Here is a 72,089-nt window from a genome sequence, read left to right on the forward strand (position 1 = left end):
ATTGTACCAACTGGACATTCCACCAAGTAGTTTGTTTATCTATTAGTTCCTCTACCAAAGCATTAGGAAACAAACTTTGCATTCGGGATTGAATCATGCACAAACTTTCCCTTGGAAGCCATCTGTCCTACCAGATTTTAATCTATCTACGATTGCCTGCCCTCCAAATTAAAGCATCCTTAAGTAGCATTATAGCCTGCCATACACTTCTCCACACAAATGATGGTCTAAAGCCCAAATTAGCCTTATAGCCTCCCCAAACTTGTTAGTTCGTCTATGGTGTTATGATTTTTTAGTATTATATATGGATTTATGGTGTTATAGCTTAAGTCTTGTGTGGTCCATTCATACCTAATTAATGACAAAGTGGTGCTGCACTCTCAGCACCCACCAAGGATGTAACTCATGGGGTTCGATAAAGTTATTTGGTCTTTATTTTTTTATTTTTTTTTATATTCTTACAAGTTTTTTATTTTGAAAAAGTCATAATATCATTCCAAAACACTTCGTTAATCTATAAGTAATAGAAAAATTGTTGAAACCCATGTCAGGACAAGTAGCATTATTATTAATGACATTATAATTGCACCCTGATTGTATTCAATCTATTGCCCTATAACAATTATCGTACTTTATAGCAACGAACGCCTTCTCTCAATATTCCATTTTAGAAGGAAAGAATCTGTCACTCTGCCTTCTCTTTAGAACCAATCCAAAAAAAAAAATATGTCAAAGGTGGGTGGAGCTCCTTCCTCCCTCCCCCCATCTGGCGAGACCAGATTTTGTGTAGCTTTTATTTTATAGTCTTTTGTTTTGTTTGTTTTTCCTTTCAATGCATGGAGAAATGCCAATCTACTGTTTTTTAGAGCCCAAAGACTACCACACGCCCCACAATAGGATTCCTAAGCTGCCGATTCTTCAGATGGTTGAAGAAGTTCGTCCAACGGAGCGGCACGTGAACCACATATGCGAGTAAAAGTGCATGGGTGACATCCACGCTCCACCACATTAGAAGCTTCTGATGCCACCACGCGCGACGTTTCTAGGGCTAGGGACATCGATTTCTTCAAACTGTCTGGACGCACACTCCTAGCGTGGTGTGTGTCCCTCACGCCACCACAGTCTCCTTATTTAACGTTTTTGTTTTCCTTTAAGATTGAAAAGGCAGATTTACAATTTTTCTAAGCTATAATTCATTATTTTCCCATTTATCCTTATATTTTTGTTATATCCTTTTGATTTAGGCAAAAAAAAAAAAAAGAAATGTCTCTTGGACAGTTTGTCTATAGAGTGTATGCCCTCTACTCTTCTAGGGTGTGAATTTGAGATATCTGTTTTAGACAAAGTGCTATCACTCAGACAATTTGTCTGTAGAGAGTTATAGCAATTGTTAAGACCATGTCAGTCACAAAAAAATTTGTATACTGGGGAGCTTGAAATGTAGTAATTGACTTGTAATCAAAGAATTTCCCTATATATCTCAGATCATAGATATAATGTCCCGTTCATTAAAGAATGAAGAATGTTTTCCTAAAAAATAATAAATAAATAAATAAATCTATTGCCTTATAAGTTAGAACTTATAATTTAAAGGCTTGGATTTTGCAAGATTAATTATTAAATATTTTAGCAAGGGATACAAATACATGATATTTCTATTCTATAAAATATGCTATACCATTTAAAATTAATGTTTATTTAAATAATTTAAATTACCTAACATATTATGACAAGATGAAAACATCATATCAACCAGATAGATATATTTAGGTATACTTAATTATTTTCTATTTTATAAAGTCTTTCTGGCTGGTTGCTTTTAACTGTTCAATGAGTGCATGCGGGTAATCATGATCGCCATGATCTTCATTTTTCATAAAGATTTAGAAACTTAGAACATGATCAGGCCTGACATATTTGTTTACCTGTTTAGTTAATTTGTGCTTTGAAGTTTGGTGACTCTTCATGTACATTAGGATGAACAATTGAATTGGATAGTTCGGCTCGAAAAGTTCAAGTTTCTTTAATGGAATGTTCAAACTCATACTACAAGAAAAATAGATTTGCGACTAAAATTTTGTAACCAAAATGATTATTTCTAATAAAAACATATATATTTTCATATAAAACAGTCATTTTGGTTGTAAAATTATAATCGTAAAAACTCATTTTTCTTGTAGTATATATAAATGGAAAATCTGATTTTTATGGACTTGGCTGCTGCCTAGTAAGAACTAATTAAAATTCTCTGTGTTCTAGTTTCTGATTTAAATATTGTTTTTGTGATAAGAATTTGCCTATTTTAATATTAAAAATAGTAAATATTCGATTCTTTTCACAACCATTTTTTAGATGAAGAATAATTTTATAAAATAACTTATAAAATATAATTATTTATAAAAATATCCTCATTTTAAAAATTGTTTATGAAAAGAGTTATAAAACTAGTTGTGTTTATAACATTACTCAAGGTTTTACTGCTAAAATCAGTCATCCAAGTGGCAGCAGCAGAACTAGACATACATGTAACGTTTTAAATTTCTTAGCAAATATGGTTAGGGGAAAAAATTAATAAAATTTGTTCTACTAGAACGGAATATTTAGGTATTGGTGTGTCTTGGTATACCATTATGAGATTAACTATATGTATAAATTGATAACTAATAAAATAAGTACATGTATATGTATATGTGTATCATGCAGTATGTGTGCATATATATCTATATATAAGAAATTGAACATTTATAAAATGGATATAAGTTGAAAACATTAAACAAAAAAGGTAGAGATATTTGTATTAAAAGATATATAAAATTGAGTTAAGATAAGAAACAAAAAAAGAAAAAAAAAATAAGAGTTGAGAAATTATTAAAAATAATGTGACTTAAAAAAATGAGCATGATGAGACATATTTAAAATTACAAACGAATTGAATTATATAATGGCTTTTAAGATTTTAAAATTACATGAATCCCATCTATATTTAAAATTTACAAAAATACCATACAAACTCAAAAAATTACGAAGTTACCATTAAAACAGTCTGAAATGGAAGATGGTCCAAAATGCAAATTCTTGTGAGAATAGGCTGTAATAGACCAAAATTTAGAACTAAATGAAATGAGATATGTAATGTACTAGATACTACATCCGAATGAAAAACTCCAGCCATTCCGACAAAAATCATGAGAACATAACTTAAAACTCATGTGTTCAAACCACTAAAGCAGTGCCATTATCATTAATTATCATCATTTTCCTTTAAAATTATTTATTTTAAATTTGTTTGGGGCGGCACAATAGTGTCAATAAAACGATGTATTGGAGAGCCTTACATATATATATATATATATATATATAAATACAAGGTGCATGATCGATATATACAAGGTACAAATCAAAACATAAGAGGATGATTTGTATTGAAGGAGTGCTGCTGTCGAGAGTTGCCATATGTGGACTTCTTGTGGCCATGTGAAGTCATGATTTAGCCTTTGCAGTCATGGGCTTCCATTTATGTGTAGCACTATTGTTGAGAAGTGCCCTTATGTGAGGATAACTGTTTGACGTATGGGCATCCTTGCCATGGTCGTGTAGCATGATAAATTTCCAAACCCAAAACACAAAAAAACAACTAGAAAATAAGAATACTAGAATAGAGGCGAGCAAAGAACAGGCCGGGAGCCTAGCGTTCTCAGAGTTTAGAAAGGTAATTTGCCATTGCAGGGTGTGGCTTATACATGGCTAGTAATGGTTGCGCTTTGGGCACTGTGAGTCCTGCCCCTTCTGTCATGTCCACCATCTCCTCCCCAATTCTTTTCCACTCAAAGCACTGAATCAGTGATCCTAAGGCCAGCCCCACCATCCGCATTGCCAGACCCTCTCCAGGACAACCTCTTCTCCCTGCTCCAAACGGCAACAACACCATTCCATCGAATTTCCTTTCCCCTTCCAGACCTTGGAACCTCTCTGGCTTAAACTTTCTAGGCTCAGCCCATATCTTGGGATCATTTTGTATGCCCCATGCATTTACCATTAGCATTGTGCAGCACGGGACATGAAAGCCACCGACAGTACATTCCTCGGATGACTCGTGGGGAAGAAGTGGGGCAGGTGGGTACATCCGGAGTGTCTCGTTTATGATGCTGCGAAGATAGGGAAGCTCTGTAAGATCTGATTCCTCTAGTAGCCTGTTTTGTCCAATGTGATTGTGAATTTCAGCCTGGGCTTTTACAAGGGACTCTGGATTGTTCAACAGAAGAGACAATACCCATTCCATTGTTCCAGCTGAACTGTCCGTCCCTGCAGTTAACATGACCTGAAAAAGAAAAATGCTAATTTGTTTCAAAATGTGCAAGGGATGCCTTCATCTACCAACACCTTAAAAGAAAATTTCTCTTCTTTTTGTGTTTTTTGGCCCGAAAACATTCCTAGTATCTGCCACATAACTTGCCTACCCAACTGTTAGGTAGGACACGACACCATTGGGCATCGAGTGAAGGGCACATAGTTCTGTAAAACCAATACTCCTAGATGCTAATCAATGAGTAATCATGTTATGATTCTTATACTTCCCCTATATTAAAAAGGAAAATAAAAAGAAAAAAGTATAAATTATAAAAACCACCCACAAACTCTCACTCCAATGTTAATTTCATTTTCACCATGACCATCACAATGACTCATCCATAAATTGGTTTTTATTTTGTTTTATTTGCTAGTTAGCTTCCAAGACAATTGAACATAAAATACTTTAACCACAAAAAATCTCATAAAAATAAAGTCACGAATTAACATAGTTTGATGTGACATGTCAAATTGTAAAGTTACTTTTATTATAAGTAGATCTAACATATCACATGAAACTCAATTTGTGAGTGAGTAATGACAGGTTCGCGTTATTAACAATACTCACCAAATCAACTCAGTCAACCATGATCCAGATGCAACAGATACTACATGCACACATATGAAAACTACCAACCAACAGTTACTACATGCACAAATATGGAAACCACCAACCAAGCAATGGCTACACGCACACATTTGGAAACAACACAACCAAGAATCAAATCAAGCACTACACTTTCTTAATTATAGCATTAATTGTCTCCTTTGTAAATGTTACAACTCTGTAAAATTCCTATAAATAGACAAAGAGACTCTATGCAAGCTCTCACATTTAGTGAGACATTTTTACAAATAGTTTGTATACAAACTTCTTTATGGTATCTAGAGCCAGTGTAAGAGCAAGAGAGTCTTCCTCCCATTGGCACCAATTCTCTTTTGTGATAACCTCAGTGCCCTACATATGACTGTCAATCCTGTTTTTCATGCCTGCAGTAAGCATATAAAAATCGATTACCACTACGTGCAAGAATGTGTTGGTCGAGGACTACTGCATACCCGACACATTCTGGCTTCCTCCCAACATGCCGACATCGTCGCCAAACCTCTTGGACGTCTTGCACTTCAATCTCTAGGCACCAAACTTGGCCTTCTCTCTCAGCTCAGTTTGCGGGGGACTATTAACAATACTCAACAAATCAACTCAATCAACTGCCAGATGCAACGACTACTACATGCACACATATGGAAACTACCAACCAACCAACGGCTACCATATGCACACATGGAAACCACCAACCAAGCAACGGCTACATGCACACATTTGGAAACAACACAATCAATAATCAAATCAAGCACTACACTTTCTTATTTTATTTTGATACCGTTGCTTGTCTTCTTTGTAAATGTTACAACTCTGTAAAATTTCTATAAATAGATAAAGAGACTCTATGCAAGCTCTCACATTTAGTGAGACATTTTTACAAACAGTTTGTATACAAACTTCTCTACAAGTCCCAAATGCAAAATCTTGCGCAAGCTTATTATAAAAGTGTGGATCCCACCAAGAAAATATGAGTTTTTTACACTTTTGCATGGTGGGTCCACTTCGTATATTTGGGACTAGTATATATTATTGCTTTTAAGTTTACTTTTATGAAAGTGAATTTAGCACTTCTAAATGGAAAAGAATTGGCCCGTCTCATTTAACAAATAATGCATTACCCTCCATAAAAATAAATAAAAAAATAAAACTTAAAATAATAAAAGAATTTAAAATTAAAAATAAATAAATAAATGGTTACAATGAGAGCAACTAAGATCTACGGAAACATCTTCAATGACATCCTTACAAATCGATTCGGTTGTTCCATAATCCACTTTATCACAACTGCAGAACCAAGTTATTATTATTTTTTTTTTTTTGGCTTTTCTTCGCATCTCAAATGAATAATTTTGAAAGGGAGTGAGAAAGCTTACAAGCATCATGCCTCTCACGATTTCATCCTTATAAAACTCAGGTTCAGCTTCTTGCAGTGACAATAGGACGTCAATCATGTTCTTGTCCCTCTCTTCAAAAGCAGAATCGGCCCTCATTCTCCTTTGTTCTTCAATCAACTCCTGCATGAACTTGTCCCTTTTCCCCTGCAGTATCACCAACCTTTTCTCCAGTCCTCTCGATCCAACCCATTTAAAAGCCGGCAGAAAATCTCCTAGATTTGTAGGCACACTGAGCTGAAGGGTCTCCTTCACAATTTTCTTGAACTCTCTCGTTTCTTCCAGCTCTGCCGCGTTCTCTCCATAGTACCGCTTTCCTGCGATCATTCTCATCATGACATTGAGGGTCAGCTGAAAAAAAACTGACTTCATGTCCACGGTCCGAAACTCAACCCCTTCCAAGTCTTGGAAAAGCCGAGAAATCAACGATCGAACCTCGTCAACGCGTATGCCATAGAACGTTTGGAGGCGATTGGATGACAGAAGTTCAAGAGAGGCTATGCGCCTCAAGTTGCGCCAGTGGTAGCCATAGGAGGCCCAAACAAGGGTAGTATAGTTGTAGCCAAGGTGTTTTCCGGCAAGGAGTCTTGGGCGGTTTGCAAACGCGATATCATTTTTGGTGAAGCATTCCTCGGCGGCGGTGGGGGAAGAAACAAGGAGGACAGGGCGGGAGCCCATCTTGATATAGAGAACTGGACCATATTGGTCTGCAAGTTTTGCAAAGGATCGGTGTAGGGGTTTCTTCAAGAGATGGAGGTGGCCAATAATGAGGAGGGAAAAAGCAGGGCCTGGTGGGAGTCTTTTGCTCGGCAAAATCAGATGTTTTGTGAGGATAAACAATAAGAGAAAGAGCAGAAAATAACAGTAGAATGGGATTTCCATGGATGGTGATATCATGAATACATTTACAGAGAATTTGGATGGCTAATATTCATTCGGTTCTCATCTGTAAGAACAAATTCAAGAAGAAATGAAGGCATTCTTCTAAGATTTCATGAACTTTTCACCTCAGGTTGAGTAAAGTCGCCATTTTTCAAGATGACGTGCAGACAACAAACCCAGATCATCGAAATTGGTGAGATGCACAGTGACATGGTTTTGATAATCAGGATCATTATTGGATTTGGATTCCTAGCATTTCTCTTGAAATAATGGAAAAAAATCTCGGGGAACGGTGATAGCGATAGACGTAAGATAAGGGGGAGGTAATTATTAAATAGTCCATCCTACACCACACTTATTACGTAACTTTATCTTTTTTTTTTTTTTTTTAATATATATATAACTAACGGAATTGTCACCACACTTATTACGTAACTTTATCTTTTTTTTTTTTTTTTTTAATATATATATAACTAACGGAATTGTTAAATACAGTCGGCAGGCACATATAAACGGTTGTACAAAAAGAATAAAATAAAATTATAAAATATTTTTTATATAAATCTCATATTAATTTATTTATTTTTAAATAATTATACGTTATTTGTATAATCACGGTTATAAATATCATTTTTCTATAACTAAAACGCTAAAATATTTATTTTATACCAGCCCTTTCGAAATTTCTCCACCCCCAATTTGAAATTTCTCCGTCTCCATTACCATTCAACAAGAGTCAGCACCCTTCATGTGTGCTCAGTCGTGCCCGTGTCTCCTTACGTGTTCTCTCTGAACCGCCGACAAAAGCATCATCATCACTGACAAATTATTCTATATTCTCGAAAATGCGTCTATAGCCCTACTTTCCCTATAAGAGCACTCAGATTCTATCTCCTATTCTTTAAAATATATTATTAAAATTTATTTTTTTATTTTTTAAATTAATTTTTATAATATATTATACATCAATTTATCTATTTTTTTATATCATTTAAATATTATACTTTTTAATATTATTTATTCATTTCAAATATTTTCTCTATCTATTAATAATATTTTCATATCTCTTGATATTTATTATATTTTTATATATACAATATCATATAATTATGTACTATTTTAAATTAATCCAAATTTACAAATTAAATTAAAATATAAATTAATTTAAAAATTAAAAAATATATATATAATAAAAATATATTTTAAAATATCACCACTAACCAAATAATTAATATCCAAATTATTAAAAATATCAACATTCCAAAGACAATGGCAACATGTAGCCTCCAGGTTTGTATGATATGTGAGAAATGAATAAAAAATTATTTACAACCGTGTACAAGCTCCTTCAAATGTAGTGGCTTCCTTGTAGCAAACTCTAAAATCCCTTTAAAATAGAAGATTCAATGGAAGGTAATTTTGAAAATATTTCTTTATATTTTAAAGAAAAATTCATTATAAAGCATCCATTGGGAGTGCTCAAGGTATTGTCCAAATTTGCTTTTGTTAGCTTTTACTTCAAAATATATATTTTTTTTAACTTTTGTAATCGACCCAACGGCTAGTTTCTCATAAAGCATAGTTTAATCCCTATATATACCAAGAAAAATGCTAATTGCAACCGGGTGGAGAAATCGGTGTGTAATCGCGTCCCACGTGGCTTAATGAAACGGTGAGTTTTGCACAGCTCCAGCTCCAGCTCCCTTCCCTCCACTTCGTCGTTTCCCTTCTCTTCTCCCATGATTCTTTCATTTCCCCTTCTTCGTATGGTTTTCTTCTCCACGTCGCCTTAACCTTCTCCTTCTCTCCTGATTACTTACTCTTCTCCATAATCTTCTCAAGATCTTGTTCCATGCTCCATTAATAGCTTCATGTTCTCAAGAATTGGACATTGATAGCATCTCGTTTATGAAAAATCATACTTGTAAAGTGAGATATCGGTATGATGATTAGGAGGAGGACACTTTGGGGAAGCAGAAAAAATGGGTGATGATGATTCAGATTCTATAAACTCCTCTACCATCTAAGCCAGTCTTTCCTCTTCTAAGCTACTCGTGATCTCTCTCTCTCTCTCTAGATGGAGTTGAGGTTTTCTTTTCCTATATTAGAAAAAGCTTAAATAAGTATGAGCTGGGGGTTTTCTTTTCCTAGACTAAGAAAAAAGTTTAGATAAATATAAATAGGGGCAAAAAATAGTGGCAAGGAATATTGACAGAGAGTTAGGGAGGGACGTTTCTTTTCAGCTATGGAAGCCGCAGACAAAGAAGAAGCTCAAGACTCTTTCCTCTTTTCTCTTCAATTCTGATTTCTTTTTTCTTTCTAATTTTGTCTTGTTTCATTTCTATTTTTTTTTACTCGGTTAACGTGGCCTTCCTGATTCTCCCATGGTCTCGCCTCTCGGTTGCATGTAGCATAACTGATATACCAATACCTTTTTTAAGGGTATTTTTTCTTCGCTCTTTTCCTTCCTTCTGAATTGGGTTTGCATCAATTTTGAGCTTCTTTTTCATTTCTCTGAATCCCTTCCCATTCGCTCCTTCAGGTGATTCTCCTCTCTTTTCTTAGTTTTCTATTTTCTGTCCTTTTTCTACTAATTATGGGTTGAATACTATGTTAGTAACCATTAGTAACCGAATTTGTTGTAGGGATGGTTTGGTTATTTAAAAATTCAAAAGCTTATGCTAGGTTTATAGGTAAAATTGATATTTTTCAAATTTGTGAAGTTGTTCTTTGTAGATGCCTTTGTTCTTATGTGAGACTAGCCAAGAACCTGTTTGTTTGTTTGTCTTTTCTTTTTCTTTTTTTCAGTTTACTCAGTGCATAATTTTTCTTTCATTATTATTATTTTGCAATTTGTCTAAAAGCTCTTGACTTTATTTTCTTAAAACATCTTATTTTTAATGGTCGAATCAGATGGTCTGTGCACATATTATTGCATAGTCATCAATTGCTGTTGAGTATGGGGTTTAGTATACTTGGATTTGATCCATTTATGTAATGCAGAATTGGGTCTGTTTAGGTTTTCCACAAACGAATGCCTCTTGAAGCAATTGACCTTGATTCACGGCTTCTTCAATATTCACCAAGCCTTCGATGCACCTCGGTGAGTTGGACATCTTTCAATGAAAATTAATTTTAGTATCAAGATAAAGCCCAATGACATAAGAAATAATTTTATTTCATTTGCTTTCAAAAAAAAAATTTTATTAAGCCATGTTAGTTTGCTGTCTTCTGTTGTGTGAGCTGCAACTTCTACAGCTTGCTCGTACTGAGTTCCATTCTATCTATTCCTTACAATATTCTTTGGTAGTAACCTATTGTCATCCTATGTATATATGACCTATCATTTTCCCTCTTGTTGGTTTTTGATATTGAAGTTAGAAGAATGTGCACACCCTTTCTTTGATGAGCTATGTGAGCCCAATGCCCATCTTCCAAATGGTTGCCCATTGCCCCCTCTTTTCAACTTTAAGCATGAAGTATGTAGCCTCTTCCATTTGAAGAAAAAAAGATCTTCAATCACTCTAGTAGGGTTCATATGCTTGACATGTCCCTTGTCTATTGTGCATTTTGGTGACTGTGTCTCATAAGTTGAGGGGTACACTACCAGGGTTAGTATGCTTAGATTCTTTCATTATCATTATTTTGTAATTTGGTCTCCGATTTTTATGTTTGAGTTCGAAATAGGCTTCTTGCATTGTCTTGTGTTCGCTATATGTAAAACAGAAAATCACAGGCATATTTAAAAAATAAAAGAAAAAAACAAGTATACTCATATAGCTCATGTTCTGGTGGAAAAAATGAGCTTTAATACTAATTTTTTGACTATAACGATTATTCTCACCCCTTCATTCTCACATATGCCAAAAGAAAAATATTTGATGATGAATTACAATTGTGCAACCTTCCAGAATCTCAATTTAATATTGTCACACATCTGATGCCATCAGGTAATGAGGGGGTGTGAAGTTTTGCTTATTGGTTTAATTGAGTCTACCTTCATTTTGAAAGTTATTATGCATGTGGTATTGAATATTATTTGTGTTGTTTCAGGTGTGTGACCATATTGATGCGATGTAATTCCATGGAGATAGGTGCTTATATCAGACAATGCATAAAAATCATTATTATTAGCATGTTGGTCAACTATTAGTGTGCGATGTTATTGGCTGGACTTGCCCATGTTTCTTGGCAACATTGTGTGACTAGGCAGGCGATGGCTAATTTTTTGGCAGAATCGTGTGACTAGACTTGTAAAGAACTTTTTGTGGATATAAATGTTGTGGATTGTGTCCAGGTGCATGTGTGTAGATGGTGTTGTGTCCAGTTGTATATGAATTTGTGTATTTTAGGTTGTGGAGACCTTTAACAGTGGAGATGTATAGATTTTGGTCCTAACTCAGGAACATGGAGTACTTGTAAAACTTACAATGTGTATTTGTATATGAAATCAATCGTAGTTCAATGTCAATTTGGCTGATTATTGTCTGTGCGTGCATGAGTTTAGAAAAATATCTACATAGCTTGTGCGATTTTGTTTAGGTATCATCCTGTTTATAATAGATTTGGAAAAAAAATCTATATATAGGGTATAGATTTTTGTTTCACTTAACTGTGTGTATAATTGATTGATCCAAAATGTTACGATGAATGTCTTAGATAAGCTCAAAAAGGACTTTAAAAATGGAGTAAAAAATAGCAGATTTAGAAAAGTGACAAAAAATAGCAGATTTAGAAAAGTGACAAAAAATAGCAGATTTTTCATAGCTTCCATAATACCTCCCCCTATATAACAAAATGCTTGATCAAGAACCTAATCAAGTTTTGCTTTGCCTAATTCAAGGAGGAGTACCATTACACACTCGATTCGTACAAGAAAAAAAAAAAAAATTATCTATAAATTCACATGTGCCCCCTAGTTTATCTGAACTAGGCAAAAACTATTACAATTAATATAATCCAATACAAATACAATAATATTCTCACATTTCTATTCTCGACCCTTCGCAAATTTTGCTCGACCTCAACCCTTTGAGCATCTCTCTCTCTCTCTCTCTCTGCATTTATTTTCCCTTCTGAGCATTTTGTTCGACCTCAACCTTATGAGCATTTATCTCTCTCATAGAGTGCTGTTGAATGAAATGCCTCCAATTTTTTTCTTTTTGAAGAATATTTGTCAATAGATAAAAATTATAAAGCTAGCCGACGTTCCAATAGATGAAGAAACAAATCAAAGAGAAGAATCAATGCAGGTATAAAGATTCAAATGAAAGCTCTTGAGAATGTTGATATTCCATAAACATCCTTTTCTTTATTGGTTATCTTTAGAAGTAACATCCTTTTTTTTTCAATCAATCGGAGAGAGATATTTCACAGTCTTCGGTTGCCGATGTCCCTCACTCAGAAACACTTTTTTTAACAGAAAATCAAAATAGCATAATCCAAAATTATAAGTGCAAAATAGTATAACTAATAACATATCACAAGGTAAAGAAAAAACAAACAAAAAAAGGCATGTTGGACCCGGTGGAATACCCATGGGTAAGTAAATCCTCAAATTTTGGCAGTACATCTATGGATTCTTCCCATGTTCATAATAGATGGTTTTGAATATGCCCCACTGGGCACAAACTTTCATGATTGAACCATACTAAACCATATAGCTCAACACAATGTCTAAAGACTTGGCAACAACAATAACTTGAGAGAAACAGCCTTATCATGGCCCCAAGATATGTTAAGCAGAAGATTGTAAATGAAAGAATCAAGTGCCCATTAAAAATATCATCAATATTTGATTTAAGACGAAAAGACAATCATACAAAGCTTATCAAACATCCTTTTCTAGTAGTTGATAAGATTACTTGCATACACAAATGATTCATAATTATCGAAGATAAAAAGAGTTGAAGGGTTTTACTACCTCCCACATTCCTTCAGATGCACCTTCAATAATTCCAAGAAGGTTAAGCAACTGAAATTTAGTGTCATTATGGACTATAGTGAACAATCCCAGGAATGCAACTTAGCATTGCGAAAGCATAAGAAGCAGCTTCTAAAAGAGTGCCCATTAACATGGTTAAAATTGTCGACTTCCCCACTCTGCAAACATATTAGGAACAGAACGTTCTTCAGACATACATATTTTTGTTTTTATAAGTTCTTAAAGAAATGTCTGTTGAGTGTTGTCAGATCCACTAGAAGCATATGGTGACCAAAACATAGTAAAAAGTTGGCTATCTTCTACATGCATGCATTTGGTGACTTATAGAAAGTTCTGCATACATGTACACGAGAGAAAGGAAAAGGGAGGCAACTTAGCTTTTGGCCAAAACTAACAAGGCAACAAGTTGGTCCTACATTACTTTTACAAAGCCAGGCTTTATTAAAAGATTACATGCATGCAGTTCATGAGATGGCAAACCTTGAAAATCCTATTACTTATTAGTGCAACATGTCCACGTCCAAACTTGGTAACTTCAAAACCCTCTCCACCACCACCAGACCTGTTTCATAGTTCACATTAACAACAACAACCACACCTTGAGCTTATTAACAAGTCTACACTGATGACATGAAATTTTAAAATTCAAAAGAAAGAAAAGAAAATTGCTTCCTTAGCTTGGCTATCTTCACTTTGAGCTAACCAAGATGACACTCTACATATAGAATTGAACAAAATACATTTTACCAATTAAAAAATTATTACTAAGAATCTCAATAAGGGTATGCATATTTAAAGGAAAAATTATATCAAAGACTGAAATTTGGACAATAGTAATAAAACAAAACGAAACTGGGAAAGACAAACTACATAACATTAAAGCCAGCTCGGATAAAAATCTTAAAATCATTAGTCACTAAGCAATCAATTAATAGCACCCGTTGCTTTGTTTTTTTGGGTCCAAGTCATCTCAGCTTCAATTTCTTGATGATACCCATTTTTCCAAATCACTTCAGCTGTAACCACAAAAATCAATATATATGAAAAAAATGTATCAACTTCTAGGGGTACAAAAATTGTAGTAACACTTTCAATAACCAATCAAGTGGAAGTTCACATTAAGTAGTTCTGAGAAATCGACTGAAGTAACGAAAAAAAAAAATGTAGTGTTAGAAACAATAAAAGAAGCCAATTCAATTCGATCCTCTTGTTCTTTTCTTGCGATTTCTTAACAAAAAGAACTGTAAATTCGAAGGATGACTCACCATGACTTAGTTGCCAGCGATCTCGGGAGTGGATCGGAGAAGAGATATTTGTCGTGACATGGGGGACATATTTACCCTGTCACTGTATTGGGGAACCAAAAACCAGGTTTCGGTAGGAAACTTACCGTGGCATAATCTGGATGCAGGGACAAAGGTCTTCTCTTTGACGTCGGCTGGTTCATCCAAGTTGAGAACCGTGATGTGGTGCCTAGATTGGGTTTGCCACATCACGTGTGCGATGTAGGAAATTTAAGTCGGTTGCTGAGTAGAGTTTCTCTTTATTAAAACTGTGTAAATTGTAAAATGAAGTATACAACAACAAATATAAAGGAAAAACAATTAAGGTGCATATTAATTATGGTGCAAGTGATTACATGTGATTATAATTAAATTAATTTCAAATATAATATTTGTAACAGCCCCTCAAGTTGGAATATGAAGATTGATGACACCTAGCTCGCCAAAATCAACTGACTAATGTATAGAGGAAATATGAAGATTGATGACACCTAGCTCGCCAAAATCAACTGACTAATGTATAGAGGAAATATGAAGAGTCATTACAACTTTATCTTTAACCATATCTCGAATCAAGTGACAATTTATTTTAATGTGCTCAGTTCTTTCATGAAAAATTGGATTGGCAGCAATAAGAAGTGCTACTTGACTATCACAATATAACACACGATCAAAAGAAAAAAAAATGCCGAAATCAAGAAGTAAAGAGACAAGCCATTTGATTTCACAAAAAATACAGGCCATCCAGCAATACTCAACTTCAACAAAGGATCTTGAGATAATAACTTGTTTCTTTAATTTTCAGGAAGTCAAAGAATCACCAATAAAGAGACAAAGGCCATTATCAGATCTTCAGGAATTAGGACAAGTGGCCTAGTTAGAATCACATAAGCCTTTGAGATGTAATGATGATGAGCTGGGAAAAATAATCGTTAGCCTGCAATAGCTTTAACATATCTAACAACATTGACAGCTGCATCATAAAAAGATTGACGAGGCTAATCCAAGAATTGACTCAAAATATTTACAGAAAAAGATAGATCAGGTAGTAAGTGTCAAATATAAAAGATGACCAATTAACCTTATGTAAGAAGAAGAATTATCCAACAAAGGACCTGAAGATTATGTCTTACAAAGCCTTAAATTATGATCCATAGGGCAAGTCGTAGGTTTAGCAGCTAATAAACCAATACCAGAAACAATTTCAAGAGCATATTTTCTCTAGGAAAGAGAAATACCCTTAGCATTCAGTACAACTTCAAGCCCCAAAAAGTATCTCAAAGTACCAAGATCTTTTAGTTTAAAATGTAAATGTAAGAAAGCTTTAAGATCAACAACATTTTTAGAATCATTGGAATTAATAACAATGTCATCCACATAAACCAGCAATGCCAGAAAAGAACCACCAAAACATTTGATAAATAATAAGTAATCAGACTTTAATTGAATAAAACCATAAGTCAAAGTTAAAGAGAACTTAGAGAACCATTGTTTAGAGGCTTGTTTAAGCCCATATAGAAACTTGAGAAGCTTACAAATCCAAGGGCAAAGTTTCATATAAACTTTCTCATCCAACTACCTATAGAGAAAGGCATTATTTACATTCAGCTGATATAATTCCCAATTATGCATAGCAGCTAAGGCAAGAAAGCAACAAACAATGGTCAGTTTTGCAACAAAAGAGAAAATATCAAAATAGTCGATTTCCTCTTTTTGAGTATACCCCTTTGCAACCAATCGAGTTTTATACTTTTCCAAAGTGCCATAAGATTTCAACTTGCACTTATAAACCATTTACAGCCAATAGGCTGCTTGCCAAGACAGGAGGTAAAATGGTTAAGGTCCAAGTTTTATTTGCTTCAAGAATACTGATTTCAGCTGCCATTGCATCCTTTCAATGAGAATATTTGATGGCTTGATGAAATATGTAGGCTCATATAGATAATCAACAGAAGAACATGAATGTTGATATGAGGGAAAAATTTTGGAATAAGAAATATATGAAAAATGGGATAGGAAATACCTGAATTGGAAGAACTATCAACCAGAGAAAAAGCAATAACTTTGTTTTTAGATATCAATGATAATGTTGCAAGTAACGAGGCGGCCTTCTAGTTCTTGTGGATTTTCAAGTAGGATTTGATTGTAATGGGGGAAGAGACATTGAACATTGAGATGTGTCAAGAGTGGTGGATAATGGATTCTTGGGATTTGAAATATCTGAAAGAGGAGTAGGCAAAATAGGATTTGAAGATGTAGCAAGTTCAAAAATTGGATGAAGAATAGAAAAATCTGTTTGAAAGGGGTAACTAGTTTTATAGAAAATAACATCACAAGATATGATGATATTGTGAATATAAAGATGTTGCCCAGATGACTAACATAAGAGGGGGGTGAATTGAGTTGTATTTAAAAAAAATAACAATTTAAATCAAATATATAATATAAAATATAAATAAAATATGAAATAACAATAAATATAAAGAGTAAGGGTAAGAGAGAAGCAAACTCAGTATGTTAACGAGGTTCGGCCCCACTGCCTACGTCCTCGCCTCAAGCTACCCCTTGAGGATTCCCAAATTTACTATTCAACCTCCTTCAGGTGGAGATAGAAACTTATTACACATTTGAACAACACCGCTACAAAGAATCCATGTAGAACACCATCTACACTTGCAATCACCTTTCACGTGGTGATTCAACTATTCCCCGTGTAGAATACTTTCTACACGCACAAGGGTTATACACACCCTTTTTCTGATACAAAAGCTGATAGTGGGTAGGTTATCAGAAAACACTCCTCAATGAGTGAAATAAGAACAATACAGCGCAAACTATATCTCTCAAAATGAACAAGGATTAATGCTCAATGCTTAGAGAAGAGAGAATGAAAGCTTTGAATGAATGTTGTATGCTCTTGGTGTTGTAAATGTGAAGCTCTCAAATGATCTATTTATAGGCATATGAGACTTCATATTCAAATTTAAAAAGATTCATATGTCAAAGACAACATCATTCACTTTTTCAAAAAATTCAAATAAAAGGTTCTTCTTTTTCAATTGTCAAAGACAACATCATTCACTTTTTAAAAAAAAATCAAACCTAATCTTTTACTTTTGGCATATGACAAAATGAGCACACTTTCCTTTTCAAAAAATTCAAACCTAATCTTTTACTTTTTGCATATGACAAAATGAGCACACTTTACTTTTCAAATTTTTTCAAACAAAATCATCTACCTTTTGTATAAGTCTAAAAAAGCATCAATCACTTTTGAAAATATTCAAATAAAACATGCACATGTGAAAGATGACAATCAATCATCTTTAATATTTTCAAAGTTCAACCCTTTAATCAAGGCATGCACATGCAAAAAATGACAATCAATCATCTTTCAAAATTTTCAAATTTAATTTTCAAAAATATTCATGCACATGTGGAAAATGTATTTTAATGCTTTATGATAAAATATTAATTTTGAGCATTAATCCTAATTTTGAATTTTAAGAGATTTACAACATTACTCTATGACTTTAATGTGAACTTGTTTCCTTCTTGCTCATGCTTGATTTTTTGATGTGCTTGATTCCATTGTGTGAACAACTTGAACTTGAAACTCTTTTATTCTTTGAATTCATTTGTTATCATCAAAATCCATGTGTAGATTTATAATCACATGAAACTTGAAATCTTGGATTCAACAATCTCCCCCTTTTTTATGATGACAAATACTTGATAGAACTTGAAACCTGTATTAATACTTAAGCTCCCCCTGAAAATATGCGTTAGTTTTTCAAGTAAAAATATAAATATAATTCCAGGCATATATAACAAGTTTAGCAATTTAAATAACGTTAATGTTCTAGTCTAAAACTTCTCCCCCTTTTGGTATCATTAAAAAGGATCGGCAACAAGTAAATAGACCTGAAGAAAACAGTGCGTTAGTAGACACTATAGATAGTTAAATAAATAAATAAATAAATAAATTTTATCCGTCTGTGACCCGACAAGTGCGGCTGGAGATTTGAAAAAAATTGCCTGATGTTGTTGACAAACGAGATTGAAGGCTCCGAGTTTTTAAAAATGTCATTTTCACCGATCAGGAAAAAAATATATTGCTCTTTGACTTGGATGATAGCTTGTCTTATTCTTTATGCTATCTCTATAAAATCAGTCCTGAAGCTCATCCAATCCGCATCAAGTTTTCTTCTCATCTTTATAACTCATCTGGATTCTTTCAACATTCTCGTTTTAAGCCTTCTATTCTTTTCTCAATGGCTCATTCTTCTAACATTTCTCTAGATCCATCCATGAGGCATTCTGCATCTCAACCTCCTGTTCTTTCTGCAGCTACCATTGGTGCCATGTTGCAGCAAGAAAATAATAATCTGACTAATAAGTCAGATTCTAATGCTATTTATGATTTGGTGAGTCTTGAGACTCGCTACTCTTCCTCTATTGTGGTTTTTTCTCAGCGGCTACAAGTCAAAAATCACGAAGTTAAAAAGCTCAAAGAATAAATTGTTGTACTTCAACGAATTGTTCAAGAGTCTCACACAAGGGAAGGAATCATTCGGCAGAAGAATAAACAGTTGAAATCTTTATTAGATTGTTCATTCCGCTTGCCGGTTCCCATGGATAAGAATGACATAATATTGTATGAAGAGAATGAGCGTCTCAAACATGAGGTTAAGAATCTCAAGTTTATGTAAAAGTATTTAAAAAATCTATCTCTATTTTTATTAACTCTGGTCTATCTTATAAGAGATATTCATAGCATGCATCATACCTATTTCTCTACTGATCATACATAATCTATCTTCTGGTAAAGGTTTTGTGAAAATATCTGCTAACTGATCGTGTGTGTTTGTGAACTCTAATATTATATCGCCTTTTTGCACATGATCTCAAAGAAAATTATACCTTATTTCAATATGCTTAGTTCTAGAATGTTGTATTGGGTTCTTTGAAAGATTTATAGCACTTGTATTATCACATTTGATTGAAATGTGATTATACATAAGTTTAAAATCTTCAAGTTGTTACTTCATGTAGAGAACTTGAGCACAACAACTACCAGTAGCAACATATTCTGCCTCAGCAGTAGATAGTGCAACAGAATTTTATTTTTTACTAAACTAGGAAACTAGTGCATGACCTAAGAAATGACATGCTCCACTAGTACTTTTTCGATCTATTTTACAGCCAGCATAATCTGCATCTGCGTAACTGATTAGATCGAAAGATGTGTGCTTAGGGTACTATAACCCTAGGTTAATTGTACCATTAAGATATCTAAAAATGCGCTTAACTGCAATTAAACGTGATTCTTTTAGAGATGATTGAAAACGTGCACATAAGCACACACTAAACATAATATCTGGTCTACTGGCTGTTAAATATAATAAACTACCAATCATACCTCGATATATTTTTTAGTCAACTGGCTTACCGGATTCATCTTTATCAAGTTTAGTTGATGGGCTCATTGGTGTTCCAATTTCCTTAGCATTTTCCATCCCAAACTTCTTCAGTAATTTCTTAATATATTTTGATTGATTGATGAATGTCCCACTTTTTGCTTGCTTAATTTGTAATCCGAGAAAGAATGTAAGTTCTCCCATCATGCTCATCTCAAATTCTTCCTGCATAGTCTTAGCAAAAACTTGACACATATTTTCATTAGTAGCACCGAATATTATATCATCAACATAAATCTGAATCAAAAGAATATCATCATTTTCATATTTAATGAAAAGAGTTGTGTCGATTTTTCCTCTTGAAAAACCTTTTTAATCAAAAAACCACTGAGTCTCTCGTACCAAACTCTAGGAGCTTGTTTAAGTTCATATAATGTTTTTGCGAGTTTGAAAACATGATTTGGGGAAATATGATTTTCAAAACCTGGAGGTTGCTCAACATATACCTCTTCATTTATAAAACCATTTAAGAAAGCACTTTTAACATCCATTTGAAAAAGTTTGAAATCTTTATAACAAGCATATGCAAGTAGCATTCGAATAGCTTCTAATCTTACGACAGGTGCATATGCCTCATCATAATCGATTCCTTCTTCTTGATTAAAACCTTGGGCTACAAGTCGAGCCTTATTTCCAGTAATGACTCCGGACTCATCTTTCTTGTTTCTAAAAACCCATTTTGTTCCAATAATAGCATGATTTTTGGGTCTAGGAACAAGTGTCCAAACATCATTTCTTTCAAATTGATTCAACTCTTCTTGCATAGCTAGAATCCAAGATTCATCAAGAAGTGCGTCATCAATATTTTTGGGTTCAATTTGAGATAGAAAAGTAGTATGATTGCAAATATTTCTAAGAGATGATTGAGTACTTATACCTTGTGAAGGTTCTCCCAAAATTTGTTCTACTGGATGATCTTTCACAAATTTCCACTGTTTGGTTGCATCTTGTATTAAATTTTGATGATCTTTCCTGATGGCTCCATGTTGAACTTCCTCTATTGTTTTCTCTTTATTGAGATTGAGACTTTCTGTGTTATTTATACTTTCTGTTTCTTCATCAACAGATTTCTTGGAGAGTGGAGAATTAGATTCATCAAATACTACATGCATAGATTCTTGTACAGTCAAAGTCTTTTTATTGAATACTCTATAAGCTTTACTATTAGTAGAATATCCGAGAAAGATACCTTCATCAGATTTTGCATCAAACTTGCCTAAATTATCCCTGTCATTCAAAATAAAACATTTGCATCCAAATACATGAAAGTAACCAATGTTGGGCTTTTTCTCATTCCAAAGCTCATAGGGGGTTTTATCTAATTTAGACCTTAGCATAACTCTATTTATAACATAACATGTAGTACTTACCGCTTCGGCCCAAAAATAACTAGGCAAGTTGTTTTCATTGAGCATTGTTCTTGCCATCTCTTGAAGAGATCTATTTTTCCTCTCTACTACCCCATTTTGTTGAGAAGTTCGAAGAGCAGAAAAATTATGTACAAAACCGTTTTCATCACAAAATGTTTCAATATTTTTATTAACAAACTCTTTTCCCCTATCATTTCGGATACTTGAAATAGTATAGCCCTTTTCATTTTGAATTCTCTTGCATAACTTGGTAAAAGCATTATGTGCCTCATCTTTATGAGCAAGAAAGATGACCCAAGTATATCTAGAGAAATCATCAACAATAACAAATGCATAATATTTTCCTCCTAGACTTGCAACTCTATTTGGTCCAAAAAGATCCATGTGTATCAGTTGCAATGGTCTAGTAGTGGAAATATGTTTCTTAGTTTTAAAAGAAGTTTTTGTTTGTTTACCAAATTGACATGCATCACAAATTTTGTCTTTAAGAAAATTTGTTTTTGGTAAACCTCTCACAAGATCATTTTTTGAAAGTTTGGAAATAAGTTCCATATTGGCATGACCTAATCTTCTATGCCATAGCCAACTAATTTCATTTTGAGCTGAAAAGCAAATAGTATCTTGTGAGGTAATTTCTTCAAAATCGATTGTATAAACATTATTGTTTCTAAAAGCAATAAAACAAATATTACAATCATGATCATTTAAAATAATGCATTTATCCATTTTGAAAGTAACTGTAAATCCTTTATCACATAATTGACTTATGCTCAAAAGATTATGTTTTAAACCTTCAACAAGTAGAACATCTTCAATTATGAGAGAAGATTCATTACCAATTTTACCTATTCCCACGATCTTCCCTTTCGAGTTGTCTCCAAATGTCACGTGTCCTTCTTCTTTAAATCTAAGATCAAAGAACTTAGTCTTGTCTCCCGTCATGTGTCTTGAACATCCACTATCTAAAAACCACTTATTTTTGCTTATGGATGACTTCATGCATACCTATAAAAACAATTAAAATGATTTTTCTTGATACCCAAGTTCTTTGGGTCCTTTATTTATTAGTATTAGAAGAAACAAGATTTTTAGGTACCCATATGGCCCTAATAGTCATTGTATGATTTCTTCTAATAGGACAAATATGATAATTATGACCATTTCTATTACAAAAATTACAAATAGCATGTGACATATATGAAAAACTTGAATGATTATAATAATATCATTTTTTGACAAAATTATTTTTGTGAAAAGAATTTTGAATATTAGTCTTTGATGTAGAATGATTATCAAAGAAATTTTTATAAGGTTTGTATTTTTGTTTTGGCATATATCCCAATCCTGCCTTGTCAAAAACACATCTTTGACTACCAAGAAGTTTTTCAAAATTTCTTTTTCCATTCGTAAAGTTTTCAACAATATTTTCTAAATCGGTTTTCTTCTTATTCAATTCCAGATTTTCATCTTTTAAAATGATACTTTTTTTTCTTAAAATTTCAATTTCGTTTGTTAAAGAAGAATTTTTCTTTTTTAAAGCAGTATACTTGATACCCAATTTTTCAAATTCCTCATAAATCTCTTCTAAAACATTTTGCAATTTTTCATATGAAGGATTTTCAATATTATCAAGATTTGTTACCTCAATGTCATCTTTAGCCATAAGACAAAGATTTGCTGATTCTTTATTGCTTGCTTCACTATTTGAGTTACTTGAATCATCATCCCATGTAGCTTTCATTGCTTTCTTGCCCTTGTTTCGATCTTTTTTTAGCAGAGAACAATCTGGCTTGATATGACCAGGCTTATTGCATTTATAACAAACTAAAGTGTCATTTTTACCTGAATCTTTCTTGGAAAATTTTTTGAAGGATTTCCTCGGAGGAGTTTTATTTTTCTTCAAGAATCTCTGAATTCTTCTTGTTATCATTGCAACTTCTTCATCTTTATCGTTATTTTCCTCATCTTCATCATTTTCACTTTCATGAGGAACAACTTTAAGTGCTAAGCTCTTCTTTGGCTTTCTTTCTTCTTCTCCCCTTTTCAATGTGTACTCATGGGTGATAAGTGACCCGATGAGTTCATTGACTTCGAACTTCTTGAGGTCTTTAGCTTCAAGAATCGCTGTAACTTTTGATTCCCAATGTTTTGGTAAATAGTTGAGAATTTTTCTTACTATCTCTACCTTGGAATAAACTTTGCCAAGAGCTGTCAAGCTGTTTATGATGTTAGTAAAACGAGTGTGTATATTAGAAATAGATTCATCATCATTCATCTTAAACATTTCATATTCGTGAGTAAGAATATAAATTTTTGATTCCTTGACTTGCGAAATTCCTTCATAAGTTACTTCCAAGTTATCCCAAATTTCCTTTGCCGTAGCGCAATTCATTATTCTATTAAACTCATTTTCATTAAGAGCATTATATAATAAATTCATAGCAGTTAAATTTAAAATATAAAGTCTATCGTCTTTACGATCAAACTCTTCTTCTTCCTTTTTGACCTTTACTCCATCAACTACTTTTGTTGGAATATAAGGTCCATTTACAATACATTTCCAGATTTCTCTACCTTGAGCTTGAAGAAATATTCTCATTCTAACTTTCCAGAATGAGTAATTATCTCCACAAAAGAGTGGAGGCCGACTGCTAGATTGACCTTCACCAAATGAAGCTGCAATATTAGCCATAAGATCTTAACTCAAAAGATAGTTAATCTTATAATAGAGCTTTTAGCTCTGATACCAATTGTTACTGATCATAGGCCGCACCTATGTCACCTAACAATTGTACCTACCAGACTAGCCGGCCACCATCTCTACCGGTGCACCATCACTCATGGTCGGAGAGTCTTGTTTCGGTGACACAGTCACAAGCGAGAGTTCCCATGAGTGATCTGCCTGTATGAATAGTACAGGTCAACTAGCTCTGATACCAATTGTTGCCCAGATAACTAATACAAGAGGGGGGGTGAATTGAGTTGTATTTAAAAAAAATAACAATTTAAATCAAATATATAATATAAAATATAAACAAAATATGAAATAACAATAAATATAAAGAGTAAGGGTAAGAAAGAAACAAACTCAGTATGTTAACGAGGTTCGACCCCACTGCCTACGTCCTCGCCTCAAGCTACCCCTTGACGATTCCCAAATTCACTATTCAACCTCCTTCAGGTGGAGATAGAAACCTATTACACCTTTGAACAACACCGCTACAAAGGATACGTGTAGAACACCCTCTACACTTGCAATCACCTTTCACGTGGTGATTCAACTATTCTCCATGTAGAATACTTTCTACACGCACAAGGGTTATACACACCCTTTTTCTGATACAAAAGCTGATAGTGGGTAGGTTATCAGAAAACACTCCTCAATGAGTAAAATAAGAACAATACAACGCAAACTATATCTCTCAAAATGAACAAAGATTAATGCTCAATGCTTAGAGAAGAGAGAATGAAAGCTTTGAATGAATGTTGTATACTCTTGGTGTTGTAAATGTGAAACTCTCAAATGATCTATTTATAGGCATATGAAACTTCATATTCAAATTTAAAAATATTCATATGTCAAAGACAATATCATTCACTTTTTCAAAAAATTCAAATAAAAGGTTCTTCTTTTTCAATTGTCAAAGATAACATCATTCACTTTTTAAAAAAAAATCAAACCTAATCTTTTACTTTTTGCATATGACAAAATGAGCACACTTTACTTTTCAAATTTTTTCAAATAAAATCATCTACCTTTTGTATAAGTCTAAAAAAGCATCAATCACTTTTGAAAATATTCAAATAAAACATGCACATGTGAAAGATGACAATCAATCATCTTTAATATTTTCAAAGTTCAACCCTTTAATCAAGGCATGCACATGCAAAAGATGACAATCAATCATCTTTCAAAATTTTCAAATTTAATTTTCAAAAATATTCATACACATGTGGAAAATGTATTTTAATGCTTTATGATAAAATATTAATTTTGAGCATTAATCCTAATTTCGAATTTTAAGAGATTTACAACATTACTCTATGACTTTAATGTGAATTTGTTTCCTTCTTGCTCATGCTTGGTTCTTTGATGTGCTTGATTCCATTGTGTGAACAACTTGAGCTTGAAACTCTTTTATTCTTTGAATTCATTTGTTATCATCAAAATCCATGTATAGATTTATAATCACATGAAACTTAAAACCTTGGATTCAACAAAAGATTATAAATTTTATAGCCTTTGGTGCCTGCAGGATATCCTAGAAATACACATGCTTGAGCTCAAGCAGAAAACTTGTGATGAGAAGGATTGCTGAGAAAAGATGCGTAACAGAGACATCCAAAGATCTTGAGATGATTATACTTTGGTTTAACAGGAAATAAAATTTCATAAGGAGATTTGTTTGAAAGAATTGGAGTGGGAATTTTGTCTATGAGATAAACAAAAGTGAGTATGTAGTCACTTTGGAAATGTAATGGAATATTAGATTGAAAATGAAGAGCCCAAGCCACATTTAATATATGTTGATGTTGTCTCTCAATAAGAGTATTTTGTTCATAAATATAAATACAACTATGTTGATGTATAACCCCTTTACCTGCAAAAAAAGGTTTCATATCAAGTTATTAGTACGAATTGATTTAATTTTTGTATTAAACTCAGTTTCAACAAAGACAAAAAAAAGATTGTAGATATGATCTAATTTCAGACTTGGAATCAAGTAAGTAAACCCAAGTACATCGACTATAATCATCTACAATTGTTAAAAAAATATTTGAATCTATTTATATGAAGGAATTGATAATGGACCCCAGACATCACAATAAATAACTTCAAAAATTGAATTAGAAACTGAAGTACTTAATGGAAAATATAATATTTTCTGTTTGATAAAGGACAAATAGCACAAGGACTATTATTGGAATTAGTAAAGCAAGAAATATCATATGCTAAGTCATGAAATCTAGAATCAGATATATGTCCAAGGCAACATTGCCAAAGATGAGAATTGTTTTTTTACAAAATTATAGTAAGGTAATGGCATTACAAGAAGTAGAAGTGCCTAACACTTGCAGGAGATGATATAATCCTTGTGAAAGTTTAGCTATGACAACTGTCCTCCAATTGAAGAGGTCCTGAATATAACAAAAATCATGTGAGAAAAATAAGAAGTAAGATAATTGAGAAGTCAACTTACTGATTGCAATGAGATTAAAAGTAAAAGATGGAAAATAAAGAACATAAGTTAGAACCAAAGAATCAAAAAGTCTAATCATACCAATATGAGTAACTCGAGTACAAGAGCCATTAGGTAATTTCACAAAGATATTGGTAGAAAATGTAACAGAGGAAAATAAATAAAGAGAACCAATCATGTGATTAGTTGCACCAGAATCAAGAATCCAAGATTGTTAATAAAATTTGTGTGTATCGACATTAGGTAAAATTAAAGCTTGAGATGAAGCAGTAATTGAGATACCTGAGAATGAAGTAGTAGATGCAGATGAAGATAATGATGAAGAAACTGTACCTACTTGATTCACAGAAGAAGGATTAGAATGAGATTAAAGAAATGTAAAGAGCTTTTAACATTGCTCTTGAGAAAAAGGAAATTGTAAAAGCGAAACTGGTTCTGTTATTGATTGGCTACTAGTGGTCTGGTTAATATTAGGGTTTCTAGGTTTTGTCTTATATCCAAGCATGTATAACCATGAATCTTGTAACATTTATAAATTGTGTATCCCTATAAACCATAGCGTGTACAATAAGGTTGTTCTTTGCGAGTAGTAGACTTCTTATTGTTCTTTGGGCCATCAGAACCTTTCACAGAGTCAGGACTGCTAGAATCATGGTTAGTAAACATAACAACAGCTTCATTTGAAGGTAAAGATTCAAACACAATTTCACATTGTTTTTCTTCATGAAGAATAAGAGAAAAAACTTTATTTATTGAAGGAAACAGATCATAAAGTAATATTTGACTCCGTAAAGGGGTAAAAGACTCATTGAGTACCATCAAGAACTGCAAAACATAATTTTCTTATTGATATTCTACAATCTTTTTCATAGCACCACATGAACATGGAGGTATGGGGCGAAAATGAATAATCTCTTCCCAAAAACTTTTCAATGTATGAACTTATAGAGGAGGTTTCTTAGGTCAAGGAGGCAATAGCTTTTCGAATATGGAAAATATAGGGCCAATTACTTTGGGCAAATCATTCCTTTAAATCATTTCACATCTTTTCAGCCGAATCGATTTAGATGACAAAGGAAATGATTTCCTTGGATAAAGCATTAATCAACCATGAGAGAATCACGATATTGTAAAGGAGCCATGCGTGATAAATAGGATCTATTTCAGAAGGCATCTATTTTAGAATCATAGTTTGTTTTTTGCTATGAGAGACATGGACATGGAACGATTCCATGTGAGATAATTGTCTCTAGTCAAAGGGTGGGAGACGAGAACGACTCCAGAGTGGTCACTACTATGAAGAAAGTAATAATTCGAATAATTCTCATGAGAATGATGCAGAACGGCAGAAGAAGAAGAAGAAGACCAAGATAGATGAAAGATTCTGGAAGAGTGAAATTTTTATAAAAGGAAAATACTTTGACCACAAAAGGATTATATTAAAGTAAATCTACAAACTAATAGAGTTTGATGTGGTACCTCAGATTGTAAAGTTACTTTTATTACAAAACAGATATAATAGATTCTATAAAACCATATTAGTTTCTGGATTTATTTTGTATAATTTTTTTATATCTGTAATAGTTTTCTTTAGAAAAATTGTGTAAATTGTAAAATGAAGTATACGATGGTAAATATAAAGGAAAAACAACTAAGGTGCATATTAATTAAGGTGCGGTGATTACAATTAAATTAATATCAAATACAATATTTGCAATAGATAGAGTAATTCAAGTAAGTCAACGATAATATTTTTAATCGATCATCACTCGACAATGAATTCCACCTTCTCCACCCGATTCCAATGAAAACATAAAACAATTCATAATTAATTATATCCCACGTTAATTATTAATTCGTGGATTGCGTGCCTAATTGAAATGTTAAATTCTTTTTAATATTCAGTGGTACTTGAAGCAGTATTCTAATTCATTTGTGTTTAATTACCTTCATTACTTGAATTTATACGCATTTTAATTGTTGCAGTAGTTCCTTCGCACGATATTGATCATTTACCTCATAAGAAGTGTAATTAAGTAATTCTTTATAAAGATAAGAGAAATAATATTTGTGATTGTAGAATATTTAAATGTCGTATAATTTTTTTGAAAAAAATTAATAAATACGAGACCCACATAAAAAAAATTTAATAATAGACTTCAGTATTTTATTTCAAAATGATTCCATAACATTTATATATTTTATAACTGTATGTAACATTACTCGATAAGAATATATTATTTGATACTGTTAATAATCTATTCATAATATATTATGAATATATATTATATAAAAAATTGGATATATTTAAACTTGGTGCTTTTATTGCGTATAGAAATATATGTATTTTCTATTGATGAAGTGTTGTTACCAATTACATTCTGTATTGAGCAACAGAACCCTTTTCTCCAACATAAGTAATAATCTTTTTTAGCAGGCAGCCAGACATGGTTAAGGGAAACCTAGTTAATGGAATTTGTGCCCCAGCTTCGATAGTTGTGTACATCTTTCATGTGCAAGCCACCATACAAGGGCTATTGTCTTTAATTTATTGTTTTTATTTTATTGACATAAAAGACAAAGGTACAGCAGGAAGTATGATTTATGAATAGCACCATAAAGGTACAGCAGGAATTATGAATAGCACCAATGTCAATACAAGTCAACAAAAACACTAGTAAACAGGAAGTACACAGACAAAAAAAAAGGGACCAACAAATTAAAGAGCGTTAGAAATGCCAGTTTTTGGAGCAAACTGCCAACCCGAGATTGGGCTGGTTTGAAAGACACTTCTACAGCAGCGGCGAAAGAACTTAGTTGCTAGCTGCAGCATGGAAAAACTGTTCTGACTTAAATAGGTGATGAAGCAAGATAAACTTTCCAAATCCAAAACAGAAAGCAACAGCTAGAAAATAGAAATATGAGACTGGAGGTGATTCTAGTCTTCTCAGAGTTTAGAGAAGTAATTTTCCATTGCAGGGTGTGGCCTACACATGGCTAGTAAGGGCCGCACTTTTGGCAAAGTGAGTCCTGTCCCTTCTGTCATGTCCACCATTTCCTTTTCAATTCTTTTCCACTCAAAGCATTGGATCAGTGATCCTAAGGCCAGACCCACCATCCGGATCGCAAGACCCTCCCCAGGACAACCTCTTCTTCCTGCTCCAAACGGCAAGAACACCATGCCGTCTTTCCTTTCTCCTTCCAGACCTTGGAACCTCTCTGGCTTAAATTTTCTAGGCTCTGCCCATATTTTTGGATCGTTTTGTATGAACCACGCATTTACCAGTAGCATTGTGCCTCGCGGGACGTGAAAGCCGCCGACAGTGCATTCTTCGGATGACTCGTGGGCGGGAAGAAGTGGGGCCGGTGGGTACATCCGGAGTGTCTCGTTTATGATGCTGCGGAGATAGGGAAGCTCTGTAAAATCTGATTCCTCGAGCAGCCTGTTTTGTCCGATATGATTGTGAATTTCAGCCTGGGCTTTCATAAGGGACTCTGGGTTGTTCAGCAGAAGTGACAATGCCCACTCCATTGCTCCAGCTGAAGTGTCTGTCCCTGCTGTCAACAAGACCTGGAAAACAAAAATTGGAATTTGCTTCATAATTTGCAGGGAGGCTTTCATCCATTATTTCGTTCAAAAAAAGTTATCTTCCGTGTGTGTCTCTGAGAGAGAGAGAGAGAGAGAGGTGAAAGCTTACTTGCATCATGCCTCTGATAATATCATCCGTATAATACTCCGGTTCAGCTTCTTGCAGAGACAACAGGACGTCAATCATGGTCTTGCCCCCGTTGTCAAGTGTAGAATCACCCCTTGTTCTTCGACGTTCTTCAATTAAGTCCTGCATGGACTTATCCCTCTTCCCCTGCAGTATCACCAACCTTTTCTCCAGTCCTCTCGATCCAACCCACTTCAAAGCCGGCAGAAAATCTCCTATATTTGTTGCCCCACTGAGCTGAAAGGTCTCCACGGCAATTTTCTTAAACCTTCTAGTTTCCTCCAGTTTCTCCTCCACGTTCTCTCCATAATACCGCTTTCCTGCGATCAACCTCATCATGACATTAAGTGCAAGCTCAAAAAAAGTAGACTTCATGTCCACGGTTCGAAACTGAACCCCTTCCGAGTCCAGAAAAAGCCGGTGAATTAACGATCTAACCTCGTCAACACGTATGCTACAGAACATTTGGAGGCGATTGGATGACAGAAGTTCGAGAGAGGCGATGCGCCTCAAGTTGCGCCAGTGGTGACCATAGGAGGCCCAAACAAGGGTAGTGTAGTTGTAACCAAGGTATTTTCCGGAGAGGAAGCGAGGGCGGTTTGCAAAAACAACGTCATTTTTGGTGAAGCATTCCTCGGCGGCGGTGGGGGAAGAAACAAGGAGGACACGGCGAGAACCCAACCTAATGAAGAGAACTGGACCATATTGGTCTGCAAGTTTTGCAAAGGATCGGTGTAGGGGTTTCTTAAAGAGATGAAGGTGGCCAATAATGGGGAGGGAAAGAGCAGGGCTTGGTGGGAGTCTTTTGGTTGGCAAAACCAGATGTTTTGTGAGGATAAACAAGAAGAGAAAGATCAGAAAATAGCAGTAGAATGGGATTGCCATGTATGGATAATTAGTAATCAAGATACTGGCAACCTTGGACTTGGAGGCTGTATATATACAAACACAACGTAGAAATGGATGTTTGTGGTGAAGATAGCTTTTGCCAATCTCAGAAACCATTAAGGAAATTGATCTGTCATCATCGGGAAAGCCACTACAGCCATTAATGGCTCTAGCACTGAAATTGATGAAGGTCCCGCTGTTGGAATGGTCATCTGCATGCGAGGATTGGACCGATTGTTTGTGGAAGATGATGAGACACCGAAGCCTAATAATTATTAAACTTTACCGCTCGAAATAAAACTATTTAGTTCTGCTACTGTGGGATCATTTGGAATCTTGGATGAAAACAAACATATTTAAATTTTTGTTTACAAATTTCCAAAGTGGCAGCGATGATAACACCAAGATGGCATCTTAATTTCCAAAGATGGGAGATCGTTATCTTGCACGTACGACCGATGGACTAGCTGAAAGTTCTATGCGTTACAAGGTGGACGTACAGCATTTGACAAATTATCGCGGGGTCACCCTGGCGTGAACGGACACGTCTCTTCAGCTTGTTGACATCGATTGGACTATTGCCACTATATCCTATTCAAACCCTATTTGGATTATTCCGTTACTTCGATCACGTGTTTTGTCCACATCGCAAACAAGCTATCTTTTTCAAGATATTATTTTATCAAAAATCCTATTTACAATTATTTTTATATAATTTTTTTTTTTACATTCTACTTATATGATCTGTGAAGTATTAAAAAATATTAATACAATTAATTATATCAATAAATTATATAAAAAATAGGGCCGAGCAACCGGGTACCGGACCGGGTATCCGGGTATACTCGGCCCGGAATCCAGATTCCAAATCCGGGCCGGAGTCCGGCCCGGATATAGCCGGGTTATGACCCGGGCTGGAACCTGGATTGATCCGAGTTTTTACAACCCGAAAATTTGGGTTCCGGCCTATACCCGGGTTTTTTTTTTTTTTTTTAAACAAAGCCTATATTATTAATTTTTTTCAGAAAAAAAAATATTTTGGCACTCTTTTTCAAATCTTTGCACATAATGTTCCTTCCAAATTTCTTCCATCTGCTCATTACAAACTTATTACAAAATTTCTTCAACATTCCTTCCGAAATAGCAGATTACAACATTCCTACCTCATAACTAATTAAAATATTTACTTCCGAAATAGCAGAATATAACCCACATCACTTTAGAAATGATTCCAAAGCAATACAGAGCCACTTGCTCCATACAGATTGGGAATAACTGCACATTTCATGGATCAATTATTTTATCAAAAACCATAATAACACCTACATATTATATAAACAAGTACTTAACAAAGCTAAAGAGCACTCACTGCCCAATTAGGAAGTAACGCCAGCACTCACTGCCCACTTAACAAATACAACTACCACATTGCTCAATTAAATTCATACACCAAAAAAGTCAATCCAGTAAAACCTCAAAGGCTATGGTTCTATCAATATGCAGAACCAGGTCTTCAAATATCTGAGATATGGGGGCCCCTAGAACCAGCAAACAAGCACAAAATATGCAGAACCTACATGATAAAACCAAATCAATAAACTCTTTGGAACTCAACCAAGTAAAAGCACAAAATCTCTTACCCGTTTATTGGTAGAATGTATGTCCCAAACTGGCTGTATTTATAAGACGACTTCACTTGCTTCCAATAAATAAAATGTCCATTCCCCTGCAGGACGGACCCCCATGGCCGATTCTACACAATGTAATATATAATAAACCAACAAATTGATTAGACTAACATAGTACGTACGCTACAAGCAACTCCATTATATCCTCTAGAAAAGAAGAAAATAAACAAACCAAACTCCATCATACTCAAATTTCCCTATTTTATCGGCCATCTTCTCATTAAAGTTTGGGTAAACTTGGGTAAAGCTTGATAGGTAATTAAACAAATGGTTTACATTCTTCAGATCAAACTCATCATGAGGAGGCTTCTAATAGAGCAAGTTATAGGCCAGTAAAACAAAGCATAGTTTCTGTCAATTAAATGACCAAATTAATAAAGGCAAGCATTGAAACTTAAGCAACCAAAAAATGGATTTTAATCAAGCTGCTACTGAATAATCTTCCCTCTATTTGCATATGTACAAGATTTATACAAAATTTTGGGGAAAATCATGATGAACTGGTTAAAAAAATAAAATTATAAATCGACCTTTTCTCATGAGCCTAACAATATTGCTAAAAATCGACCTTAGCCATAAAACATTTTGCGGCTTGAAAATCTGTCAGTAGCATAAAACATGTTACTGACAGATTTTTGTAAAGTTTCTCATTCTGATGCACAATCTTTCTATCTCCACAACTTAGCTGCAACTGATTTAGCCTAGAGGACCAGGATCGACATCAAGAAAAACGGGTAAACATTGAAAAATAATATTATTTAGCGTACCCACAACTTTTTTTTTTGCCCTTTTTGCCTTAATTTTCTTTTACTCGGCGTTTTCTTTTTCACCACAGCAACCAAACAGAGACCACGAAAAACAACAGATCAAGGTACAATAAAACAACGAATCAACACCAAAAAAAGGGATCAAGAGCAAAAAGTAATAATTTTAAAAACGAAAACATATTTAAAAAAAAAAAAAACCCAAAATCAACTTAGCTGCCAACGAAAGCACTTCCACCGTTCGGTTAGCTGCCAACGAAAGCACTCCCAAAATCAACTTAGACGCGCGATCAACTTCAAGTTCCGGACAAAACAAAAGCACTAGCGCTTGAAGGGATGAGAGAGAGAGAGAGAGAGAGAGAGAGAGAGAGAGAGAGAGAGAGAGAGAGAGAGAGAGAGAGAGAGAGAGAGGAACTGGGGTAGGGTTCGCGTCGCAGAGAGAGAGAGAGAGAGAGATCTGAATTGGGGGGGTGGCGCTAAGTAAAAGAACGTAGGGTTTTTTTTTTAGTTTATAAAACCCGGGTACCGGGTTTTAAACCCGGGTTCCGGGTTTAAAATCCGGTACCCAGACCTTATTAATCTGGTTTTTTAAATCCGAATTTCGGCCCGGATTTGACCCGGGCCGAAAACAGGAACCGGAATCCGGTATAGGATTCTGGTCCGAATCCGGCCCGGTTGAACAGCCCTAATACAAAATATATAAAAATAATTATATATAACATTACTCTTATTTTATTTTAAAATATAAGAATACTTTATGGAGTTGTTAAGTGTCCAAATATCATATAATTTAAAAAAAAAAAAAATGAAATCTATCATTTAAAAATTAGTTTTTTATTCTGTGTGTCTAATATTTACTTACTTTTTTCAAAGTGATTGTGTAATACTTTCATATTTCACGACTTTAAATATTATTTCACTTTATAATAATATTTTTTAAAAAAAAAATAGACGAGGTCACATGTCTACGAGTGACCCTCTCTCAAATTTATTAAAAACCATCACTTATAACAGAAAAATACCGTGGTAATGGTTAAGCCCCAAGAGAATAACAAAAAAACAAAACCAAAACTATCCATATTCTCAACCCCAACAAAAATAAAACCAACACCTATACCAATATGTCACAAACTCTTATTTCTCCCACAAATAAGCCATACCTAATCTGTCCAATCTATACACACCTCTTACGTCTTTGGGAAGCTGTCCATCCATTTGAAACATTTTATTCTCTCTCTTAGCACCACTTTTTACCAAATAATCAGCAACATTATTTGCTTCTCTAAAATAATGATGAATGGTGAAATCAAATTCATCTAAAAGGCAAGTTTTAAATAGACAAGCTACTGTAAAAAAATAAATCTCACTAATAAAATATAGTTTTTTTACACTTTTTACATATGGCTTTTTTTAACAAGGGCTTGTATGAGACTTATCTATTTAGAGCTTGTACAAATCATTTTTCTTATTTTTATAAGTTTTATAATATATAATTCAAGAAATCCTTTAATCACAGAGAGATTCATAAAAGTAAATTTACAAATTGATATGTTTTGATGTAATACATTAGATTGTAAAATTATTTTTATTGTAAAGTAGATTTAACATATCATATGAAATTATATCAATTTAAAAATTTACCGAGTTACTTAATTTTTATATCCCAAAGAAAATAATGTGTATAGATAAAAAAAATATATTGAAAGAGTTGGTAGACGAAGAGATTTTTTTTAATTATTTAATTATTTATTTTTTTAATATCGGAGCTTAAGATTATGATTTTGTAGGTTTTGCATTTAGGAATGATGTTGATTCAAGACAAACCTCTAGATCATGAATATGCTGGATCGTCTCGTGGTTTACCATGAGCAAGATATGCTTATGATACCTTTGACATACAAGGGGCGCGGGCATCGTTCAGAACAGAGGACTCTGCATAATTCTATTCTCCAAAGCAAAATCAAAGTGGAAACTATTCAAATTCTTTGCAACTCAATGCGACAACTTCTTCTCTATTTTGCACACTTTAGAATTCATCACACGAAAATCAAACTCATCTTTCCAGCCACCAGGCATAAAAAAATATCTCACAAACGTTTCAAAAAATTCTTCACAAGCTCAAATATTCAGCTCTAAGAGTTAAACAATCTTCTCAATTTGTGAATAAGCCGTCTGCATATTGGACACACCCTGTTCTCCCCTTCCATAATCCTGCAAAAACAAATCCAATCAATCCTCCTAAAAGATCTCCATTTTTAGAGGCTTTGAAAACATATCAATGTATATGTTTTACCTCTGTGCACAATCATAGCAGGTGGCACAATGGCCACAAGGAACAAAGAAACAATTCCTTTGCTCATCGTAACAAATTGCACATAATTTTGAATCATATAATTCCTCTGAAGAGCTACTTAATGCTTCTGAATCTTCCCCTTCTTCACCTGTTCCATATTTGTATGGCAATGGCTTCACCGGCATTATAGGGTCAGTCTCGGTTGCTTCCCGCTCTTCTGGTACTGCTACGTCTGTGATGGTATTATTCTCCCCACCACAGGCTCCAAGGTATTTCAGAATCAGCAAAACTATAATCACAAGAAATCCTGCAAATAATAAAGAAGTAAGACCAGATAAGAGGTTGAAGTTTCTTGAAAAAGTGTGCTTCTTGAAGAAGTGTAAGCTTTATCCAATGAAGTCTTTTCCCCCACATTTTCTTGTTTTTTTCTTGTTGTACCTAATATTGTAATGTATGTTAACATGCGTGCCACAAAAGAAAGCTCGATGTACGATCCACCCAGATCCCCCTGCATTGAGTATATTGGTTAACTTATTGGGAAATTTTGTAATCATTGGAGAAAGTTGTATGAATACCAAAGTGATGAGGCCTCACATTGTTGGGTGTGGTGAGTATGACATAATGAGTACTGGGAAAAAGAAGGTTGAGCCGACACGAACCCGATGTTGTGGAACACATGCTCTTAGCTTTAGAAGTATCATAAATCTTAGCTGAAACATTCAGAGTCATGGTCATGATTATGCTTCTTGGGTTCGTGTTTATGATTCCAAGGTAGTACCTGTCATCTTCCTCAATGCTGAATTCTGCCCCTTTACCTGGCCAAATACGCATTTCATCTGTCATAAATCTGTCTCCTTTCCAACATCTTTTATTTTCTCAGTTGATGGGTCTCACTATTAAGCAACAGAAAACTGGAAACCAAGAAAATTTCTAAAGGCAACTTCTTAGTTCTTTCCTTCGAATGAATACCTATCTCCACTTGGACATAGTTGTTTGCTAATTCAAGCACCAACAAGATCAAGACCAAAACCAAAATATGTATCCATTAAGCAGAGTTCTACACTGGATTAACCTAAAATTGCTTCAGTTTATCTTGATTTAGCAGATTCGTTACCATTGATTGATTCCTTTGGGGGAGGGGCATCGGGGAAACTTGTCACTTTCGGCAACAATCTGTTGAATGTCTGCTCTCCTGTGAAATCATTATACGTTTAATGATTAATTCAACATTCTAGATGAAATGTAGAGGAAAATGTTCTTAGAGCTGAAAGAACCTTTGATCATAACTACTTCCAGTTTATTTAAAGCACTAGTTGGAGCCTCCAATCTTATACGTACCGTCGAACCTTTGTTCAACCACAAAGAAAAACCCTGTAAAAGAGAAAACATGGAAAACAGATACCATTTCAATTTCCAAGCTCTCAAGAGATGTACTCATATTAGTTTGATCTTGAAAACCTTCGACCCAGAAAAGAAAAAAGGTTCAATTGATACCTTGCGGCTGTAGGATCTAACAATCACATAGTTTGAGACATTCCAATTAGCTTGGCAGCTCAGTTCAGGCTTCTCGGAGAAAGCATAGAGAAGGACCCCTTTCTTGTCCTCGTCTCTGACTTCAACTTGTTCCACAAACACAGAGCTAGCTTTCATCAAGCGTGAAGAGCTGGGGCCAAGCATCATGCGGCAATCCCCGTAAAATCCATATCGGAGGCTCACCGAAACTGCAAGAAAAGCCCAAAATAAACGCAATTTTATGAGATGAAAAAGTGTTCGATGGAAAGCCAATAAGAAAAAGAAGATGTCAAATTACATGCCAAATAGCCAGATGGTCAGAGGAGCCAGAAGGCGAGCCCACGCCTCGCGCCACTGCTGAATACGCCGCCTCGGAGGCGGCGTCATAACCAGCCTGAACATTGCAAACTCACTCTCAACTAAAATGGAGAAGTTGGTTGGGAGAAAGATAGGTCTTTTTCTGGCGGGGAGGGAGAGGGACAAGATGATGAGCTACTGGTCTATTGAAGTAAACAACATGCGAGAGGAAGACCAGTAGGTTTTCAGGAGTTATCACCAGAGACAGTTCAAGTCTTCAACTACCTATGTTAATATGATTCGCGGGTAACTGAATTCCATTTTCTTGATTTTTGAATGTTAGGTGTCAGTTACGTTAGGCCTATTGTCTGGTTTCTGGACTTTTTGAGAATTTGCCAACAAAACCTGTTCCTTAAACTACAGTTATCAGGCCCTTCGACAAAAATCTTTGAGGACGTTTACTTCATACTTGCGTTTTTATTGCGCGACAGAAAAACCACCTAACATGTTTATTTGCGTGTGGCACGTTATTCTCATAAAATACGGAAAAATCTAATTATAAACGATTATGTGTATTAATATATACATCTATTTAATATAATTAGTAAAAAAAATTAGATTTTAATAAAAATAATATCAATTTAAGTTTTGAATATAAATATATCATTATTAAGATATAGATCAGTATATAAATTTACTTATACGTAACAAAACTCAATTAATATTAGAAGAGTAAATCTAGGTACAAGCTTCAAATTTTTTTATTACTCTTATCATTTGAGATTACCTTAACACTTAAAATTAGCTTATAAGTATTATAACTATAAAAAGATCCTATAAACTGACATTACTTCATATGATATTGTTAGATTTACATTATAATTAAAAGTAAATTTTACAATCTAACGTCCATATTAAACTATATCAATTCACGAATTTACTTTTATGAGATATTTGTGACTAAATAATTTCTCTAATATTTATTGTTATTGGCACCCTAATAATATTTTTTTTTTAAATTCTTAGAAAATTTTAATTCAAAAATAAATTAAAAAGAATGAAATCGGTCCATCAACCAAGCTTTTAGTATCCATACAGAAGTTTCGCAATCTGTTGCCAGGGCATTTTAGTTTAGCCCATTAAGTCCCTTGGGACCACGGCCCACTTTTCTGTTCCAAAGCCGAGAAACGAAAGCGGGTAAAATGGGACGTGCAGGCCATTAATGCCACTAATATTTTTCGTATTAAAGCGACAATCCACTAGTGATAAAGAAACTATTCAAATTTCAAGTTTTAATTAGTCGCGTTAACAAACCCATTTTGGTAACAAATAATGAAGAAGATGGTTGCCAAATTACTTGTTTTTGTTTTAAGAGATGAGATGAAATAAGATTAAAGTTGAAAGTTGAATAAAATATTATTAGAATATAATAATTTAATATTATTTTTATATTAAAATTTGAAAAAGTTAAATTATTTATTTATTTTTTGTATTGGAATTGAAAAAGTTAAATTGTTTATTTTATTTTGTATAAGAATTTAAAAAAGTTGTAATGATTAAGATGAGATGAGACAAGACGAGACGAGAGTTTTCAAGGTAACTTGTAAAGATTAGGATTGTATAAAAAAGTCATGATTTGACTGTATTTTCTTTTTATGGAAAACTAATATTTTTTTAGATAAATCATAAATATTAAAGCCAGTAAGGGGTTGATAGTGCTTGGGATACGGATACGAATAAAATATATAAAGTGCGTGGTGTAGAATGATAAGTAGCATCCTTCTTTAAGATACTGCCATTTATTTATCAACTCTTAATTATATAGGTTTTAGAAGCGTAAAGTTCGAAAGGAAGACAAGAATGTGGGGAGTATAGACTAGTTAGGGTATATACTATATTTGCGTTCCTTAGTTATATTAGCATACTAACTTAAATATTTTAGGAGTATTAAGGTAATATTCTGTAGATATCCTACGGCAGGATATTTTGTTATTACAAGTTGGTGTGTAATATACAATACTAATTGTTATTGAACTCATTACGGTCATAAATAAAAGTCAAAACACTACTTACTAGCAAGTTGATATGCAAAGTCTCCACATTTTACGCGTCAATATTTGTCTTAGATGTGTCACGTCTAAGTAAGCTTGCAATTAGACTTTTTGATATTATATACAATGTTATTTGTCTAACTTTTCTTCATGGCATCAATAATTAAAGAAGATAAAATAAATACATAATTATAAAATATTCTGGTCTAGAACACCTCCTATTTTAGTATATTTTTATTGAATAAGTATTTTAATTGATTTAAAAATTTGGTTCTCTTATTTTAAATTTATTGGATTTTAGTTGGATTTATTTTATATTCTTTACGTTGTGAAATTTCTTTTAATGTGCTTTCTTAATGTTAAGTATTGTTTTGTGTTTAAATTACTTTTTAATTTAAATCGATTTATTTCTGGACTTTAAATTTATTGTGTTGTTAGTTTTTATTAATTAATTATTTTAGCTAGTCGTTTTGTTTAAATTATTTTATTCAATTTACTGCTTTTAAAATTATTTTCGTTGGATCAGTTTTGTTACCCAAGTTGTGAGGATTGTACCTCATTTCTTTTCTCCAATTTTTCTTTTTCCATTTTTCCTTTTTTTTTTCCCTGATATTTCTTTTTACCTCATCCTTCTCTCTCCCTTGCACTCGTCGAGCTCCCCCTCCCCCTACCTGATCCACTCTAGTTGCCGTGACCCAGCTGAAACGCCACCACTCACCAGCGTAGCTCACACCGACGACCTCTCCTTCACTGGTCTCCACCCCCCATAGCCTTCCTCCGCTGTGGTAGCCAGCCCGAAACCCATGGGTTTCCTCCCTCCTTCGTCCATTTTCTTCATCCTCATCTGTGCGTCGCTGCACGCTAGCATGGCCAACACCAACCCGTCCATTCTGTTCACCTTTGGCTGGCATCCCTCCTCTTCCAATATCAACCCCTCTTGTGCTACTGTTAACCACCATAAGCACCACCAAGCAACGACCTCATTTCCTCCTCGTGTCGCCATCGCTCCACCATCTGCCACCACCTCTTTACCACATAATTACTGGCCCTCTAGCAACCCAAACGACCCACCCTAGCACTGATTTGCCACTAGTAAAGCTGAACCATCTCCATCTTCGATTTGGGCTTTTTGGCCTTTAACCACCGTTTCTGCCGCCACCCACGGCTAACCACCACTGTCATTAACTTCACCAACACCCCTAAGTTCTACCCTAACCTTCCCTAGTCTTCGTTTGATCCCGTTCAAATTTGGGTATGTTATCACCTATAGCCACAATACATTTTGCACTATGACGTTGCCTTTCCGCCGTCTTTTGTAGCTAATTGATCATCCAAAAATTATTTTATAGCATTGTAAGAATTTTACAAATAACTTTTAAGATATAAATATATTTTTACATTAACAATACTTGCAATTTGGTTGTTTGTGCCGGACTAAGTTCGAGGAATATGAGGGTTGGTTGGATTAGAGGACAAAGTTGTGTATGTGATTGATTGACGTTGGGATTCGCTGGTATTTTTATATCTTGTCGTATGCATTGCATGGTGCATACATGTTCATGTTTGCAAAATGAAAACTGAGTTTTCACATAATGGCATGCAGGTTTATGTGTATATTTGGAAATTGGGTTTTTATGCATGAAAAGATTTTGGATGTGATTGAAATGAATGGATTGAACAGTTTGATAGAGAGTCATTGTAGGGATGGTGGTAAGCAAGAATGGTGGTAGAGTCTCGCCTGTGATTCCCTCCTACGATGCACACGATAGGGATGGTGGTAAGTAGGGATGGTGGTGGAGTTCCGCCTGTGATTCCTGCTTATGGTACACGTGGTAGGGATGGTGGTAGAGTCCCATCTGCGATTCTCGCCTAAGTAGAGTCCCGACTGCAATTTTCGCCTATAGTGTTAATTGGATATTTGAGCTATTTTCTGGAGAAATGATGGTTATTTTGGATTAGGAATGTTTTGGACCAAATAGGATTTTGGCTTGCGTGAAAAATTATACATTTTCAAGGAAATGATGATTGTTGGGTCTCATGCATATGGCATCACGTTTACGAATATTGTTGTTGCTTTAATAAATTTTTGTCTTGTGGGCTGTTTGAATTATTAATTACCTTCATTACCGTTTCTTGATACAGTAGGCTTTGACGCAGGTGATGAAGAAGTTGAGCCTGAGGATGTGGTTTCGCCGAAAGAGTGATTGGGGATCACTCTCTCGTGGGTTGAGATTTATTTCCCTCTTTGGTTATTGTTTTTGATTTGTATTATATTTATTTTGTGTATTTTTTTATAAGTGAATTTGTATTTAAACAACTCTGGTACTTAGTGATCGTTTTAACTCATTCCACTGTGTTCTTTATTGTACACTTTTACTTGTACACACACTTAATACTTAATTATGGAATGCGTAATCCATGTTATCATCATCCCAACGCCTCAATCTCCACATGTCCATACATGGAAGTCGAGGGCGACACAGAACATTTACACATACAATATTATCATAGTATTCTTAAAATATTAATGTCACATGGTAATAGTGTATTAGCATTGGTGTAGGCAAAAGCAAAGGTAGAATTTAGCTAAAATCACATGTTTTGCCTTTTGCTTATTCTATTCAAGAGAGATTTCACATTGAATTATCCATATGTCAGTCAAAATAACAATAAAATATTATTTGTAATCTAATAACAATAATATTTTTTTTTGAAGTTTTTATTTTTCATATTTTGCAATTATACTAACTACATGTTAATTAATAATTAAATTACTTTTTACCAACCTAGCTAATAATATTTTGGAGGAGAGAGAAATAATTCATAAAATATTCAATAGATAGAGGAAGTAACTCTTCAAATATGTGGATTTACTATAGCTTGTAAGGAAAAGAAAAAAAAAAAATTGAATTTGTCTCTTCCAATGTAGAGAATTTAGTGGGGTTATTAGCTAAATCTTAGTTTGCATTTATATTTTCCTACAGTACCAATTCTAGTGATCTAAGTAAGAAAGGTAATTACAAAGAAAGGTAATTACAAAGGAGTAATCTTCATAATAATTATGTTTTACCCAAACTGATATATATATATATATATATATATTTATAATTAGTCTCAGAAATCTCTAAAACAAATACACTAAACGGGATGAACTAATATCCCATTTTTAATATGCTTGTCATAAATCCAGAGGCGGTAAGAAAAAAAGATACACAAGTTACAATCCTCAAATGATGCAAACCAACAAGGATAGCCAAAATGTGTTGGCACATGAAATGAAATAGAGAAATTTTTGTCTAAGTGAATTTTTATTTAACATATGGAAGATGCACTCTCATTGATAGAATATGGAAAAACCCCCCAAAGTAATTTTAAGAAAGCAAGAAGGGGAAATTCATAGGTCTTTTTACCAGCCCACCTAGGCCCTTACTACTTAATTTATTATATTAACTAGCAGATAAAATAACTCCATAAGAACATTACACTTGTCCATCCTTAACACAACTACAAAAATACGCAAGAAAATAACTAAAATGGATACAACACAATGGCATTAATTTATGAATAATTCTACTAAGCTTCTTCCACTTATGTTAATGCCTTTATATTTTTTCTATGCTCTTTGTTTACTTAAACTAAATGTGTAGCTCAAAATTTCCCCTCCCCCAATCTTCCATTCTTCATCCACTCCCCCTCGGCATGCTCCCCACTTTGATATTTTCTAATTGAAGACTGCGTTCTCACCTTCACCATCGTTTGGCATCGACTTGGAAAATGACTGACCGACAAAAACATGTTCTCACCTTCGCCACCATCTTCATTCTCGCACATGTATGTTTTTTCATTTAGGTGGGAAAGCTTGTTGGACCATTTTCTCTAATGATGACGGGTGAATCTAATCTGATTCATATATAAAGAGTATTCTTTTATTGGAAATGTTTTACTACTTCATAATTTATCGATTGGACTTGTTGCATAGGACAAGATTTTATCTCTCATCACTTCTCTCTACATCCTATTATCACCATCTTCAATCTTGAAATTTTCTGTCCCTTCTTTTGGTGCTTAAAGTTAGATATACGTTTTGGAGCCTATATAAAGCTACAGGTTCCATCACCAAAATAATTAATCCTGGTATATTTATTCCTTCCCTTACAATCAAGAGTTCTTGTGGGGAACAATATATGCAATACAACACTATGCCAAGTATCGATAACCCTACAATTGAAGCAGATGTTGTTTTTAATAATATTACTACAAAGATTATAGGCAAAATGAAAATCTCAAATTCTTTGCCTTGTTTTAATTTGATACTTTCGGCTTTAAAACGGTGTTATAGTTTTTCATTTCCAAAATAATTTCATGGGTTGGTTCCATTATAAGGAAATTATCCTCTTTTCCCTTTTGTGTTCTTAAGAGTTTGGATGGATTCATTCCAAATGTTATAATTTTGATTCATGTTATAGTATGATTTTTGCCGGAAAAAAATAAGAACAAATAGTATCCCAATGGAGTGGTGTGTGAGCCACACGCGTAGGTCAAAGTGTGCGTGATATCCATGTGCCACCACACTGGAGCTTCTGTTACTGTCATGCACAACATTTTTGGGGTCAAGCACCTCAAATTCTTCAGACTCAATTGTCCGTGACACTCCTAGGGTGGTGCGTGTCCCTCACATGCCACCACAGCCTCCTTACTTAGTGTTTTTACTTTACTTCAAGTTTGAAAAGGCGGATCTAAAGTTTTTACACGTTGTAATTCGTTATTTTTCATTTTAGGTAAAAATTAAAAAAATAGTCTATCGGACAGTTTGTCTATAGAGTATATGTCCTCTACTCCTATGGAGTATATGGTAGGAGAACTTTGATTTGGACAGAGTGCTGTCTCTTAGATAGTTTGTTTGTAGAGAGTTACAACCATTGTTAAGACCATATTAATCACAAAGAAATTTGTGTACTGGGGAATTTGAAACATAGTAGTTGGCTTGTAATCTAGAAAATTCCCTATATGTCTTAGGTCACAAATGTAATTTCTCGTTCATTAATGAATAAAGTAAGTTTTCCCATAGAAAAAAAACTTATTTCAAAATTTAAAATGGAAAACAAATTAATTTATCATGAATTAACCTCAATTCAAAACATCTTTTGAATCTAATCTCCATGTTGAAACATATATTTAGGATTGCAAAACGTACAAAAATATAATCCTTTCTTCTTCCTTAGAGTATTTTCTTTTCATATACGCCCAAGTTCACAAGAAATTAGATTTGTTTTTCAAAATTGATGAAAATACATATGGCATCAATTCAATCATCATTATGTGTAGTTGATGGATTTGTAATGGAATCACCAACTTGTTGGTATGGTTGAAAGCACCACTAAAGACGTCGCACACTAACAAAAATCTCAAAATAAAATTTTAGGCCTGCCTACCCGAAGTACAACAAGGTAAAACAACTGCTATATTTTGATATTGTTGTTCAATGTTTGTATAACATGGTAAAGCAACTTCCTTATGTGAAATGTTCAAACTGTGTGTAGAGAGAAGTGATATGTGATTTTTGTTGTTGTATGGGTGGATATATTTTATTTGATAAAAGATAACATTCTAAGAAGAGATAATGCAGTTCGAAAGAGGGAGGAGGACATATTGCGGAGAAGGGAAGATAAACTGAGAGAGAGAGAGAGAGAGAGAGAGAGAGAGAGAGAGAGAGAGAGAGAGAGAGAGAGAGAGAGAGAGAGACAGAGACAGAGACAAATGTTCAAGAGGTTGAGGTTGAACAAAATTTATGAAGGATCAAGAATAGAAATGCATGAATATTATAGTATTTGTATTGAGTTGTATCAATTTTAATAGTTTTTGTTTGGTTCGTATAAACTATAGGGCATATGTAATATCTGGATTTTTTTATTTTTATTTTTTATGGACCAATTGTAATGTACTCCCCTCTTGAACTATGTTAAGCCTAATTAGATACTTGATCAGGCATTTTGTAGCATAGTTGGAGAGGCTTGCTTTCACAATGGAGTTATGAAAACCAAGTGTTTTGTTCACTTTTCTAAATCTGTTGCACTATGTAGAGTTTTTTTCCAATCTATTTTGGTCACTTTTGAGCTTATTCATGACATATTGATAAGATTTTTTTCCAATCTGTTATACATCTAGGATGATTTTTTCCTAATCTGTTTTGCCACTTTTGTTTATATCTATGACATTCTTGATAAAAAAATTTCTTAATTTGTTATACACATGTGATGGTTTTTTCCCAATATGTTTGGTCACTTTTGGAATGCACTCTCATTTAAACTTTGCTAGGCATGTACTCCTAATGACAAAACTACTGCTACCCAAGGAGTAAATCATGAGAAGACTATCAAAACTATCCCAAATAATTAGCCTCTCATGCACAATACCTTAGTTCCTCTTATTATTGTATCTTGTTGCATTTGTACTAGTTAATTATATGAAGAGAAACAAACAACAAAGGCCATTACCTTAGCCTCTCACACACGCACATAAACAAACAATGGATCTGATATTGAAGTAAGATTGATTTCATATATAAGTTTTTTATGGTAAGCTTTCTAGCAGGTACTCCCAGTTCCTGATTTGGAATCACAAGCTATATATCTTCACAACACAAGAACTCCACAACCTGCCCATACACAAAATTCATACACAACTAGACACAAAACCATCTACACAAGCTGCTAATATTTATCTACACAAACACTTGGACACAATCTACAACATTTATCGACACAAACAACACGCACAACTATACATAAACAACATCTACTCAATCTACAATATTTATGCACACAAGCTACCAATATTTATGTAAGAGAGAAGATAGAGGAGGATGCGTGGTGGAGTTGTCACGAAGGGGAGAAAGCTATCATACTAGGGGGTTGTGGAGAAAATTTGAATCAAATTTCAAAATGGGAACCTAAAACTCATATTTTAGTTTAGTGGGAATAAAAAAAAATTAAGAAAACATGTTAACAGTGATGTATAGTGTAGGCAACTAGATAGAAGGGCTCTTAATTTATTTCAACACTCTCAAATAACAAGATTTATCTCTAGGAAGAGCCTTGGTGAAAATATCTGTAACTTGGTTTTTAGTTTTGCGATACTTGAGTTGAATATTTTCATCTTCCACGATCTCTCTAATAAAGTGATGCTTCATTCTAATATACTTTGTTCGGTAATAGTAGACGAGAATCTTTATCATAGCAATGACTGATTTGTTATTAGACAAAAGTGGATTAGATTTTCTTGCTTTTCGCCAACATTTTCTTAGATTCTCCTTAGTCATATTGCTTGTGAAGTTACTGATGATGCCGGAATATACTCGGCGTCAATGGAATATTTGCCACACTTTGTTACTTATTGGATGCCCATGAATTAAATACACCAAAACCAAATGAAAATGCATATTTGAAAGTGCTTTTCATATCATCAATGCACCCGATCCAATCACTATAACAAAATCTAATAAAATTTGCATCAACATTCTTCTCATAGAAAATACCAAAACCAAGTGTACTTTAAACATATCTAAACACCTGCTTGGCTGTCTCAATATGCATTTGGCTTGGCTAGTGTATGAATTGAGACAATAAACATGTAACATACATAACATCTGCTCTTTGTAGTCGTCAAATGCAATAAGCTTCCCACCAAACTTCTATAAATAGACGCGGTGCTTCCACATTCTGTCATCAATTTTTCATTCACAATGAAATGAGTTGACACCAATTTACAATTTATCATTTTAAATGTTTTGGGGAGTTCTTACATTCTTCTTTTGGCGTATAAAACCCACTCTTCTTCTTGGTGAATTTTAAAATAATGCAATAAACTCAAATCACTAATTTTATATTTTTTCATTATATCCAATTTTATTCTTCTTCGGTTTGGACAAGCTTCAATGATGCCTTGGATTTCAATGTCTTCTCATTAGAAATAACTCTTGGTGGTGCTTGCCAAGTGCACACCCTTCACAAACCTTTTTATTTTCTTGTATAGTTGGCAATCCATACATTATATTCTTTTGTTGGAGAGTTCGCAAATTTTAAAAACTCAAGTGCCCAAGTCTTCTATACCAAAGTCACGATTGATCATTAACCACATCCAGCTTTCAGGGCAAACTTTTTGAATATGAGAAAGTCAAACGAAAGATTTTACTATTATTCTCCATCTTATTTTTGCCACATGTTGTCTTCTTCCTCATTTATCATAAATTTTGTAAAAACTGAATTCAAAGTCAAAAGACTACCCATATTCTATAAATTTCCCAACATTTAATAATTTTTTTTTTCCAAATTGAGAACTAGTAATACATCTTGAATATACTTTGTGCTTATTTATCTTTATAGCAATTGTGCCTTTTTCCCTTTGCTTGAACTAAGGAACCATTTCTTATCTTAACTTTGGAATTTTTGAAAGTATCAATCTCCCCAAAATACTTTGATTACTACACCCACCATCAAAAAATCACACATCATTCTTTTGCTTTGATGCCGCTTGAGAAGCATAAAAAAAGTTTGCTTTACTTTCTTACTCTTCAAAAAAATATTTTTGGTCATTTTTTTTAAGCGATGGTTTTTTTAATATGTCTAAAATTTTTACAATTGTGGCATTAAGGTTTTCTCTAAAACCAACAATCTTTATCAATATGACTACTTTTTAACAATTTCTATATTTTTGTTGAGTGAACTGATCTTCATTTCCACTTCTCTCAAAATTATTCATTCCTATTCCTCTTTCATCTCTAGAAGCCTCACTTTTGAACGAGTCTTTTTTTTTTTTTTAATTAACATTGAGTTTAGATTTAAGTGCACTTTCAAATAATTTTTTGGGAGTGCCCACTCAACTTTTGTTCAAATGTTTTAATTGAACCCTTTAGCTGATCTTCAACCCTCAACTTGTCGTTAGTTTATTCAATAACGGCAACGATGAGATCATATTTCTTTAGCAATAATTATTTTTTCTCAACAATTCTTTGATTTGAAATATTTTCTTCATATGTCTTCATTTGCTTCGCAACTCCCATAAGTCTAGAAAAGTAGTCTTTCAACAACTCAATTTCTTTGATTTTTATATTTATTACCCAGATGACTAACACAAAATGGGAGGTGAATTGAGTTGTATTTAAAAAATTAACAATTATAAATCAAATACACAATATAAAATATAAACAAAATATGAAATAGTAATAAATATAAAGAGAAAGGGTAAGAGAGAAGCAAACTCAATATGTTAACGAGGTTTGGTCCCATTGCTTACGTCCTCGCCTCAAGCCACTCCTTGAGAATCTCCAAATTTATTATTCAACTTCTTTCAGGTGGAAATAGAAACCTATTATACTTTTGAACAATACCGCTACAAAGGATTCGTGTAGAATACCCTCTACACTTGCAATTACCTTACATGTGGTGATTCAACTATTCCCTGTGTAGAACACTTTTTACACGCACAAGGGTTATACACATATTTTTATTGATACAAGAGCTGATAATAGGTACGTTATCAGAAAACACTCTTCAATGAGTGAAATAAGAACAATACAACGCAAACTATATTTCTTAAAATAAATAAGGGTTAAGGCTCAATGCTTAGAGAAGAAAGAATGAAAGCTTTTGAATGAATGTTGTATGCTCTTGGTGTTGTAAATATGAAGCTCTTAAATGATCTATTTATAGGCATATGAGACTTCATATTCAAATTTAAAAAGATTTACATGTCAAAAACAACATCATTCACTTTTCAAAAATTTCAAACCTAATCTTTTTACTTTTTGCATATGACAAAAAGAGCACATTTTACTTTTCAAAATTTTCAAACAAAATCATCTATCTTTTGCATGAGTCAAAAAGAGCATCAATCACTTTTAAAAAAATTCAAATAAAGCATGCACATATGAAAGATGATAATCAATGATTTTTAATATTTTCAAGATTTTCAAACAAAATCATCTACTTTTTGCATAAGTCAAAAAGAGTATCAATCACTTTTAAAAATATTCAAATAAAGTATGCGCATGTGAAAAATGACAATCAATTATCTTTCAAAATTTTTAAATTTAATTTTTAAAATATTCATGCACATGTGGAAAATGTATTTTAATGCTTTATGATAAAATATTAATTTTGAACCTTAATCCTAATTTCACAATTTTAAGAGATTTACAACATTACTCTATGACTTTAATGTAAACTTGTTCCCTTCTTGCTCATACTTGATTTCTTGATGTGCTTGACTCTATTGTGTGGACAACTTGAACTTGAGACTCCTTTATTCTTTGAATTCATTTGTTATCATCAAAATCCATGTGTAGATATATAATTACACGAAATTTGAAACCTTGAGTTCAACAATATTTTCAAAATCTCTTTTCAAGGATTAGAGTTTTATAGTTCTTACTTTCAAAATGCCTCTATACTCCTTGTTTGAAGAATCTCACAAGTCTCATTTGATTTGATTGCATTGATAATTTTTGGTAAGATTGTGTTCGCAACACCTTTTTGAATCAAGGTTAAGGCTTTTGCATTTTTTTCCTATGCTCATTCAATTGTTGCTTTTGAGCATCTGTCAAAGTTGTGATATCCACTGATTTTTCATACCCATCTTCTATAAATTCCTAAAAATCGTATGAAAGAAAAATAGTTTTCATCTTCACATACAAAAAATCATAGTTTTCTTCATTGAAAAAAGGAATGATGATTGTTGGGCTCCTATATCTTGATTACTATTACTTGGTAGTGTTATTGTCTTCTTCGAAAATGACTAAGATGGGATCACTCTTCTCCTCTCGGAGATGCTAGGTCTTAGTAGAGGTATTTTTTTCCTGCCTAAGTGCAGTCTTTTTTCCACTTGCTCGGTGGTTGTAACGACTGTATGGCAAATGATTTTGATGGGTTGTATCAGAGGTTATCTCTGACTAAATAGGAGTAGGAGGAAGTGGTGGCGGACTCTTGTGAGTTGGAAGATATTTCTTTGTGTCATGGTAAGTGATTGATTATGTCCCTGTTTATTGAAAAGCATTACAATCATGATGTGTTCAAGTTAACTATGAAGCGCGCATGGCGACCGATGCAAGGGGTGAGATTTCGTGATCTTAATGCAAATCTCTTTTTTGCTGAATTTGAATATATGAGCGATAAGGAGAGAGTGTTGAGAGAGGGACATTGATCCTTTGACAAACACTTGGTATTAATCCAAGAAGTTGATGGGAATAAACAGGTGCAACAAATTCAGATCCGAGAAGCTACCTTCATGGTTCAATTCCATAATCTCCCTTATAAAGCTTGTAATGATCGTGTTGGAACTCATATTGGAACAAAACTAGGAAGGGTTGTAGAGGTTGACTTGGATAATGTGAAGTTGGCGTGGGAGGAGTTTTTGTGTGTTTGTGTCACTTTGGACATGTTGAAACCTTTGATACGAGGAACTCAATTTTCAATGGGGGCAGATGCTTCAGGTTCGTTTCTCTTACGAGCGATTATCAAACTTTTACTATTTATGTGGTTGCTTGGCCATGGGGATAGAGAATGTGCTTTACGGAAGAATCTTGCACAGGTTGATATGTGCAAACGAGATAGCTTTCATATTGGTAAACGTGATTCTCCACTAGAGAAGTCCAATTTAGGGGGTAATGCAGCAACCAGAAAAATGGATGTAATGGTTCCTAGTTGTTCGGCACAAATTAAGGGGTTGGAGATAAATGCTTCTGACAATTATGCAAATTTAGAGGATTGTGTTTTGGCTACAAATTAGGAAGTTGTTGTAGGTGGAGACGAGAAGTTGGGAACCGTTAAGGTTGGAATTCAAATGGTCGACGATGACTTTGCTGCGGAAATCCTTATCTCAACGTTTGCAATGGAATATGGGCCCCATTTAGTGGGTGGGCCATCTCAGGCTAATCAAGTACTTGGGTTTCCTCAAGATGTTCAAGTGGATGGGCCAAATGTTCAACTGAATGGGTTTTCTCAAGTCGGTCTAGTTGAGGAGCCAATTCAAGCAGATGGGCCAGATCCAGTGGATGAGAATATTCGAGGGACCGGAAGTGTTTGCATGGGCCCTATGAAGACAAAAAGGCCTGATGGGTTGTCAACTAGAAAATGGAAACGTCTTTCGTCTCTTTCTGTTGCTTCCCATTCTGAAATTGAGGGCCCTACACAGATCTCCTTTCCTAAAAAATGAAGGGCTCTACATATTGATGGAGGAGGCGATGGAAGACCCAGCAAGAGAGGCACCTTAGCTAGGGGTGATGCGACCGAAGCTTCTCAGGGTGCTATGACTGTATCGGTGGTGGCTATTGCATAGCCCCGCCATAGCCAATGAAAATTTTGAGCTAGAATGTCTGTGGGCTTGGGAAGCTAAGGGGCATTGAAACCCTCTATGATTTGGTGCGGAGGGAAGCTCTCAATATCTTGTTCTTACATGAGACATGCTTGAAGGCATACGAGTTTGAGGTATGTAAGTTTAAATTGGGTTTTGTGAACGGTTTTGTTGTTGATTGTCGTGGATGAATGGGGGGTGTTGCTTTGTTGTGGGGAAGGGAGATTTCATTATCAATTCTTAATTATTCTCATTGTCATGTTGATGCTCAGATTGAGGATATTTGAGCATGATCCTGATAAAGGGTCTTGGTTTTCATGGGTATTTACGGTTTCCCTAAAGTTAGCCAACCTTTTCAACTTGGGAAATGTTATGGCAATTGGGTAGATATAACGGTGAGGCTTGAATGGTGATTGGGGATTTTAATGAACTGTTGCACCACAATGAAAAATGGGGAGGGAGGCCTCGGCCATTTTGGCAAATCTCTACTTTTAGGGATATGGTCAATGACTGCTCTTTAAAGGATATGGGGTTTAAGGGTAATAAATTTACGTGAAGTAATTGTAGAGGAGGGGCTATGTGCACTAGTGAGAGGCTTGATAGAGTTTTGGCAAATCAGCCATGGTTGGATTTTTTTCCAAATGCATCGGTTACACATGGTTTGGAGGCCTATTCAGACCATGTTCGTATATGGGTTAATACTGAAGGGGAATGGGGCACACTCGTGTTAGGAGATAGTTTTAAGTTCGAAGAAATGTGTGTAGGAGAGCGGGAATGTGAGGAGATTATTATGGCTTCTTAGAGGAGAGATGAAGGGGGATATGGTATGGTTGAGGTTATGAATAAGGTTAAAGAGTGCAGAAAGCAACTTGATACTTGGAATAAACATTGCTTTGGTAATGTACAAAAGCAATTACACTTGGCTCGATAGAATATAGAGTTGTTGAGTGCTTTTGATCCAACAGGGGAATTACAAACAAATCATACAAGGGCCTGTGAAGAAGTTCATAAATGGTTAGAGAGATATGAGGTAATGTGGAGGCAACGGTCCAAAGCTTTGTGGCTTAAGGATGGGGATAAAATTCAAAGTATTTTCACATGAAGGAATCTCAGAGAAGAAGAAAGAACAGACTAGGAAGTTTAAAAGATGGGGAAGGGGTTTGGCAGGTTTGTGCACAGAGGGATCAGGTCCTGTTAGATTATTTTGGGAATCTTTATGTGAGCTCTAATCCAAAGGGCTCTCCTGATTTTTTGGAAGCTCTTGCTGGTAGAGTAACACCTGATATGAATGTTGAGTTAAGTAAGAGATTTATTGAAGTTGAAATGCTTTGTGCTTTGTCTGAAATGAACCCATCTAAGGCTCCTAGACCTGAGGGAATGTCTCCAACTTTCTATAAAAAATATTGGCATGTGGTGGGTCCATCTATGCAAGGAGCTGCGCTTCAGGCATTGAATTCAGGTGCTTTTCCTCATTCTATTAATCATACATACATCAATCTCATTCTAGAGAACAAATGCCCTACTGTTGTTGCTGATTATAGGCCCATTAGCTTGTATAATGTGGTCTTAAAGCTTATTTTTAAGGTTATTGCCAATTGTTTGAAAGCAATTTTGCCTAACATAATTAGTGAAAGTCAGAGTACTTTTGTTCCGGGTCGTTTAATTACGGATAATTTGTTAATTGCCTATGAATTGGTACACTTCTTAAAGCGTAAAAAGAAGGGGCAACAAGGGTATATGTCTTTTAAATTAAATATAAGTAAGGCCAACGATAGGGTTGATGGTGTTTTCTTCAAAAGGTGTTGGAGATTATGGGGTTCTAGTCGGGTTTCATTGGTGATGTAATGTGTTAAAACTGTCTCTTTCTCATTTTTGGTCAATGGTGAACCAAAAGGACCAATTTTGCCTACTCGGGGGTTGAGACAAGGGGATCCTTTGTCTCCTTATCACTTCCTTTTTTGTATTGAAGGCTCTTACTATTTTATTGACTGCAGTTGGGTTAAGAAAGGATATCTCTGGTCTGAAAATTTGTAGGAATGCCTCTAACATTAATCATTTGCTTTTTGCAGATGATATAATGTTATTTTTTGCAAGGTTGATGTGGAGGAAAATAGGTAGGTGCAAGCTATGTTAGAAGTTTATGAGAGTGTTTCTAGGTAGAAAATTAATGAGAAAACTTCAATGGTGTTCAGTAGTAATGTGGAGCTGGAGTTACAGCAGGAGATTCGATTACTTTGAGGTAATGGAAAAATTCAGTAGTATGAGAAGTATCTTGGGTTGTCTCCTATAGTGGGTAGATCAAAATCAAGGGCCTTTCAGTCTATCAAGCAAAGAGTTTGGCAAAAATTATAAAGTTGGAAGGAAAAGTTGTTGTCCCATCGGGGCAAGGAGATCTTACTAAAGGCTATAGCACTATTGATTCCATCTTATTCAATGAGTTGTTTTTTATTGCCTTCAAGTTTTTATTCAGAATTAGAGGGTCTAATGTATAAATTTTGGTGGGGACAAAAGAGGGAGAAAAAATGAATTCATTGGATTAGTTGGTGTAATATATGAGGGCAAGAGTAGAGGGATGGGCTCCAAGAATCTTAGAAATTTCAATCTTGCTCTTCTTGCCAAACAAGGGTGGCGGTTAATTTAGGATGAGGAATCTCTTTTGCATAAACTTCTCAAAGCTCGGTATTTCTCTAAGTCCAACTTTTTGGAATATAGCTTTGGGCATTGTCCATCATATACATGGAGGGGTATTTGGGAGGCTAAGAGATGGTTGATGGAGGGATGTATATGGAGGGTTGGGAATGGGAAGACGGCAAAGTTATGGCATGATCAATGAGTTCCAGGTCATAGGCCTTTGGGTATTGAAATTGGGGAAGAAGTGCTTAATAGGGAGGAGGTAGTGGCTTCAGTTCTTCAAGAGGACAATAGGGGGTGGGATTTTCACAAGCTTAGGACTCTCTTCAATCCAATGTTAGTGGTTGATATTATGAAAGTCATGGTGTTTCCTAAAGGTACAGTTGATAAGTTGATTTGGAGTAAAGAAAGGAGTGGGCTATTTTGGGTGAAGAGTTGTTATAAGTTGATTATGTCCCAAATTGGGGTTAATGCCTTAAAATTCTCTTTGTTGTGGAAGTCAACAGCGATTATGGAAAGCCTTGTGGAGAATGCCTACCCCTAATAAAATTAAAGTATTTGCATGGAGGGCATGTAAGGATAGTCTACCCTCAAAAGATAAATTAATGTAGGAGCAGGAGATCCAAGAAGCCACTTGCGGTTCTGCATGCAACCTACTGCAGATTTATTGTATGCTGTGTTTAGATGTGACCAGTTGCACGAACATTGGCTTCAATTCTTTCCTTTGTTGGCTAATTTGTCCCCTATTAGTTTTTCTGATCTAGCACTACATCTTGTTGTTGGCAAGGACCTTAATACCTTCGCTCAATTTTTCTGTCTTGCTTGGGGTTTTTGGTATGGGCAAAATAAGTTGGAATTTGATAACACTATCCTAAGTCCTCGTCATGTCATCTCTCATTCTTTGGGACTTTTGCATAGTTATAAAGCTGTTTCAGTTAAATCCCATGTGCAGGTTTGAAATCATTTTAATTGGAAGCCTCCTTCTATTGGGGTCCTTAAGCTCAATACTGATGGAGCTATATTTTCATATTTTCATAAGGCAAGGATTGGTGCCATTTTACGAGATTCAGCTTGGCAAGTGATCATAGTTGCTTCAAAGCTTGAAGAAGAAGTGGAAACGCCAGAAACTGTGGAACTACTTGCTATTTTTTGAGGGATGCAACTGTGTTCTTCTATGGGGATCTTGCACATTGAGGTTGAGAGCGACTGCTTGTTGTTGGTCCAATCCTTGCAACAAGATAATATGTCGAATTCTATGCTTGGTAATTTATTCTTTGAAGTGCAAAGGTTGCATAGGTGTTTTACAAGTTGTTCTTTTACTCATGTGTATAGAGAGGGTAATAGGGAAGCTCATCAACTTGCTAGAAATGCTTGGAGAGTAGAGACTATTGAGATGTGGTGGGATTATATTCCAGACTTTTTTTCTCAAGTCTTATGGTTTGATAAATGTCTGTAATTATTTATCTCGAATGAATATGGTTGTTTCTATAAAAAAAAAAAAAAAAAAAAATTCTCTTCGTCGGAATTTGTTTACTGGCTTGCTACGAATCTTCACAACCAACTAGTTTTTCTTATTCCAATCTTGCTCTTGATACCACTATTATTTAAACAAGAGGAAAAAACCTCCAAAACAAAGACTCTAGGAGAGCAAGAATGGAAGATCTGTGGGTCCTATTACCAGCTCACCTAGAACCTTCATACTTTAATGTATTACATTAATTAGCACTTAAATAACTTCATGAACCTTGTCCAATATTAATCCAACTACAAAAACAGTGAGAAAATGACTAAAATGGACATAACACAATGACATTAATTTATTTTAACAAAATGAACATTGATTAATGGTAATTCTTTTTGTAATAATAGAATACGTGGTGGAGAAGAGATCATTAGAGATACAACTGTAAAATAATATTAGTGCAGGTCTCTCCTATCATTTATACGGAAGGGAAACTAATAATATTGTTGACGCTAAAGCATATATTGGATGGGCTATAACTATGTGTGAAGTTGATTAATGTTTTCAATGTTGATGAGAAATCTAACGCTTTAGTAGTACTGTTTAACTTATATCTCGTAAGTATGGACACCTTTCTGAATGTTAATGGCCATGGACAAAGTTTTAGGTGCGCCTGTGGCACATTATATGGCTCGAAAGAACGGTGAATTAATTGAGGCTCTCATACGTGTAACGTAACGCGGTCTTGCGAGGTAGCCAGGGGTCCTGGGTGAGTGCATGTAGAGACTCGTGGAAGTGTAATCGTTCTAGTCAACCACGCCTAAAACCACAAATAAAATCTCACACTCTATGTGTTCACGATACAATTACCTTGCAGAATCTAACCTCAATTTGATGGTAATCGGTAAAGCTGAAAGATGCTCTCTCTTCTTTCTTTGTTTTTCTCTCTTTTAGCCCTCTATTTGCATGACAATATTTTTTATCCCATTTCTTGCTTGAGCACTGCCACATAATTTGAAGAGCTTGAAGTTCCAAAGCCACCAATAATTAATGCTACATAAGTGGTCTTGACGACTTGACCTCATTGTCATGTGGTTAAATCTGCATGGTCCTTTAGACCAACGCAGTACCATGGGGGCTAGAAAGACATTTTTATCACGATCATTGTGCACCTTAAGTTCATAGCTTAAGTATGGAACTCATCCCCAAAACTAGTACTTAAGGGTCAACTTTTTGAAATTGGCATTTTAGAATTTCTCAAAAGTTAGTAGCAAAAAAGCAAAAAAATCACTGAAGACTAATGTTGAAAATACAGGAGTCGAACATTTCATGAGCTTACATAAATATTTTGCATACCCAAAATTGACGAAATTTCATTTTCGTACACTTCCATATAAATATTTAACTTTTTTTTTATTATTATTTTTTATTTTTAGATTTTGTTTATGTTGGCTAATTATATTTTATATGCACGTTTTAGGCTTTTACCCCTTAGGAATATTTTTATGTGCATTTAAAAAAAATGTTTTTAAGCATTATTACATGCATGTTTTAATTAAACTAATTAGTTTGTTTTGGCTATTTTTTTTAACATTTATTTAGTTAATTGTTTATTTGCATGATGTTTTGAGTCGAAAATAATAATTCTTTCTCTATTATATTTGGCGTAAAATAATTATTCATTTTGGTTAGAAAAACCAATCAGTCCAACAAAAAAATCAAAAACCGAATCACACTTGTAAAACTGAAATGAATCGAAATCGAAAAACTTAAAAAATTTGATTCCCTAGATTAGCAGGTCGGTTTCAATTCTTAAAATTTCAAAATTTACTTAAACTGATTCAATTCTGATGTACGTCTAAATCTGGACCAAACCAAAGTGATTCACCACTAGCTAGCTAGTAAATTAAAATGTATTGTGGCGTCAATTAGTAATTACAGTTCTTAGCAATCAATTATTAATTTTCTTATAATATAATGAAGAATGATGTTAATAAGTAAGAATTAATAAGTTTTTTTTATTGTAAAGCAGATAATTTAACTAATTAGATAAAATTATATCAATTTATAAATTATTTTTATGTGATTTTTTTATGAATAATATTACGTATAGTCCCCAAATAAGCACTGCAATATAGATTTAGGCAATTTTATTTTTAAAATTTTTTAAAATTATAAAAATGTCCTTTAAAAATGTTACTTTTTTTCATTTAATAAAAGACTATAAATAAAATTTCTCGTTTTTATTTTTATTTTTATTTAAATAGATGTAAGAGTAATCTCAAAAAGCTGTACATCCGATTTCGATATGGAAACCCAAAGGCCAAATTAAATCAGACTGGATATGTTATTAAACCTTTTGTCTTTATAATAATATCTCCAAAACACTTGTCATTGTGTGAGCTTTTATTCGACCAGCTTTCCAGATCCCTCGTCTAAGCTTTACACAGTCACCTCTAGACACTCTGTTATCTCTTTCTCTCTCTCCTGTCTGGCTCTCGTCATCTTCTATGAATGGCCTGACAGTGACAAAGCTTATCGCCTCTTCTTTTCTTCCTCCATCCTTCCTCTTCTCAATGCTCTCCTTACTTTTTAGCCTCATTTCTGTTAGTTCTTAGCTGTGTTTATGTGGGATCCATTGAAATGTCCAGGTATAAATATATTTGAGAGCGACAGATTTGATGTCTCTAAAATATTTAATACTTTCCTTCATCATCCTTGCAATAAAGCTTTACGCTACCTCTAAGGAGAGAGGGAGATAGAGAGAGAGAGAGAGAGAGTAGAACCGAGAGAGACAGACCAAACCAGATGGGGAGAGTGAAGCTTCAGATCAAGAGAATCGAGAACACAGCAAATAGGCAGGTCACTTTCTCAAAAAGGAGAAATGGACTTATCAAGAAAGCATATGAACTTTCCGTTCTTTGTGACATTGATGTAGCTCTCATAATGTTTTCCCCATCAGGAAGACTCAGTCACTTCGCTGGAAATAAAAGGTGTGCTTATGATAAGGGCTTATAGCACCATTTCCCTTATACCTAATTATAAGCTCTATCTGTGATCTTGATGTTTATTTTCTCAGCTGGTCAATGTTTGTTCTTGGGTTCTTTCTGCAATTGATTCTTTCAGGATTCTATATATTGCATATGATATATACAAATACAGACGGCAATACGCCAAGTACATATATAAGAGACAATAAAAAAAAAAACCTGGGATCCTTCGGTCGACCTTTTGGTTATGTCTAAGCTAAATTATATTATAACTAGTCGTCCACTCAGTTCAAGTAAAACGATCTGTTTTTTTGGTTTCTTGAAGCATTGAAGAGATTCTGGCACGGTATTTTAATCTTCCTGAGCACGAACGAGGAAGGTAAGCAGATCTGGGTTCTCCGAGTTTTAAGTAAATGCAACTTTTGTTCTGTCGGTGGTAATGGAGGTTTTCTTTCTTTTTTCCTTAATTTATTCGATGGTTCCGCTTCCTCGTTGCCATGCAATATCGAAAGACTTCAAAACCTAGAGGTAAGCACTCTCTAAATACAAATCTTCAATTGGCTGAGTTGGCCACAACCCTAGTTTAAGGCTTCTTTTGAATTTGCTTAAGATGTTTAATTTTAAGTATATTTGCAGTTTCTCCAAAGGGCGCTTCTTAAGTTGAAGAGTGAAGCAGATATTCGAACCTGTCAAGAAGCCAGGTTTTTTGCTTTTTCCCTGTTCCCAGAGTCCGACTCTTGACTTATTCTGAATGTTTTTCCCTTGTATTGCTGACGTTTAATTTATAGAGTAATTCACTATAATTTGATATTTCTGTCCTGTGAAGCAGCCCAACGAGTACAGCTGATTCCAAACTCGAGGTACTTTATGCATGAGAACTGATCTTTATTAAACAAATAGTTGTTTGTCAGTTTCAGTCTTTATTCTCAATTATCACTATACTGCACGTACGTACAGGAGGTTCAACAAGAAATCCTAAGCTGTAAGTCTCAATTAAAAGATATGCAGAACCGACTAAGGTATGCATGTTTGTTTGCTTCAACCAGTGAACATAAACCCTAATCTTTGCAGTCGGATGTGATGGGAATTAGCTAGCATCTGATAATATCTAAATTTTGGTAGAGTATTTGAAGGAGATCCTTCTGAAATCATAACATTGTGTGAGGCTGAGTATCGAGAGCAAATCCTTAAAGATACTTTGAGACATGTGCATATGCGCAAGGTAAAAGATCTACAAGGAACTTATTAATTTTTTTTTTCCAATTTGAAGCCCTGATCTATATAATATATCCTAAATCCTATGAAACGTATAATGCAACAGCAAGTTTTGGAGCAAAACGGCAATTCTTATGTTGCACCTCCGACAGCTTCAGAGGTATGTTAAGTCATGATGATTGTCATAGACCATGTCATTAAGAAAGAAAGATGAAAATGTAAAAGAATCTGCAAGGAGATTTCAATTTAGAATGATAATGGACTAAAATACCGCAGTAATTTTATATTCTAGTTTGGAGAAAAAGAAAAAAGTGAACTTAATTTCTTGCTAATGTGATTAGGTACAAGTACTGCCTCAAAACACTGCAAGTGGTACCATGCCAGAAAATCCAACATGTATGCTGGGTTGGCTTCCTGAAAGAGACCCACAAATCCAGATCCTGAATTTTTTGGATTCGAATGGCCTTCTTCCTCTGAGGTGCATATATTTGATTTTGGTAGCTGAATCTTAGCACTTTAATTTGTCCAATATCTCTGCATATACAAAAAATTTCCTCTTTTTTTTCCTTTCCTTTTTACAGAGGTCAGTCGCAAAATGTGGTTGAAATCTTGGCACCAGCACCGGCACTGGCACATCCAACTCTTCTTCATGGACAAGATATGAATCAGCTTGATTATCACATCAGCCCAAGAACTGGAGTGGTGGACGACAATAATGTGCAACGTCCTGATCATTTTGTACAAGCAATTGACGTCAACCTGTCCCCGTGGAGTGAAATTTGTCAAACAGGTACGTACTTAATTTTGCATGCAGTAACATTCAAAATATATATAGTACTCTTGATATAGGAGAGAGGTTATGATAAACTATCCATACATTTGTCGTTTCTGTGTCTATATGTATATATGTAAGAGCTTTGTTATTCGATCATAAGCCCCTATACCACACACTTCATAATTTTTTATTTTTAAATTTTATTTAGTTTTATTTTTCTTAAAAAAATTGAATTTGTCTACTAATCATCAATATACCACACACATAGTTAAAAAAAATTAAAAAAATAATAAAAAGAATGGTGTGTGGTATATAAAACCTATAAATAGAATTTTTCATATATGTATACGTATATGTAAATGCATACATATCAAGATATAGAAAAGAGGAGAGAAACGAAGATGCTGTCATGAGCATAGCTGGTGGTTCCTAGCTTCTATCATCGGAATCAGAAGGACATATAGGATTCTTCAAATATGGACCCCAAACTCTCTCTCTCTCTCTCTCAGCTGCTATATATTTCTTGTGCCGGCAACAGTCAGATGAAGATAGATCGAAATGTGACTGCATATCATCATTATTGGAGTGTAAATATCCACGATTATCTGGCCATTAATTACTGCATTTATCAGAAATTTACCGAACCTGATGATCCAGTAGTTTTTTTATTTTTTCAGGAAGCGCTGCTTTTTCTTAGGGATAGTCCTGCCTTTTCTATGGGCATTTAAGATCAGTACTAAAAATTTCATACAAAATTATAAATAAATGCATGCATGTGACAGGGAATGGTGAGTTTCAGGCAGCTGCAGTACCAGTCGGACCACGAGCACTTCTTGAACTATACCTGTCTCAGATCAGTACACCATCAACCATCTTGACACCCAATCAACATCCAAGATAACATGCATTCCTTAAATCATGTGCTTAGCTAGCAAGGTAGGACGCTGCTTTTATTATTTCTGATAACTTTTGTGCTGGAGATTTCGGTTTTTCCCTCGTTCCCCTTTCTTCCATTACTAGTAACGTTATTCAGTATATATCCATCTATCCATTTCTTTCTCTTTCCTGGTTTGGATTTATAATCCGCATGTGTAATTTATAATTAGGAAAATACTTTAGATATAAAGATATTATATAATAAAAATAAATTTACAAATTAATATAATATGATATGGTACGTTAGATTATAAAATTATTTTTATTAAAAAAATATTAAATCTAACGGATCATATAAAATTACATCAGTTTCATGTAGATTTACTTTTGTATATATAATCTATTTGTGTACATAGCAGTTTTCTCACGATTAACATCCTAGGATTTACTGTAAGTGCGATGTCAACCATCGTTCAGTCTATTATTGACATTTTTCCCAAAGATTAATGTTTGGCGATTTAACCGCGAGTGGCCTGGTGCTAAAGATTATAATTTCTTTATATTAATAAATCATCTCTACCTTTCTTCAATTATATATAGAAAATAATATTCGAATATAATTATATCAATAATTGTAATTATATAAATAATTGTAAAAAAAGAGTCACGGTATCTAATACCATAAAAGTGACGCATTCATGAGTTGATTGAGAAACAGTCAGGCTCTTACTCGTAATCAAGGACAATATAATTGCTAATGGCTGTTAGCTGCCAGCAATTGCCACTGCGTACGGGTGCCCACAAGATAGCAGTATAAGAAGCTCGGGAAACACTGGGTCACCAGAAGCGTCTGTATGGACTGTGCACGGGCTGCCACATCGGACTAGTCAACCGTTAACATGATTGATTATTGACCCATCAAACCTAACATGACATGCCGTGCTAGCGTAATATTAAGTACCACGCAGCATTATACGCCAGTCCGTACACAACCCATTCACAGATTTGCATGCCCTTTGCATGGCCCTCATAAGTATAGTAATATATTAAGCTATTTTGATTGAAAAGGTACTCAGAGTCCATGACAATAAAGGCCGGCTCAACTTACCCATTAAAAATAAAATAAAAATAAAAACAAAACGAAGGGCTTGAGATTGAAATTTGAAGAATATTCCCGTTCATCGTACCTTTTATTATAAATATTTCAAAATCTAATCTTGATCATGTGACACTCAAGTGAAAAATAACAAAAAAATTTCAATAATTTAATACCATTTCATAAGATGGTATGAGAATCATGATAAAAGAGATAACGCGTAATGTTAGTGTAATAACCCAACCCGTGTTAAGTCAACCCAAGTCCAAATTTGGCGAAGGCCTAAGTACCTCAAAGAAAAAACCCTATTTTTTTTTCTTGCTGCCTGTTTAAGCTGTGCCATTCACGCCCCTCTACTTTACACAGTAGGAACTTAACCCCACACCATTTTGTCCTCTCCAAGTTACACCTCCACATCGGTAAGAACTCTAGCACCGATCATCTCCTCTGTCTCTCTCTAACTCTCTCTATCAGCGTCTCTGATTAGGACCCACTTGGTGTGTAGTAGGCTGTCGAACGTCACCAAGATGGTCTCTATGTCTCTCTCCACCGTGAGTGTTGATGCCCTCACACCCTAGGCACATTGTCACCTTTCCACCCCTGTAAAGAATGTTATCCTTCTTTGTCCATGAACCCACAAACCATAGTGACTCCATCGCAACAATGTCGTCCTCTACGCCGTGACACCATTGCCGATAAGCCCGTCTTTCTACCCTATTTACTCTCTTCCCTTAATCCAATCTGCCCGATTTTGTTCTTATGCCATTTGTCTCACTATTCTCGAATTTGGTTTTTTGATGTGTTTTCCTTATGTCGTCCTCTACGCCGTGACACCACTGCCGATAAGCCCGTCTTTCTACCCTATTTACTCTCTTCCCTTAATCCAATCTGCCCGATTTTGTTCTTATGCCATTTGTCTCACTATTCTCGAATTTGGTTTTTTGATGTGTTTTCCTTATAACAGTGCATCCTGAATGTCAAATAGACAAAGTCACTACACCATTGAGTTTGATCGATCACCATTTCGAGTTGAGTAAGGTACCCTCGATTTCTACTCATGCTATCACTCGTATTTGTCGTGATTATTTTATTTGGCTCTACTAGTAGATTTGGGTCGTATATATTGAAGGTTGGAATTGGGGTTTGAGTATTTTCATGGCTTGGTTGATGTTGGAAGATCCAAGTTGCTGTTTTGATGTGTCGGGAGTATGAATGTAAACGTGATGCATGTTGGAATGGGATTTAAGTGAATCCAAGGAGATTGGGTTAATCTTTTGGTGAGGTAGTGTGTGAATGTTGTACTTGGAACATTATAAACCCAAGGCACCATGAGGGACTATTTTGCTTATGGGCTATTTATGGGCTCACTTTGAGCTTTAAGTTTGGGTTTTACAATTTCTTTAGTTGATTGGTTTTGTATGTGTACAAGTTATTAATATGTTAGCAATACCCTTTTCGATTAGGTTGTTCTAATACAGTTTGAGTTCTAGTCTTAGATAGTACTTTACAAAAATCAGGTAAGCAGTATTCTTATACTAGACTTTGTCAAAAATTGACTGAGGTTGATTTTACAGAAAACCTGCATATTCTGTTATGAGAACATCCTTAGTTATTTTCTGCACTAGTCTTTATTTTGAATTTTGAAATTTGACTTTTTATCATGATTGGTGTAGAAATGAACAACATTTTTACTCATGTTTTTACATTGCATAAAATGTGAATGTGAAGTTTGAAATATTTCATTTGATTATATGATAATTATATGCTCAGTACTCTGAAAAATCTTGAGGCATAAGATTTTATTATGCTTTGGTTACGACCCTATCGAAGATTATAGTAGTGGCATCTAGCCTTGCCACATGTAATAGTAGTGGTTTTTGGCCTTGCCACGATAGATAGAAGTGACCTCTAACCCTGCCATGGGTGATAATAATGGCCTCTGACCCAGTCATGAGTGATAATAGTGGCCTCCAGTCATGCAACGGGGTGGCCTCTATTTGAGTGCAAACAATTTGGGCGACAGAGTGATCTATGTTTTGCTAGATTATCCGCGGATTGCACAACCCTTCCACGGGGGTCAAAATAGCTTCTATTTTGAATGTATCACTTTGGTGGCAAAAGAGTGATTTAGATTTTGCTCGGTTATCTGCAGACATGCACAACCCTATCACGAGGGTAAACATAGCTTCTGTTTATATTTTTGATGTTGTTCAGTTCCTCCTAAAGTCTTTCCTCTCTTAGAGTTTCCCCGTGTAGAGGCTTTTTCCTTGTCGCAGCATAGGATCTTCTATTTGTTTACTTTGTTGGGTTACGAAGGTAGATGTGAGATAGTGTAGTATAGAGACGAAGTTAGAGGAGTTGTATAAGAAACTCTCTCTTACAGAGTAGCAGAGTGAGGAGGTTCATGTGGAAATTCATAAATTGCAAGATGCAATCATCTGTGGAGGTAAATGTTTGCTGGTTAAACTTCTTACAGAACGTCATTACCATCGAGAGGCTTTTAAGATGACAATGAAGAAAGTATGGAAGCTAGTTAGGAATATTAGGTTCAGCGATTTGAATCCTGTAATCATGTTAATAGAGTTTGAAGATGTGCGTGATAAGGAATGTGTTACTAGAGATGGACCTTGGTCTTTTGATAAACAACTGGTGTTGGTTAAGGAGGTCGAAGGCCATCAACAAGTCCACCAGATTAGGATTACTGAAGCGTTGTTTTGGGTGCGTCTACATGATTTTCTATTGATTGCAAGGAATGATTATATTGGCCATCTGATTGTGAATACAATTGGTAAGGTGATGGAAGTTGATATTGAGAAGGGAGAAATGGCGTGAGGTGAATTATGCATGTAAGGATCAATATTGACATGACAAAATTTCTGTTAAGAGGCAAAATGATTAATATTGGTTCTGTTGATCCCGTTTGGGTTAGATTTTCCTATGAAAGGCTACCCAATTTCTATTATTGTTGTGGTCATGGCCATATGGAATGTGATATATGGCAGTGTGGACAAAGTACGTATGAACATGATGGCTTTCCCTATGGAGGTTGGTTGCTAGTAGGAAGTCAAGGAACCAAGTGTTGGGATCGCCGAGACATGCAACGTGAGATCAGAGGTAGGAATCTGGCAAATTCTCCAGTGTCTGACAAAAGAAAAGATACGATTGTTGAGAATAACAGTGTAAATCTTGGTAATTTAGCTGATTGTTCGGGTGATTAGGTTACAAAATCAACCAAGGATAATGATCAGAACTCAGATGGGGAGGATGAAGTCCCTCAAAACACATAGACATTGAAATTCATAAGTCCCATGATTCTCCAAGTGAATAAGTTTGCATCTGAGAAGGAAATGGTAGCTGTTTTTATGCAGGAATTGATGGAGGATGATATAGGTGAAAAAGCAGTTCAGGAAGGGGTTCAATTGGCCTGTAGGGCTTTTTAATAGAGGCAGGGGAGGGGAGAAGGCCATCAGGCTGGGCCAAGACCCAGTTTGAGCAAAGCCCAGTAAGAGGGCCTAGGTCTGGTGAGGATAAGGAGGCCTAATGTCATGGAGGGGCATAAATGGAAACGTTTTGTCTAGTATCAACAAAACAACCTCTTTTAATTCAGAAACCCCCCAATGAAAACTTTCTAACCATAAACGAAAGGAGAAGCTTGCAGATGACGAGGCAAATGGCAGATCCATTAAGAAGAGGATAGCAACAAGAAGTTTGGAAGATGATTCCAAGAAGTCCTAAATTTTCACATCAGCGGTGGTTGGAACCCAGCACCGTCGGGAACTATCAAACTCCTCAATTAGAATCCTCATGAGCTTGGGAACCCATGAGGCATTTGGACTCTTTGAGATCTTATTAAGAAGGAAGCTCCCGACATTGTGTTTCTTTAGGAAACTAGATTGAAGGTACGTGATTTTGATTCTTGCAAGTACAAAATTGGGTTTAGTAATTGTTTAGCTGTGGATAGTGAGAGTAGGAGTAGGGGAATTGCAATGTTGTGAGGGAGAGATATCAATCTGTCTGTATTGAATTATTCTAAATTCCATATAGATACGTGTGTTACGGAAGGTAGTAGAATAGTGAAGCATTTTATTACTGGTATCTATAGCAATCCTGATTCTAGTCTTAGACATATAACTTGGGATTTAATTAGATCGTTATGTAAAAAGGAGGATGAAGCGTGGTTGGTGCTTGGGGATTTAAATAAAATCCTCTGAGAAATGGGAGAGAGAGAGAAAGGCGTGAGAAATAGATGGTGGATTTTAGAAATGTTGTTAATGACTGTTTATTGAGGGATCTTGGCTTTTGTGGTCCCAATTTTACATGGTATATGGGAGGGAGGCTATTTCGAATATTAGTGAATGTCTTGATAGGTTTTTTGGCAATCCCCAGTGATGGGAGTTGTTTCCACAAGCTAGAGTTGTTCATGGTGGGGCAGCCTATTTTGATCATATTCCAATTTGATTGGATTTAGAAGAAGTCCATACTGAGAGGTGAAGAGAGAAGCTATTCAGATTTGAAGCCATGTGGTTAGGCAAAAAAGCCTGTGAAAAAATTGTTGAAGACACAGAGAGTTGGCACAGGTAGAAACAATATGGAAGAGGTGATGACTAAGATTTTTTATTGTCGTAAGAGGCTGCAAGTTTGGAATAGAACTAGATTTGGCAATGTTCAGAAGAATTTACAAAAAGCCAAACAAAGTTTCAAGCAGTTACAAGAAAGCGATCCTCTGGGTGTGAGGAGGGAAGAACATGATACTACTGCCAGGGATGAGATTCAAAAGTGGTTAGAGCATGATGGAGGTTATGTGGAGGCAAAGATCAAAGCCATTATGGTTAAGGGAAGGGGATTAGAACTCAAAAATCTTCCATACCAAGGCATCTAATAGAAAGAAGAAAAATCAAATAAGAAAACTTCAGAATGATGAAGGTGAATGGCAGGAAGGGGAGTTGAGGGACAGTTTGATCATTGATTATTTTGTAGAATCTGTTTTCATCATCAAAACAAAGAGGTCCTATTGATTTCCTTTAGGTTTTGGCAGCGACATTGTCAAGTTCTATGAATGCTTATTTATCAAGGAGACACACAAAAGCTGAAGTTGTTGAAGAATTGAAGCAGATGGATCCAGCTAAAGCTCTGGGATTAGATGGTATGGCCCATTGTTCTTTCAAAGGTATTGGCATTGTGTTGGGAAATATGTTGCTAATGCTATCTTAGATGCTTTGAATAATGGTAATTTTCCTCCATATTTGAATCATAATTTTATCTTGTTAATTTCTAAGAAGAAGAATCCTGTGAGAGTAGTAGATTTTAGACCAATTAACCTATGCAATGTGGTCCATAAATTGATCTCGAAAGTTATAGCTAATAGAATGAATAAGGATCTGCCTTGTATTATCTCGGATTCTCAGTGTGCATTTGTCCTTGATTGACTTATTACAGACAATGTATTGGTGGCTTATGAGCTAGTCCATTATTTCAAAATGAAGAAGAAGGGTAAGAAAGTTTATACGTCCCTTAAAGTTGATATGAGTAAAGCTTATGATCGAGTTGAGTGAGATTTCTTGAAAGAAGTGACGAGTATAATTAATGAGTTTTGAGAAAAAGTTGATTGAGTTGATTATGTGTTGTGTAAAAGCTGTTTCTTTTTCAGTTTTAGTGAATGGTGAGAAGACTATTTGTCGAGAGTTTGCAGTAAGATAAGGTGTTAGCTTCAATTCATGATGTCTAAGTTGTTGAGTTTGAGGAGTTGAAGACTCTCCAGAGTAAGGACCCAAAGCTGTTAAATATCTAGAAAAGATTCTAAAAGTCTAAAGGACCTGCGCATTTCAATTTGGATAAAGATAGTATTCTTCGATTCCAGAATCGTAGGTTGATTCCTCAGAATTCAAAGTTTAAGGAGCGGATTATGGCCGAAGCTCATGCTGCCCTTTATTCAGTTCACCCCAAAAACACGAAGATGTACCAAGAATTAAAGAGAAGCTTCTGGTAGTAAGTGATGAAGAAGGATATTGCTATGTTTGTCACGAGATGTACCACTTGCCATCAAATCAAAGCCGAGCATCAAAGGCTTGCTGGTAATCTCCAACCCCTCTCTATCCCTGAGTGGGAAGTGGGACAATATTGTTATGCATTTCGTAGTGGGTTTGCCAAGGACTCCTAGTGGAAAGAACTCGATATGGGTGATTATTGATCGGTTGACCAAAAGTGCCCATTTCCTACTTGTTACTAACACTAACACTTTAGGGAAGTTGACTCGGTTGTATGTAAAAAAAAATAGTGAGTCTTCATGGGATACCCAAGAGCATAGTGTCAGATTGGGACCCGCATTTCACGTCCCATTTTTGGAAGAGCTTGTAGTCAGCCTTGGGCATTAGATTGAAGTTTAGCAGTGCGTATCATCTACAAACCAATGGTCAATCAGAACACAGCATCCAAACTCTCGAGGATATGTTGTGAGCTTATGTCTTGGAATTCATAGGAAGTTAAGAGAATCATTTGCCGCTTATAGAATTTGCATCCAACAACCACTTTCATGCATCTATTCAGATGGCACCTTATGAAGCTCTTTATAGGAGAAAGTGCAGATCGCCTTTGTTTTGAGATGAAGTTGGTGAGAGGAAGCTGCTTGGGCCAGAAATAGTTCAAGAGATGATGGATCAGGTTTGAGTTATAAGGGACAAGATGGCGGCAGCTCAGAGTCATTAGAAAAGTTATGTGATTACAAGAAGAAGAGACTTGTCTTTCGAGGAAGGTGATTGGGTATACCTCAAGGTCTCACCCATGAAGGGAATCAAGCATTTTGGGAAGAAAGGGAAACTTAGCCCGAGGTATGCCGACCATTTTCATATTTTGGAGAAGGTTGGGCCTGTTGCTTATAGGATTGCCTTGCTGGATTATTTTGGAGAAGTTCACGACATATTCCATGTATCATCACTGAAGAAAAGTTTCAGGCAGCAGGAGCCTCAAATTGTTGATCCAGATAGCATCCAACTACAGCCTGACCTCACCTATAAAGTTACATTGATGCATATTGTAGATTGGAAAGAGCAAAGGTTGAGATCCAAGATGATACCTTTAGTGAAGGTGGCATGGGGAGAGTTGTTGGCTTAGGATTTCTCTTGGGAGAGAGAGGCATACATGAGAGAGCATTACTGATATTTGTTTGGGTGTTATTGATTGTATATCTTTCTCAAGCGTGTTTTGAGTCGTATCTTGTAACTTGCCTTAGTATTAATGGATGAGCCTGCCAATTTTGAGGATGAAATTTCTTTTAAGGGGGGAGGATGTGAGATTCCTATTTTGTAACTTTTTCTAGTTATTACTTATTGTCTATTAATTATTGACTCTTTATTTCAAATTATTTTTATTTTACTAATACTAAGTTCTTGTGTTTTTATTTTTTTTCCTTTTACCTATTTATTGTGTCCTTATTTTTGTTGGATCTTTTTCGGATTGCGCTTTTCGTATTGTTGGCTTTGCGTGCAATTTATTTCAGATGGGCTGTGGGTGTGTGAGTTAGGGCCTAGTCCATGTGGATTGGTGTAGCCCAGCCCCTAGTGCCTTAAATGGTGCCGCTTTGGCACCACATGTAGGGGAAATCCTAAGGGTTTCGTTGCATATTTTAGGTGTCGTACCTCTCTCATTCTTTCTTTCTCTTATTCTTTTTTTTCTTCTCTCTCCTTCTCCTTCATTCTGCTAAACCCATGACTTTCACCTACAATGCCACCCCTCACCGCTAGCCTTTCCACGCCACGCATCCCTTGTTGCAACTCCTCTCCACCACTGGCCCACACCACCTCCCCAATCCGCAATTTGCGAGCCACTTCCTCTACATTTCTCCCCATTTCTCTCTACAAACCCAAAGGCTTTTCAGCCATGGGAGCTTGCCGCCGCTGGTGGCCTGTGTTTGTGCACCATATGTGGGCCTCTCGCAGACCTCGCCCCTTCCACCACCCTCAATCACAACATCGGCTACGATTGCCAAGATGCTTCACTCGACCTATAAATGAGCCAAGTTCCCCCACTTCTTTGAAGCATCTCAAATCCATTGTCCCCTTCTCTAAGCATAGATCTTGAGTTTCCCCATCCTCCAATCTAGATCTCGAAGCCTTTGGGAGTGTTTTTTCCAATCTGCTGCCCTCAGCCACCTTTTAAAGGTTGCGTGACCATCCTCGAGCTACCAAAACACGATCCCCACCATCCCCTTCCTTTGGTTCTGCCCAACCTGTGAGTGAGAGACCATCTCAGCCACTGTCCCGCTGTGCTCCTCCACTTTTGGCATCACCTCGTAGACTGGCGCACCCTTGATCTTCCAGATTTGCTCGCTATGTAGTAAGTAATCTTCCGATGCAATCGCTTTGATATTAAAATAATATTTTTACACTAAGGCTTGGCTGTAGCCTGTTTAGTTGGACTAGGCCTCAGGCCCAGTGGAGTGTTGGGGTTTAAATTGTTGTTGAGGATGGTTGGGTCTTGGGCAAAAAACGAAGGATAGGAAAAGTGTGTAGTTTGGTTGTGAAACTGTGTTTGTGGAACTATATTATGACTGTTGTAATGTGTATTGCTTGATGTTTTTCTTGCCATGTCATCCAATATATTGCTTATCATGCATCTATACATTTTATGATATTGCTATTTGAATAGTTTATATAGTTGTGCTGTGTTATGCCCTATTGTATGAATTGGAATTTGGGTCTCTATCTGATGGTAATAACATGTGGGTGCGTGTGTATCATGACCCTAAGCCAAGATGGGACATTATTTTGGTGGATCTCCTCTGGTCACTTGGGAGCATATAAGACGGAGTGACATCACTTGGGTTGTCCCTGGGCGATAATGAGCTCGGATGAGATGGTAACGCTCTCGTGCTGACTCTGTGGCTCCTCTACTGGTGGGGGCTAGAGGATGCCTGGTCAGGTACGTGCCGGGTGCAGAGCTGGGCATTGCTCATTACAAAACGTTTGTGCGTGTGACGAAAGGAGCCATAGT

The 72,089-nt window shown here is 35.0% G+C and overlaps 4 protein-coding genes across 8 annotated transcripts; 1 reads left to right on the plus strand and 3 right to left on the minus strand.

Moving 5' to 3' along the window:
* Window positions 1-3,635: 3,635 nt before the first annotated feature.
* Window positions 3,636-7,527, minus strand: LOC122296367 (cytochrome P450 81Q32-like). The gene is made up of 2 exons (XM_043105985.1): window positions 6,328-7,527; window positions 3,636-4,318 (listed from the first exon to the last, which is right to left on the minus strand). The coding sequence occupies exons 1-2, from the start codon at window positions 7,240-7,242 to the stop codon at window positions 3,695-3,697; spliced, it is 1,539 nt and encodes a 512-aa protein (XP_042961919.1). The 5' UTR covers window positions 7,243-7,527; the 3' UTR covers window positions 3,636-3,694.
* A 21,562-nt stretch (window positions 7,528-29,089) lies between these two features.
* LOC122295475 (cytochrome P450 81Q32-like) lies at window positions 29,090-31,387 on the minus strand. Its single transcript, XM_043104510.1, has 2 exons — window positions 30,204-31,387; window positions 29,090-30,076 (listed from the first exon to the last, which is right to left on the minus strand). Exons 1-2 carry the CDS (start codon window positions 31,224-31,226, stop codon window positions 29,453-29,455), a joined length of 1,647 nt encoding a protein of 548 aa, XP_042960444.1. The 5' UTR covers window positions 31,227-31,387; the 3' UTR covers window positions 29,090-29,452.
* A 4,147-nt stretch (window positions 31,388-35,534) lies between these two features.
* On the minus strand, window positions 35,535-37,856 carry LOC122295469 (E3 ubiquitin-protein ligase APD1-like). Of its 2 annotated transcripts, none has more exons than XM_043104503.1 (8): window positions 37,669-37,856; window positions 37,349-37,575; window positions 37,129-37,225; window positions 36,969-37,046; window positions 36,449-36,669; window positions 36,293-36,362; window positions 35,855-36,161; window positions 35,535-35,772 (listed from the first exon to the last, which is right to left on the minus strand). In XM_043104503.1, the coding sequence occupies exons 1-8, from the start codon at window positions 37,766-37,768 to the stop codon at window positions 35,694-35,696; spliced, it is 1,179 nt and encodes a 392-aa protein (XP_042960437.1). In that variant the 5' UTR covers window positions 37,769-37,856; the 3' UTR covers window positions 35,535-35,693. The 2 variants fall into 2 exon arrangements, with proteins under 2 accessions (XP_042960437.1, XP_042960438.1); XM_043104504.1 differs by having other exon boundaries at window positions 37,665-37,855.
* A 20,840-nt stretch (window positions 37,857-58,696) lies between these two features.
* On the plus strand, window positions 58,697-62,169 carry LOC122295917 (agamous-like MADS-box protein AGL104). 4 transcript variants are annotated; one of them, XM_043105188.1, is made up of 11 exons: window positions 58,704-59,145; window positions 59,468-59,521; window positions 59,655-59,670; window positions 59,779-59,843; window positions 59,969-60,002; window positions 60,100-60,161; window positions 60,265-60,364; window positions 60,464-60,517; window positions 60,699-60,835; window positions 60,939-61,147; window positions 61,915-62,169. In XM_043105188.1, the coding sequence occupies exons 1-11, from the start codon at window positions 58,961-58,963 to the stop codon at window positions 62,031-62,033; spliced, it is 1,035 nt and encodes a 344-aa protein (XP_042961122.1). In that variant the 5' UTR covers window positions 58,704-58,960; the 3' UTR covers window positions 62,034-62,169. The 4 variants fall into 4 exon arrangements, with proteins under 4 accessions (XP_042961124.1, XP_042961125.1, XP_042961122.1 ...); XM_043105189.1 differs by having other exon boundaries at window positions 58,707-59,145; window positions 59,972-60,002; XM_043105190.1 differs by lacking the exon at window positions 59,468-59,521 and having other exon boundaries at window positions 58,697-59,145.
* The last annotated feature ends 9,920 nt before the right edge of the window (window positions 62,170-72,089 follow it).

The sequence above is a fragment of the Carya illinoinensis genome, chromosome 15 (genome assembly GCF_018687715.1).
Source record: "Carya illinoinensis cultivar Pawnee chromosome 15, C.illinoinensisPawnee_v1, whole genome shotgun sequence".
NCBI lineage: Eukaryota > Viridiplantae > Streptophyta > Magnoliopsida > Fagales > Juglandaceae > Carya > Carya illinoinensis.

Excerpts from the sequence above, each read along its gene's own strand:
- LOC122296367 (XM_043105985.1), bottom strand. The coding sequence starts at position 7,242 with ATGATATCACCATCCATGGAAATCCCATTCTACTGTTATTTTCTGCTC. Across the intron at positions 4,319-6,327 it reads TCGTGAGAGGCATGATGCTT|GTCATGTTAACTGCAGGGAC; the intron begins GTAAGCTTTCTC and ends TTTCTTTTTCAG.
- LOC122295475 (XM_043104510.1), bottom strand. The coding sequence starts at position 31,226 with ATGGTTTCTGAGATTGGCAAAAGCTATCTTCACCACAAACATCCATTT. Across the intron at positions 30,077-30,203 it reads TTATCAGAGGCATGATGCAA|GTCTTGTTGACAGCAGGGAC; the intron begins GTAAGCTTTCAC and ends TTTGTTTTCCAG.
- LOC122295469 (XM_043104503.1), bottom strand. The coding sequence starts at position 37,768 with ATGTTCAGGCTGGTTATGACGCCGCCTCCGAGGCGGCGTATTCAGCAG. Across the intron at positions 37,576-37,668 it reads TCTGACCATCTGGCTATTTG|TTTCGGTGAGCCTCCGATAT; the intron begins GCATGTAATTTG and ends CTTTTCTTGCAG. Across the intron at positions 37,226-37,348 it reads TTAGATCCTACAGCCGCAAG|GGTTTTTCTTTGTGGTTGAA; the intron begins GTATCAATTGAA and ends TCTCTTTTACAG.
- LOC122295917 (XM_043105188.1), top strand. The coding sequence starts at position 58,961 with ATGGGGAGAGTGAAGCTTCAGATCAAGAGAATCGAGAACACAGCAAAT. Across the intron at positions 60,836-60,938 it reads AATGGCCTTCTTCCTCTGAG|AGGTCAGTCGCAAAATGTGG; the intron begins GTGCATATATTT and ends TCCTTTTTACAG. Across the intron at positions 61,148-61,914 it reads GAGTGAAATTTGTCAAACAG|GGAATGGTGAGTTTCAGGCA; the intron begins GTACGTACTTAA and ends TGCATGTGACAG.